The sequence below is a fragment of the Battus philenor genome, unplaced genomic scaffold (genome assembly GCF_028537555.1).
Source record: "Battus philenor isolate CCGP_79_NKW_IND1 unplaced genomic scaffold, ilBatPhil1.0.hap1 SCAF_11, whole genome shotgun sequence".
Lineage (NCBI taxonomy): Eukaryota > Metazoa > Arthropoda > Insecta > Lepidoptera > Papilionidae > Battus > Battus philenor.
The window spans coordinates 2,977,670-3,049,758 of NW_027181673.1; the positions used below are offsets into that span (position 1 = coordinate 2,977,670).

Sequence of the window (72,089 nt, forward strand, 5' to 3'; positions counted from 1 at the left end):
GAACCAGACCGTGGTGCACGTGATCACCGGTTGTTCTATATTTCGAGCGGTAAGAGCCAGTGTAGATAGCAGAGGGAGATAAGAATAGAAGAGGAGAACACATCGCCTCAATGGTGAGCAAAAAAGAATGTCGCCAGACTTTTTAGAAGTCCTGCAAAATGGTAATAGGAAAAACAAAGAGTAGCTTATAATAAATAATTGAAAAATAACAAGAATAATGAAAATAATGAACAAGGGGCATGAAATAGATAATAGATATATTAGAAATGTAAATTATATGAAGTGAATAAATAACCATAAAAATAATTAAGAATAAATAAATTGTTAAACAAATGATAAATATAATAAATGTAAAATTGCAGAACTCTGTCGGGATAGCCACGAAAGTAAAAATATGAAAAGGAATGATAAATATTGTGGAAGAAATCGAAGTAAATATTGAAAGACATTGAGAAGGAGGAAAGTTGAGTAAAGAACTTAATTACAAAAAGGATCAAAAGAAAATTAATCCTCAGGCTACGTTAGACAGCATGAGCGAATACCGCCCCATATTTTCAATTACAGGTCGTATTAACAAGTCCACGTTTTGACTTATGTATGTACACGTATGTAAAAAGTATGTAAAATAATAAATAAAAACAATTACGGAGAGAAAGAAAAAAATACTCCTACCGTGTGATGGCATAAGATTTGTACGTGTGTTTTAAAAAAATAAAATATCTAGATATTTTTAACATTTACTGATTTCTACGTTATTCCGCGACATTTATTTTTATTTCGAAACCACTTCGGAGACGAATCAGTGTTAGACACTACTCACGCTCGCCAACGTACCGGCAGTTCCTTTTAACCTTTTCGTGTTCTATAAAACCGCAGGTAAACTTTTGTTTTTACTGTTTTACATTTATATCTTCTACGTGTCTTTTTAAATAAATGTGCGTAATATTGGAAACTGAATATTTAATATTTAGACATTAAATAATATATCCATATTTGCAATAACAATTCAGTTTAAAATCATTTTTAACGTAACAATTTCCTGCTCCTTTTTTTATTTTGCTAAAAAAATATTATTTAAATAAACTTAAACTAGCTTTTTGGTAATAAATGTACCCAACAATTTTATGTTACTGTTACCGTTAAAAATTAAAAATCGATTGATTTAAGTGAAATAATAGTCATATTTAAAAAAAAAAAAACCTTTTTTACGCATTTCCTGTAGCATTAAGAAATTTTATCTATATTAAATATTGAATATCTTTGTACCATAATATTGCTTTTATTTTATGCTTTAGTATTTTATAAGATTTTATAAGCCTTTATGTTTGTGTTACAAACGCTTGTTTCTGAGTAGCGTAAAATTTGAAATTTGAAATAATACTTAGAATTTGAAACAATATTAATAAATTAAACGAGCAGTGCTAGCCCCACGGTAGAGAACTGAGACTTGCGACCGTAAGTCGCGAGTTCGATTCCAGGGACACAATCTTATACGAGTATAACTCACACTTTGCTATTTAATAAAAACCTTAATTTTTAGTAAATTTATTATTTTTATGTACATAGATCAGACTTTCATACATACACAGTGAAGAAAATTTTATGAAATTTTCTTCACCAACCTTTTCTCTAAGTGTTTCTAGATCTCATGTTGTAGATTGCGATTAATAATAATTTTTATTAGACTCAAAAGTAGATATAAATCTATGTTATTAGTGGCAGCGTACCAGCCTCCATTAAAAATTGTGTAAGACAATTCATTCCTATACAATTTAACTTCCAATGTTAAAAAATTCAAAACTAAAAAGATTACATAAATTAAACAATATAACTAACGGACAGAGATTTGAGACCGTAGGTCCCGGGATCGTATCTTGGGATACCATTTTATATAATTCACATTTTGTGCATTAATTAAATAGGATTGCCACTGGTTATAAACAAGTTTCCAGAGGATGGACAGGATTGTACACTATGTTACATAGTGTACACTGGTATTATGGTACATAGTCTATGTACCATAATACCCACACTGCAATGGCTCAAACGTGGCAATTATGGAACATCAACCCATAGTTATCTTTGGAAGAGGTATATGCCTTCCAGTGTATCCAGTTATATAGTTCCGGACCCTTCCGCTCCGTAAACTCAGTACCGATGAAGCTGTAAAAGCCTTAGGGCTAACAGCATTAACATCTTCAGAAGCAATAGACAATAGCCTTCCAGAGAGCGTCTAAGGGCTGAAATGACGATATAAAATTTGGTTTGATCCCGAATAACAAGGACCAATAAAACTTATTACTTATGATATCCAATATTGAGTAGGTGAAAGTTGAAATAGAACGAGATAAAATTAAATAATGTATATTTATTATTTTGGACTCGTCAAAAAGATTAAAATAATTATTTTTTTCTTGTATTAATTTCGTCACGTTTTTTTTTTCTAAGTTTATGTAAAGTTACAAAAAAAAGTCTGTCCGAAAAACCAAAAAAAAAAAAGAAAACGTAAAACTGCACTAACGTATTTATGACTTGCAAAATGGCGGGCATGGAGGTTGGCAGTAAATTTAAAAATTTTATGCACTAGCGTGTAGTCAATTGCATAATGGCCGACGAACGATCTACATCTGAAATTGTCGGGGCCGGAATTAAATTTTCGATTACCACAACCACCGGCGGAAGCTTTTCGAAAACGTAAAAACAAATGTTTGAATTTAAAATTGGAATTATACTCTATTCTACTCCAATCAGATGCTTTAGACAAATATTATTTTTATTACATTCTCTCTACGCCTTCTTGTGTTTGAGACATTAAATCTTATAGTTTAGATATGTCTAGCCTTTTCTATGTAATAATTCAGCATTTAGCTATTACATATTATAAATGTTTTATGTTTATCAAACATACATGGTTTATATTTACCAGTAAATCATCTATACATTTACACCTTTGAAGGTTTTACAATCTATTTCCAGTCACAATAACGTAGACACCCAGAAATATGTTACAATAATTTATTCTTATTAGAACGCGAACAAATATTAAAAAAATAACTGTAATATATATTAGTTCGAATTTTGAAAACGTTTTTTGATTAAGTTTTTAACTATTTCTGAAACAATTTATCTTTGAATTAGGGGTCTAGATACTATGTTTTTACATCTATTTTAGATCAGAGAAAACAATTATGGTGTTATAAGAGTAAACTCGCATTAAGATCTCTTTGTTTATTCTATTTATAGCTGGCTAGTTGAAACAGATGATATTAATAACAAAAAAAAAGTTTTGTCCTGGTTTTCAAAATGTGTAAATCTCCCAAACAGAAACGATAAATTTTAAAGGTTTAATGTAATTAGGATGAACAAGACGTAAGCCTTGAAATAGAAATTACGTTAATGTTTTTAAGGCATTGGCAAAAAAAATAGAGTCAAGGGTTTTTTATCCAGGAATTCTGATAAATCTTGCCCTGATCAATCCATTACGGATAACATTGATGATATTTTGTTGCCTTGGTTTAATGTAAATAATATTACATAGCTTAAAAATTGTCTGTTATTATGGGTTAATATTTAATACAACAAACAACTTTAGTAACCAAGTAGAGACAGACAACACTTTAACACTTTTAAATCTATCACGCTACTTTACTCAGCTTGAAGACAATAAACAAATAGTTTTATATTTACGCCTGTCTAATATTTTGTATATATATTGATATAACGGAATAGACCCCCGGCCGTTCCACTGTGTATTATCTGATCCCACATGTCTTTGATTTTTTTTTTAAATTTTTGACGTTGTGTGAGTTAAAACTAGAAGCCTTCCCTCCGACTACACTTTTACGAATAGGTATCAAGTACTACAGAGATGAATGTGCAACGTCCACATTTCATATTGGGGACTACTACGGTCACAATATTTTATTTAAAATTATTCTTGCGGGTTCGAATTCAAATTCGAATGGCGATTTGAATTTAAACCCAATCAGTCATGTGGTACCTACCTGCTGTTTCGTTAGGTTCGTGTAAATTGTAAATACCCTTTGTATACATGTAAATACAACTTCGTGTACTGCTCGCTTGTATCCTTCTCGCCGTTCTCGGGTGATCAACTTCTGCCCATTTAACGAGTACATTTGATTGAAGGAAAATCATATGCATGCTCGAATGGTAACACAATTACGCCCTCTTAAACATTGTATAGAAACTAGTATATGCTATTGCTGTATATCTAAAAATTGTAAAGATTTTAGATATTTACTGATGCTAACTAAGAATGAATGTGTTGTAACAATTGTGATCATTACCATCATCATATCAACTGTAGTATTTTTATCGTCTGTGTTAGGCCTCTTTCAAAGAATTCAGGAACGTTTGTAAGCGTCCATGGCCGTCATTGCCATTGCCAATCTATTTGTCTATGTCGATTACTTTAGTTCTTCCACTTTTCTTATCATTTCTATAGAAAAGTCTGGAGATATTAGCCCTGTCTACGGCTCTTCTCAGTGCAGTAAGTTATCACTCTGAAAACGCATTAGCCGTAGATTTTCATCTTAAAGTACTGAGTGATATTGGATGAAAAGACGTTTCATTATTTTCCTGACCCTATCATTTGCGATCATTTAAAACCAGCAATTAGACAAGCTTATAGCATCTTTTAATATATGGAGAAAAAATTACTTACCTGGACTCTTAAGTAGAATATTTCAATTGCAATAGTATTATTTATTTATTCGTATTTATCTACTTAAAACTTTCTCCGGAAATCTCCGGAATGAAATTCTTACGCCCGTGTCGCATAATTTTCATATTAAATGGAAAGGCTTAAGCTCGTATCGAGACCACTTTCAAATTGCCTAAACAACCAAATTGCCCCTCTGTGGGGTGTGAGCCACATGTTGGGAAACACTGGTATTGATAAGACCACTTGTTGTACCTCTCTATAAATTGTTTTTAGTTGTGATCTTTGTGACATCTTATTTTTATGCTTATTTGGTGTACAACAAAGTTTAAATAAATAAATGTATGATAATTATACAGGCGTTAAACACCTATATTTTTTAAATTGCAGTATTACGTGACAAAGTTATATAAAGATAATTCGCATACAGGTGATCACAAAGTTTTGAGAAGATAAATAAAATTTTGTGACATATGTAAACACAAGATATTTATTTTTTCTATATTCCATTTCAAATGTATTTTATGTCGTATCATCGTTTATAAGTTTATCGTATAAGTAACATAGACAAATACTCAAAGCTCAAAGCTTGGGTCCGACGAAAGTGTAAAAGACAGAAAAATTAATAGCGCGGAACACCCAGCATAAACTGATAATCTTAAATATTTTTTCTGTAAGCTCATAAGTAAATTCCACTTTCGAAACCTAGTATAATAAACTAAGTGTACTTTATTATACTAGGTTGGTTTATTTAAAATAACACGCGAAAGGTAATAAATTAATACATTGATTTTTAATTTACAATACAAACAATGTCTCTTTTTAGATGTCTGTCCGTTAATTGGGGAATTTAGACCTTTACAATTCTATTCTGCAATAAATAATTACTCCTTCTTGAACATAGTGAGTGCGTAAAAAAAAAATTAATACTGATTTGTTTGTTTATTATCATTACAGTTTTATGACGCCAGCAGAAAAATTAGAAGGAAATTTCAAATTTAGGATGTACCTTTTATATTATTTTAATAAACGAATTTAATATTTCCAAATCGCCGGCGTTCCATATTTATACTTTTTTTTGACAAACTTTATGAGTGGCCTGGTAGCTAATAAAAACTAAACTATTCAGAAAATACATGTGTTTCGTATCTGCTTTTTTTTTCTTGTCGTCCTTTTGCATGACCCTGTTTCGGCTGACTCTCTTATATTTTTACGCACAGTCAGGATTAAAACGGACGGCTGAGTCAGCGGACCACGAACATTCACTACAAATATTCATAGCATAAATTATTTGATCCATTCTAATCTTTAAATCTTCTTAGAAATATATTATTTACGTTTTAATCGACGTAAAAATAAAATATCAACTTGCCCGCGTTGTAGAATCTCGTCGTCGTTGCGAAATGTTTATTGTAGAATAAACAGATATTTTGTAAACATCAGTTTATTGAAAAGTACAGATACAGATTCGCGATATCCGTACACGGTTGAAATTCCTTCCACCCGCACTAAGCCTTTGCTAATACTTTTTTTTTTGTGCGAACAGCCAAGAAGTTGAACAACTTACTGGTGTCGTTATATGAGACAAGACAAGATAGAATAGGTTTCTTTTGGGCAAGCTTGTACCGTCTTAAGTCTCGTCATCGATTAAGATCAAGCGAGACAGAGGTTTGACCTTTGCTTCGTCTATAAAGGATAAAAAAACTCTTTACTGTTGTTTATTTACTTATGCTTTTCGACTTTTGAAAATTGATGCATTTCGACTGTGAAAACATTATTATATTAAAATATATATAAATAATGATGAATGCAGAGATTACAGAAGGCACGGTGGATCGATACCTCACCAGCGGAAAGGCAGTATCTTCGACATATTGCAATTTTATGCAGCGGTTTCTTCTGCTTTTAAGTCCCATGATATTAGTTTTTTAATAGTCTGTTGAAATACGATCGTTCTCTCATTTATAAGTAAGATTGTTACCTAAGCGATACTGTATGAATTGAAGGGTAAGGCACGTATTTGAAATTTGTTTTCTTTTTTAATTTATAAACTCATAACATATATAGCCTTTATATATTTTCTTTACTCGTTTATACATGTTTAAGTATATGTGGTATGACGCTGAATAAATAATACAAAGTATTAATGTTCAAACTCACGGGCTACGATAAATCAATACAAAAACAGAGCTACAACTGTATATTTGTTTATTATTGGAGAAAAATTTAAGTCTCGAATTAACTTAATGGGACATATTTATTTATATATTTATATCATCATACCTGTTGATAGAAGCCTACTGCAAGCCTTCCTAATATATCGCCACGATGATCAGCGTTGCATCCAGCGATTTTCAGTAACCTCAACTATGTCGTCATTTCCAATAATATCAGGAGCAGTATGTATATGTATTAATACATACATTAATTAATAATATATGAAAAAGAGCTCGGCCATGTCGACATTTTTTTCACATATTCTTTCTCATACAAAATACAGAGCTAAAACCTTGAAGCATATTTATATTAAGGCTCGTTTTCGGAAAGTAATAGTTATATATTATTGATACATTAAAACATTATATCGATTACACTAAAATACCCTTAATTTTGATTTAATGAACAACGAGACGCCGGTAACTTTTAACTGTATGAAATTTATTAGGGAGGTTATTATTTAAATAACATATTGCAAGAGCGCCCTTAAATCTTAAAAAAATATCTGATTTTTTTTGCAGTAAAAATAAAACACTTATCAAAGACATTAAAATTTAAACTAATTCCACGATAAGAATTTCGTAACATCAGATAAACGTTATGTAAGATCTTACAAATTATCTCATTAGAGTCGTGTTAATCTATTTAGTATATACCGTTTGATAACATTTATAAACACCATTACGTCTTTTATAAGTCAAATTTACTTTAAGCAATTTGTTACGTGTTTTATTTTTGGGTAATAAATATACCTAAAGACCATATAAATAAGGTTAAAAATTACCACAACCTATTCAAAGAAATTACTAGGAGTAAATTCACACAAGGGGTTCGAATTCAGTGAAGGTAGAATTGAAAAGTATAATAGCGGAACCTCTTGAAGGATTTTGGCCTGTCAAGATATTTTATAAGCTTACTTCTAGAACACAATTCTAAAACATAATTAATACGATATTTTTAAACGTATATAAGGATAGTCTTATTAGTTAATATGAACGCCAATGCAATGCAAATAGGTGTTCTTAAACCTAATACCAAGCCGTCAGCCCCGAGAACCGTGCCAAACTCTTTTATCTATAACGCGATGTACTCCGCCGGCTAATCCATGGGTTGCAGAGTTACGTCTCTTATGTTCTTTCTTAACTATGTCGTAAAGATATTAGATAGTGATAAAAACAGTGATATGAAAGTAACAATACTAATGTTAAAAGAGGAGAGAAGAATCGAATGCTATAGCTTATAATACAAAGTAAAAGGGAAAGCCTTTGTCCTGACATATGAACTGTTTGCAAGTTAAAGAACATTCTGGAGTGATCTTTACTAAAAAATTCTGTCTTTTGCTGCTGCTCCCATAGTAGCCTCGAAGAAGAGGCACAATAGGAAAGAAGTATTTATCTATTACTCTCTGTGAACCATGTCATCATCCTCTCTACAGCTTGCAAATTACAATACAGTTGAGATGATGCATGTAAATTTTCGTACGCGGAAATCATGTACAGGATTTTGTATTTAAAAAAAAATAACCTTTTGATTACAATGTATGTACTCAACAAGTTACACGTGATTTTTAATTATAAAATATTGGCGTATATTTAAATTTGCTACTTAAAACATTTTTACATTGTGACGGTGCATTTAAGAAGTAAAAGCAAATATTTGGCAGCTTAAATTAACTACGCTCTAATCAGCTTTAATGTTTTCTATAATCTCGAAACACTTCAAGAATTAAGGTTATAATAAAAAACGAAATTGATGCAGTATTACATATAGAAATAATTCTGTCTTTGATCCGTTATTTGTTTATTGTTAATTTTAATTTGACGCATATTTAACAATTCAAATTAATAATTGAAATTTCACTTCAGTTTATACACTGAAATCCCAAGGAAATGGCTGGTAAAATAAATCACATGTAAAATTTATATAATTTAAAACATAGTTTCAGACATTGCATCCCAGTTCGGTAATAAACTAATATGTTATAACACGAACTGAGGCTCTTGAGGGAACTCTAGAGCTTTTCTACCAAGAACGGGGTGTAAACCGTACTTAAAAAACTTGCGGAATCTGTGACCACCAGTTGGGAAAAAGTGACCTACCGTCAACAAAAAAAAAGAAAAATCTTTGAATAATACGTTTAATAAATCGTATTTTTAACACAATGTAATTAATATTTATTTATTTTTATAATTAATTTTACTTTATTACTTTTTAATAATATTTGAGTGTAATATTTTTTGTAACTGTCGCTTTTATGTCGCTATATAAACAAAAATAGAATAAATAAATATAAAAACTTTTTTCGCATATTACGTCAAGTGCTAAGGAATCAAGAAGAAAGAACTAAAAAACTGTCACACTCTGTCATTATCAATAATTAATTTTTGAATACTTGAAAATTCAACCGTGTGATTAAGTTTCCACGAGGAACATGGTCCGGCGATAATGTGTTCAACAAACTGTCAACAGTTACAGTGATTGCCGAAAGGAACAAAAATAACATTAGTGTACGTAAAAAGTTTACATCGTAGTGTATTTGAAAAATCGTAGAAAAAAATATTAATCTCGTAGCTGCTACGAGTGTACCTCTACGAAGTCTATTAGTGGACGACATAGTGCTACGAAGTGTAACATTTACCAACCCTCTCGAAGTATCTTTTACTCATATGTAATACTCATTATCATACTCATATATCTTGATTTTCGACGAGTGTTTGACCAATTCATTCATGAAATAACTAAGCGTGAAATATTGTTTATGTATTAAATAATATATATTATGTAAGATAGCTTATAACATAGCTACGACGCAGTAGAGTCCTATTCATTTGTATCCGTGAAAATTTCTCGACATATTTATATTTTTAACTAACTGACCCATTATTAATTGTGTCAAGCTACGAATAATCAACTAAAACCTTGATAAATAAAAAAATAGTATTTATAGCATTTGATTCGTAAATAAATAATTTTGATTCTTTTGTAACACAAACGACTGGATTTCCAAAAAAATGTTGCCATAAACTAAATGACTGCCCTTGTGATTTATGATCGTCAGTTCAAATGCAGGCAGTATTAGATACAGTAATATTTTACCATAAAAACCTTCTGCAAAGTATTTAGAAACTTATTAATAAGACATAGATACCAAGATAAATAGTTTAATATTTTTATGTATCTTCTTTTCAGCCGATACATGCCCACTGCAAGGTGCATACACGATAGCCTATCTTGCGCTACCTGTGTCTAGCGACTTTCCTCGAGCTTAACCGTGTCGTCGATCAAAGAGCTTACCCATAAGATCCACCGGCTCGCGGTTGCTACTCAACAACCTTCCAGTCCTAACGGCCATTGGTTTTAATACCGATGTACGTTGTGCACTGTCACTTTAGATAAACATTTCTTAGACCTACGTCTGTGACCACAACTTCTGCAGATCTCATTTCTGATCCGACAATACATTTGAGAGACTACGTAGTGATATTATATTAATATACATTGTAAATTTTATTTCTTACTTTCAGGTATGCTACATAAATACAGAAAAATGAAGTTTGCTTCGCTATTTATATTTCAATTGATTCTTATGACAATGTTTTTCGTATTTGTAAGATATGGAGGAGATAAGGATTATGACGTAAAAGGTAAATAATTTTTATTATTAACGCTTTTAAGACTTGTATATATATAAGTTTACATCTATGTGCTAAATCATCACGATATCTCTGAAGACATCAGTTTCAGAGACTTTTAATTTGGTCTTAAATATTTCTTTTATCAATTAGAGTTGAAAGACGTTCATAAAAAACCAAGTATTTTTTTTACCTTGTAAAAAAATAGCCAAGAACGAATTAAATGGATTTACACACACAAAAGGCAGTACGAACCACGAGAAGTGAGCGAGGGGGAGCCTTTATAACATATATACAATCTCGTTAGATAACTTATTTCATTTACCGAGACTTTTAAAGCCAAGACACTAATGGTTACTACAGAAATGGATTTCTTAACGATATCAGTTACTAAGTAAAGATGACTTATTTCTGTAGATCTTTCAAGATGGTCAGAGTCAAAACTTACTATATAATTGGAATCACCAATATAGTAACTTGCTCTATAAAACTGAAAAATAATCTAGCATATATGTAGTCGATTTCGGGTTAAATTCTCACATTATTATGAAGTCTCTTTATTGAAATATTATTTGGTAACATTTGAATAAACTAATTTCAACGTATTCGTACACTTTTCGCTTATCTGGGTCAATATTGACGTATATTTCATATGCAATCTCATAACATCACTTTAATACTATTATATAATCTAAACTGTACTATAAAGACTTTTGAAGAAGTAAATATAATAAAAGTAAGGAATACAGTTGTAAATAAAAATTTAGAATATGATATATATATATATATATATATATATATATATATATATATATATATATATATATATATATATATATATATATATATTATATATGTATATATATATATATATGTCTTATTTTATTGTTTGTTTAACTTATCTAAGAGACTCTTTGAGAATTTGAGCAGCGATTCCTCCGGAGCTTAACCTAGAACTGACTCTATGACTATCCGATGTTTCTCACGTACTTTATTTCAGTTTCTTAGAAAAGACGTTTGATGTTTACATTGCAGGCAGCTTATTTCGCAAAATAAAGTCTAGGATATTGAGATAGTTATCTCAATATCCTATCTTGCCTAGTTTCCGCATACAGTAGAAATAATAGGTAAAACATTAAATATAAGATGTTAAAATGGAAGTAAGGAAGTTAGGTCAAGGCAGAAAATGTTTACAAAATTGATAAGTAAGAAAGAAAATAAATGAGAGAATACCGGGTCTCCATGCCATGTGGGAATAGTGTAAAAAGATTTACAACTTTATTTTTCCTAATGAGAAATAAAAATCATAAAACATTCAAACGATGAGACGCAGAATTCATTGGATGATTAATTAACATCAGGTAAACTGTGTTTGTCATCTAACCCTTTTTACGAACGTTATAAAGACGGTCGAGAGCCTATAGAAAGTACCCTCGTCTAGTCGAATCAAAGGGCGCATTCATTCCGCTAACAATATCACTAATTAAAATATTATTCGTAACACTCGTAGCGGAGCGTGCTTTAGTAATTATATCAATTCAAATTAATTAATAAATGTATACGATGAAACACGCCTCAAATGCTACACGTGTTTGTCATCGTGCCGTAGCAATATGTAATTTGATACTGATTTATGTGACGTGCAAAGCAAATGATATAACGAACGAAATTCTCTAGAAGTACGAAGTGATATTGAAATTAAAATTCGAATATTTTAAAGTTATCTTAACTTTTAAATTTTCGAAGGATCGCTTTGCTTATGTTAGTATCGACAGCGGTATTCGCAACTATATAACAATAACTTATCAATAAGATTTGTTTTCGAACCAAGATCACTAACGTGACTAGAAGAATTGATTGTCCGAAGTGGCAGGTCGCTGGGGACATCGCTCGTGCAACCGATGGGCGTTGGGGCCGAATGGTTCTCTAGAGGCGACCACGAGCCGGTAGACGCGGCGTGGGCAGGCTTCCATCTAGGTAGACTGTTGGCATAGTTATGGTCGCGGAAAGTAGCTGAATGCGATCAGCATAATACCGATTATCGTGGCGACTTTTGGAGAGGCAATGCCTTGTAGTGGGCGTCCATTGGATGAAAAGAGCAAGAAATTATATAGTCTAATATAGTCTCCAACGGTTGAAGTAAATAAATAACAAAAGAACATAATAATTAAATTTATTTAAATTATTATATCGAAGTTTATTACAATAGATAATTATGAATGTTTCACAATAAACACTTACGAAATTAGAGGATTGTGATACGCAAACGCTTAAATATGAGACGGTGGCGGTACGTGAGCAGTACCAAAAAGTTTCTAAATTTTTTACAATATTTATCAATCCACCACAATATCTAACGGTGCTTCCCTTCACTTCACTTTTATGCATAAATTCGGTATTATAACACAGCGTTCCTCCTACAAGAACAGTTTACTTTTCTTTCTCGTCTGTTATCAAAGATGCATTGAACGTATAACTTTGTGTTTATGTAAATTTATGTATGTTTGTTGCATTTTTTGGTTGATGGTGCAAATATAGGGTGGGCCGAAAATTTTTGCAAATAGCAACACTTGATTTCTCCAAAACCGTGAGAGTAAGGGGCCAACGGCGAGACGGAGCACATCTCGACGATGTAATTTTTAAAAAATAAATTTTAATAAATGATAATTACGGTAAATAAATCATAAACAAAATAGCATTTGTACTTTTATTTCTACACGTGTTTCAAAAGTGCAAAAATTTATGGCCCACCCTATATTAAAATAGATATAAATGTACCAAAACAAAATATATGTGATTTAAACTTGTTGTTGGTCTTATAATATTTAAAAAAAGTCGATAGAAGAAAGTTTCCCGGGGCAATTTCTCGAAAACTTATGAGGCACGAACCTATTCGTTGGAGTCGATTCCGTTGTCGTTCTCTCGGCCAATTTAAACACCGTTTGTTGGAGATGAGCCAATCAACGTGATGCCTGTATTAAACGTGACACAGTGATAAGCGGAGCGGTGTAGAGTTTTTAATAAAAACAAAAAAATATTCCTTTTTTTTTACTGATTTTCTCCGTGCGTTCGTATAAATTTTACATATGTGCCTAGGTAGGCGTACCTAATTGCATTGTCTTAGTGTCCAACAACCAACCGTACTTAATTTATGTATATCTCTGTACTACATAAGTGTATTGTCGAAATATTTTATATGACCAGAAAATACTAATTAGTAAAAACCAAATCATTGTGGTCATTTAAATTTAAATAACTGGCAATAAAGATATGTCATTTCAAAATCAGAATTAAATGTATCAAATTAAATGAAAAATTACGTATGATTTAACTAAAAACCTAGGTCTGATAAGATTTTAAAGTAATTGGCTTAATAGAATCATGGTAAAAGTTTTGACTGTTTCTTTTAATAGATAGTTGATTAACTACTTTTAAAACAAGCTAGCTAACAAATAAGTTATGGGAGCTTGTAATACATAATAAAATTTAGAAAGGAACCAATATCTAGCTATTTCCGCTATGCATAGTGGAAGTAGCTAGATATTAGTTCCTTTTATAGTTAGGATGGACCTCCGGGAGGTAACGCCTGATTCTATTAGATACATAATTAAATGTTATTACGAAAAAATTGATTCATACAAACAACCCTTTAATAATAGACATATTATTGGCATTGTTTAAGACCTTGAAATAAATAGTCTCGATCAAAAATAGGCTGTCATAATTTTTTTCTGACACTGAAGAATTTATAGGACCATAAATACTATTGTAAACTAATTTAAATTTAGAATTAGAATTAGTCTGATCGTCAGTACACGAGTAAAGATAAAAAAAATAAAGTGATCAAATGCATTTAGAACTACCAATATGTTGGTTCGTTTCAGCCTATAGGCACCCACTGAAAGGCAAAGGCCTCCAATGATATCTATGGGGGGACATACCATAATCGCCACGCTTGGCAGACGGGTTTACGATCTCAGTTTGGTATTATGGTACGCAAAGGACGCTGCTGCTTATCCTTATTAAACTTATTTGTGACAATCCTATATAATCAATGCACAGTGTGAGTTATATGAGATTGTATCTAGAGAAAACCCGCGACCTTTGATCAGAAGTCAAGACCTTTACCACTAGGCCACAAATGCTAATTTAACATACAAATATTGCATCAATTTTTATGTCTTACTTTAAAATATCTACACTGAGAATCAAACGTTTATAACACAAATATCAAAGCTTATAATATTACGTATTTATAAAATACACACGAGTCGAACACACGACCTACGATTGCAAATCTCAATCTTCTATCTTTGGGCTACTACACTTAACTATTCATAAAGTTATCTTAAACATGACATACAGCTTTTAAGTTCATACTTCTAATAGAAACTGTGGTGTGAAAAATAAAAGTAGTGTGTGTAATGTTAATTATTGAAATTAACTTAAACTAAGTAACCTGGTAGGATTAGCTGTTGTTAAGTTGAGTCATTGAAACTTATCAAGTTATATTCTATTAAAAATTAATCAAATTGAATATTTAAGCATGATATACTCACCTGTTAAATTACTTATTTTTGTTTTAAAAGTCTACAAAATAAGCCCTATAACAATGTTTTTCGCAACGCTAAAACTTTAGACGGATAATGTACTTTTTTTAAACCGCAACGCTTCAGTGATGATTGCAGTTAGTGGTGTTAAAAGCGTAAACATTAGACCCGCTTAATTGAAATGCACCAAGAAGCAACGAACACTTTTAGAGATCACAAGCTCTGCCCGGTCTCCCTATACGTACTGAATTCAGGTCAGAGGATAAAATATCAATTAAGGGTTGTCAAAATTTAAATGTTTTTAAAAATTAATTCGGGTTTACAGATATACACTTATATATACACTAAGATCAAAGTGTACGTATTTTTTTGGTAGAACGCCCACTGTTGGACGTATGTCACCCCTATAATTTCCAATACGTCTGGTAGGAAGTGATCGGCAACCACTGCCAGTATAAATATTTTTATTTAATTAAAATGTTATAAGAACACGTTTTGATTTAAACTAGAATCAAATTGACGCTACAAGAGTACCTATTAAAACTAGATTTGAAGCGCCTATTGCAAACACACACACACGCACACACACGCACACACACGCATACACACGCACACACGCACACACACACGCACACACACGCACGCACACGCACACACGCACACACGCGCACACACACGCACATACACGCACACACACATACACGCACACACACGCGCATACACACACGCATGCACACACACGCACACGCACGCACACACACGCACATATATACATAAGTTTAAATCTTTTTAAAATAAAACTTTAAAATATTTAAACTTGCACGTACCGTCCCTACAATGCAACTGCGGGACCCTGTCGGTGACATAACCCTGTTCATAAATATCCATCCATAATTTTCACAGACTCAATGGTCATGAAGAGCTTTTATTTCCTCTCAATGTTTTAACATGAGATTTTTAAATTTAAATAAACCGCTTCGGACGAGTTGCCGTGCCACAATGACGTGATTAAACATGAACGTGACAATATCTGTTTGATGGTTTATTAAAATTATTTGTTTTAACTATTTCACGCTCTCTTTATTAAAATGGTATTTGTTTGTCGGGAAATGGAGAGGAAAATTGCCAACCTAATCATTATAATTATCATTAATGCAGCTACAAGACATTCAATGCTAGACATAGGCTTCTTTCCCGTAGATATCCAAAAATGTCGGTTGGAAATGACTTCAATCCAGTGTTTTCCGAAGACATTAGCAAGGTCACCTCTGTATCCTCTGTATAGGGGAACGTTCTATGATTCGCTTAACAACAATCTAGAACAGTGTGTCCCAATCTTTTTTGTGCCTTATCCCACCTATGCCTTTATAAAATACTTCCGCCTCCCTTTGTAACTTACATCATGTTAATATCAAAGTGATAGGGTTAAACTAGTGTCAAGTCCATTTTCGAATTGCCCCCTGTTAACAATCAAATTGCCCCATGTTAACAATCAAACTGCCCCCTGTTAATAATCAAATTGCCCCTGTTGACAATAAAATTTCCCTTTGTTAACAATCAAACTGCCCCCTGTTAATAAAAAAATTGCCCCCTGTTAACAATGAAATTTCCCTCTGTTAACAATCAAATTGCCCCCTGTTAACAATCAAATTGCCCCCTGTTAACAATCAAATTACCCTCTGTTAAAAATCAATTTGCCCCTGTTAACAATCAAATTGCCCCCTGTTAACAATTAAATTGTCCCCTGATAACAATAAAATTTCCCCCTGTTAACAATCAAATTGCCCTCCTGTGGAGCGTGGGCCCTACATTGGGAAACACTGCTCTAGAACCTACCCACTGTCACTGGAACTTGGCTGTGGGGACTGCTGAGTGCAGCCTTGTGTGGAGTACGGCCCTGCGCTGCAATCGGCTCACGCGCAGTCTGTCCGGCTCTGCGCGCACTCGCATCCCCAGTCGGCCAAACATTCCAGCGCTAAACGCACATGGCTCGCGTCACGACTCTAATGCTTTTAGATTGCTATTTCTCTGTATTTAATTGTTCGGCTCGACTAATAAAACTTGTATATCATTTATGGAGATCTTTAGTTTTATTACAAGTAGGAAAAACACGTACGAAAAATATCTCCATATTCCAATGTGCTGGACAATACCGGTTCCTTTCGTACATTTAACCAAAGGAATAAGGAAATAAGCTCCTTATTCCTTTGGTTGAGAAATCCCGAACGTTATCCTCTGGCTTGTTGAATGGTTGAGCTTTTTAATGAGGCCAAAAGTAAGTTATGTCTGAGCCGTATGTCATCACCGGAAACACATCAATAAAGCTTTGAATATTCGTGAAATACTAACCAGAAAAGGGGTTTTAATTCTTTTAACAATTGTAAAGTTGACAGATCTTCATGGCATCTCATCTTCATATCTTACACCTTCCTTTTCTTCTAAACCTAAAATTTAAACGTCAATATTAAATAAATCTATATTAATGAATTCAAGAGCGTTTATTTGCACGAAATGTAGGGAATTTAGTTTCTAGACATGCTGATATGGTTGATATTATAATGTACAAATTTAAAATTTTTAAATTACGAGTACATTCAAAAGAGCAACTGTTGAGTTTCTACCGGGCTCTTCTCAATATTACTCGCTTCGAGCGGGGATGGTAGCTTACTGCTTATAATGTTAATATAAATGTACGAATAATGATTCAAAAGTGCATATAAATGCCTACTTGTATAAATATATTTTAAATAGAATTGCATTGTATTAAGTTTTTTTAAACGGTGTTATTTAGTTCGACCCGTACGGAATTTATTTGTTTATTTATTTGGGTCAAAATTAGAAATTGATATTTAAGCACCTTCCCGTTGTCAGATTGATCTGAAATTTGGTACAAACTTTTAATTTAGATGACAATACAATGTAATAAAATCAATAACATTATAAATCTAAGATGGCTGCCGATACAAAATGGCGGATTACATATTTTTCCTTAACCCCCCTCCCCTATATGGGTATCAAATGAAAGGGCTACACTAGTAAAACACGATGTTTATGTCAAAATTTTAAATTCAAGATGGACGCCGTTCCAATATGGCGGACTAGGTACATATTTTTCCACAACCACCACAATATGGGTATTAAAAAACCGTTTAACTTAAAAGTTTTTTAAATGTATTTATTAATCCTAAAGTTAGAATATAAAATTTTCTAAAATCTTTATCGTTATTATGCTGTGAAAATAAATAATATTATTAACTTTTAGCAGAGCAGACTGTGCTCAAAGTTGCTCTATTAAGGTAAAGAAAAAAATGTATTAATTGTACCTGCTTAATAAGTATAATTTTCCTCGTAAAAAAATATTAATTTAATAGCAATATCAAAGAAGACTGCCAAGTAACTGTTATCAATATTCCGCTTTAATTACCTCTTTGAAATTGAAACACTAGACGCCTTGCTCCGGCAAAATTCTCTTAACAACCAACACGAAGTTTCTCTTATCGACAAAAACAATACACGGACCACTTAGTAAGTGGCTGTATTTCTTACGCTTTTACAACGCGATGGCTTTCATATGGGAGTTTTGATAATATATTGTTCATTATTTTATACAAACATACCATAAAAAAATATACGTTCATTTTTACTCGGTTTTTCTAAAAAATTCGTGATCTTTTATATAATTTGAGGTTATGTAAGTGTGTAGACGCATAAAAAATAGATAAATATTTGTATATATTAGGGGGACTGGAAAGTAATGTTGCTTTCTTAAGGTAGATTCACACGACTACATTGTTAACAAGTTTCTATTTCTAATTAACAATATATTCGTCTTCGTTATCAACAACCTTTTGCCATCTACTATACAAAGTTTCGATGTCGACAGAAATGGCTTTACTTTTCGGTCTCCTTAACACATAGAGTATACATATGTGCTAACTCATTACGATATCTCTGGAGTAAGAAGGTTAAGAGACATGAAATTGTATAGAAATATCATATTCTTGAAGTCGAGGTCCGCTAAGTAATAGATTTTATGAATTTTCATCTTTAGAAGGAGTACATTAAATATACATATTTTTAAAGCCCTTCGTAAAAATTTGTCAGAATTATTTTTTTGCATGTTGGAAATTACTAAGATATTCTTATATGACATTACTCCCATAAAGCTATGCAGGCCATATATTAGGGTGACTAGAGAGTAATGTCGTTTCTGTCGATATATTTTACAGAAAAAACCGATTAATTGTTACCGCTTCGGCGTTGAAAATTTGTATACCAGATAACAAAAGGTTGTTGATAACGAAGGTGTACATATTGTTGAATAGAAATGAAAACTTTTTAAAAATGTCTTTATTTTATGGTATGTTTGGACAAAATAATGAACAATATATTATGAAAATTCCCATATGAAAGCTATATTAATTTCCGGTCCCCCTAATATTCGTAAATTAGTATTTATGTAGCTATTAATTATATAACTATTAATATACATGTATACGAATCCCTATGGTCGCGACATTAATTGTGAAAACTTTACCGATTTCATTTGTCTTTTCTATTTTTATAATATTTTCTACAAGCTTCCTACGTGAAACAAATAACAAAATGAAATTACTATTATTTCTCGGCTAGTTTGAATGTTCACGCAAATTTTTTTTACCGTTTTATAGCGACATTTCTAGTACATAAGTAAATTAGTTATTACACATGTCATTGATAAATACAGTGATCGTTCTTAAATGTATTACGTTATTTTTGTTCTATAAGAATGCTATAGGTCAATAACTTCTGGCAATACAAAGACTGTTGGTAGATCAATCGCACCCGTATCCGACGACTCGGTCCTTACCTAACCGTTGCTCCTATTTATTAACAGTTAAATGGACTTAAATTATGTCCATTAATTGGAGCATACTAATTCAGTAATCCTCATTATTGGGAGACCGGAATAATTGGTACATTTGCCTTATGCGAGAGCTATGTGGAAAACCGTAAGCTATTAATTAGGGTCTGTATACAGAATGAATACAGTGAAATCTAGTGGAAAGATCCCTTCAATATCACGTTTAATTGGCTCAAATTAAAGGAGAGGGTAAGGTGTACAAACTAGTATATATTAGCGGGCTTGTGTACTATGTAAAACTATACATCTTTGTAGTATCCAACTGCAGCAAGTATCAACATAAACCTGAGTACACCACTCACCTTCAGTATGCTAATAATATAGTCGTAATGGCTTAGATCACGGAGAACGTAGGTGCAATGCCCGATAGTCTCTATGTTATGGCATTAAGTTAAACACAAGACAAAAGTGATATGTAGTATCTATGTCGTGACACTCAAGTAGCTGTCGTAGGTGCTACGATCGAAGTTGTAGACTAGTATATATACTCGTACAAACTGTCCAGATTAGTAAGTCCAACTTTGAAAAAGATATCACTCGCCGAATCCAACTCAGATTGCGAGGAAGCTCCGAAACGTCTTCTCGTCAAAAATACCGCAATGTTTGTAGACTAAGGTCTTTGTAAAATGTGTGTTTCCGCTGATGACATGTGAATCCGAGACGCGGTTACTTACGATGGGCGTTGTATGAAGGATCGTGGTCAACCAGAAAGTAATGGAGAAAGCTAAGTTGGTAGTTTCGCGGAGTTTCGTAGTGGAACTGGGCGGGGCGCTTCGCTCATTGGATGCGTGGCTATTGGAGCTAAAAGGTTCTAGAGTGGCGATGGAGCGGCATGGGTAGGCCCCCTCTAGGTCAGCGCAATAAGAGCTGAACGATGGCCGGCATCGTACCGATCTTTGGAAGAGACCAAGACCTTGCAGTGGGCGTCAATTTGCTGAAAAAGAAGAAGGATAAGAATGCCTTAATTTTATGAAAACCAAGTGTAGTACAGTGTTTTTAAATATAAAAGAAAAGGTAGTAAAAAATCAGTGACAATGATGTACAAGGGTTTATACGAGGTGTGTTCATAAAGCATCGCGAATTTTGAATTTTCGCGGGTTACGTATATTCGAATTTCGATTTCTTGGCCAAAAACAACACACTAATGATACCGCAGCCACCGTATTCCCCAGATCTGGCCCCCTGTGACTTTTTCTTGTTCCCGAAACTGAAGAGGCTCATGAAGAGGAGCTGAACAAAATACAAAAAAATGATTTTTGAAGTGTTTCGAACATTGTAAAAAACGTCGACACAAGTATAATATCCCAGGGGGATTACCTAGAAGGGAACGAAATAGATATTCACAAATAAATAAATAGTTTTTGAAAATGCACAAAATTCGCGATACTTTTTGAACACACCTCGTATACTTACTGGTCTGACGTCCAAAGCTGGACGTAGATCTCTCTCTTGTATATATAGATAGAACAATATAATTTAATCAGTAATTTAGACAAGGAAATTTTGCACCAGGCCATTAGTGTCTGGTCGAATTTTCTTTTTTGTGACAATTAAAATAATCACATAAAAATATCTGTATACAATAATAATAACTATTTATTTACTGCATTTTACTAAATTATATTATAATATTATATATATTCATGGTAATATTAATGGTTTCAGTTAAATTTTATTTATACGGATATAATGTTTTGGCCCGTAAATCTACCATGCGCATAGTAAGTTGAATATAGCTGTAAAAGTTCTAAAGGTTACATATCACCAAAAATGATTACTAGGCTTTGCAGCACTCAGATTCGAAAATTCGCGAGGTAAAACTTCCTTACACCGAGTTTGTTGAACCTTTGAGAGTTGTAACGCTCAGTAGCACCAAACATATATGTACGTATACAAGTATTATATATAAGGTATTTCAGTTCGCAAATTCGAATAACAGCGAGTTAAAATACCTTACTTTTAATCCCGAGTTTAATGCAGCTGTAAAAACCATTAATGTTAACTGAACATTATCAGATGCAGTGCTTTATTTCATTTATCAAAGTATTCAGAATAAATTATAGGAGTTAATAAAATTAAAATGAATGGACAATACAAGGTGATTCCCAGCTGTGGGAAATTTTTCGTTACTGTACGCGATACAGATTAAAAACGTATAATAAGCTCTTGTATAATAAGTATAATAATGTATAATATATATAAAAAGATAATAAATAATATAATGAATAATAATAATATAAAAAATGAAATATACTATAAAATAATAATATAATTTATAAAAATATAATAGTGTATAATAAGCTCTTAAAGATGTTACCAATGAATTATGGCATACTTCGTTTACATTTTTCGTCGAAGAAGTAGCAAGGTCGAAAGAAAGAGATACATGGCAGAGAGAAAGAGAATAAAGTGCAGAAGCAACAAAGACAAGAAGAAACTCACGCTGTAGAGAACTTAAAACAAGATGTTTTTTTTTTTGCAAAAATATTAATTACTATTATAAAATATAATACATTAATATTTTAACTTAAATTTACAAAATACCAGGTAATCGGCCTGTGTATGTTAGGCTTAATGCTTTGAGAGCGTTTAAATTATGAAAATACAATAAACGCTGAATACAAATGTACCCTGTGGAATGTAATTCAATTAAACTAATTATTTTCAAAACTTAAGTTTTAAGTTTATGTATCGAATGTATGTATGTCCGCAAAAACATAATTAATTTTCGCAATAATTGTACATAACGTAATATCAGAAGCAAAAGCTACTTTTTGTATCAAGAACTCGTCATAATTGTTAGTAAAAGCCTTTTTTAATAGGACACCGATAAAAGATAAAGATAACATACGTTTATTCCACAAAGGAACTTTTAGGTCTTTTTATCTATTTATATTTTTAATCTATTTTATTTTTAACTCTACTCTCCTTCGCGAGGTTATAGGGAGAAACTCCAAAAAAATATATATTTTAATAAAGTTTAATACAGATTTATATATATACACTCTATCAGATATAGCCTAAATGAAATCATATTAATCAGGCGACATCATTACAAAGGATTCTTATTGTTTAAATATTCGTTTATTGAATAATAAGTTTTGTCTGTTAATTTATTTAAAATACGGTTTGATTTTTCTTTATGGTAGGCCAATAATATATTCCGTTATTTCATTACAAAACTGATTCCGTTTATTTCAAATGAATTAAAGACTTTTTGTAGTCAAAACTTTAGTACGGCTAGTTTTCACTGTGCCCTAAAAATACACTATGAACGTCACTTATTTTTTCGATTTTTTTTTATAATTTTTGTAAATGTTAAAAATATTATAATATTGTTGTAAATATATTGTGAGGCCACTATAAAAATATTGACCTTTTTAAACCGATTTCTCAAAGAGATTCGCGGCCAAAAGTCGTAAATAGCTCGAATAGCAAAAGAGTTGAAAAACCAATATATTTTCAATATCCGCACCTCTGCCCCAAAGCATCACTCTATAGGACATAATGCTGTGAACAAACTAAAATACATTGTCTATGATATTCAATAAGCTTTTATTTTATTGCTAGATTTAAAAATGTTAAATTTTTTTTTTATATTAAGTGCACTACACAACCTACTGTGGATGACTTTATACAAGATAAACAGTTTGTAAATAATGTGTTGGTAACCTCTAGACTATTTCAATGTTTATTAAAAATGACACAATTAAATTATTTCTAATATACATATTGTCTACTCTCGTCTAGACGATATGTATATTCTTACCTCTGTTATTCTCGGGTCTGAGGTATTTATTATCCAAATAGGAGGTAAAATCAAGTTGACGGCATTAAAAGTATCATTCATCGTATAATGAATAAAATAAAATAAAAAATATCACGTTTAGCAATGATATTTATTATTATTATTTTTGTATTAATGTTTATGTATATAGCACTATATTTAGGAATATATTTTATATTAATCTAAAAGTTGATGTAACAAAAGCCCAAAGAAATATTGCTCAAAATACATAAAAATACACAATAAAATTACAAAATATACATACATGCTTGCAAAGCAACACGCTTAATGATAGTACGCTAATGGTGTAAGTCCATTAAGTATGGTGATTTTATTTCTTTGTCAATCGTCTTTTAAATCATTATTTTTTACGAAACTTGACTTTTTTTTTATTTCAAGAAATTTCCATAGAAAATTTGGAAATTTAATAAAAAATATAAATTAAATCGAAAAGGAAAATTAAAATATAATGCTATGTATATTTTATTTCACTTTCTTTTTTGTCATTTGTCTAAGTTCTGCACAAGTAACAAAGACACAGCGTGCATTACGCAAAAAATTTAAATAGTCTGCAAAATTGCAGTGTCAAAATCCAGAAAAAAAATATTGGCATAAGACGAACCAAAATAAAAAAAACCCTTGACAAACACTACTGATGTGATTATAAACATGAAAAACAATATAGCCGTCGACAAAATAACAAGGTGACTTGCCAGCATGGCAAATTAATTATGGTCACATTTCGTCGATATTGCGCTTGTGTAAATTTTATAACAATATTGAAGAAATAAACATTAATATAAATATAAATTAATGTTAAAATACTTCAAATTGAGTAGCTAGGTACAATTACTTCTATGCATAATGTTTCATGGTTAATTATAGTGTACCTTAGTTCTGATTTAGCTCTATTCATGTAGCTAATATATACTATATTTATAGTATATGTTTTAGTTCCGCAGAGCACCTTCTTTATGTTATTTTATTATGAGGCAGTGCCACGGATATTAAATCTATATTTATTTTACAGTAGACCTGTGCAGGCTATTTACAACTTAAAAACTTAAGATTCCCTGAGAGACGTTTTTAAAGAAATTGGTGTTCTAATGGTTGATTTACGATATTTTTTTTAATAAAATGTTATAGCTGTGTGAAAAATATTGTCGTAAATGCGAGAAATGGAAAATAAACTCGTAACGCCTAGAATTCATTTAAAAGTAACAAATCCTTCAAGGGTCTGGTTCCACAAGATTTCCTAAACCTTCCGTACTTTAGTTTTAAATATATATAAATAAATTAAATAAATGTTTTGAAGCATTGAAAAAAATTAAATAAGTTTTTGATTCTTTTACAGTTAGTTAGTTACATTTCATTTAAAAGAGCAACTGTTGAGTTTAAAATGAATCTTCTCAACATATTAGCTTACTAGTTATAATTGACGATTCAATAGCGCTTATAAATGCCTAGTTAAAGTTATTTTGAGTTTAGAATTTCGTATTCGACTAGTTTAGTAAACCTAATAATAAAGTAAGTTAAATCATATTTTAATATAAGAAAGATTCCTCCCATACACTTTTGCATTATCGTAGCAGCTGTATGTATGTTATATAAATACTAATTACTTTCGCGATTCCTATTGTTGCCGATCCGTCGACTCAAAGCTCGGCTTAGTCAGAACAATCGTCCCTTATTACCGGGGATATATCTTTCCTGCTCCGTGTACGGGGTAATTTCATCGTGCCAGATGTTATTAAAGGGGATGAAATGAATGATCGAATGGATGGGATCAGGTCGATCCACGTGAAATCGTATTAATCACGAAAGTCTTTGTATTAGTTTTGGAGCAATCTATGAAAGATTGAGATGTGTCGTTGTGCGTCAATTAGGACGATATTAGGCTTGTGGGACATGTCATATTAACCACTTGCTTGCTGACGTGTTATTGTTTAAGCTATGAATTATATTTGATGACAAGTTGTCAAATACATCAACAATTCTATTTTATGGTCCGTAAATAAATCACAAATATTTTTTTACGGTTTAAAGTCAGAGTTTCGCTGCGAGATTGAATTATAAATGAGAAAATCCGCAGAAGAAGTAATATCACCGATGTAGCCCGAAGAATTTCTCGTCTGAACTGCAGCGTGATCGATGGTCGTGTGTCGGGTGGTGACCACGAGATCGCGGTATGGGCAGGTAGCTTACTGGGTAAACCAGCGACACTGTTAAAGTGCCAAGAAGTCTCTGGATGCGAGCAGCACAAGAGGGGTCATTGTGGCGATGTGGAAGAGGCCTATGCATATCAGTGGGCGTCTATCGTCTGAAAAGAAGAAGGAAGTCTTCTTGAAGATATTTTTATTACGTAAATAGCCGATATTAAATTAGCAGTGTCCGAAAAAGTCTTAGACCACTAATATAATTTTTGGTAGATATTACCAACAGTGAACTTAACATGTTTCAAGTTTCATAGAATTATTTTTTGTTCTAAAATAGTGTAACAACCTGTTCATAGATTCTAACGCTCCGTCAGTTCGAGTGAGAACTTCCTCTCCCTCATTCTTGTTAACTCTCCGTAATTATTTTTAACTAATCAGGTGTTCACCAAATATGAATCTCTCATTCTACAATAATAAATTTTCAAATAATGCAAATATGCCGTCCCGCGCTCATGTACTCGAAATTTTTTGTAACTTTAAATGCTACGCTTATTGGCCACAATTTTTAAGTATTACTAAAGTATTATTTCAATTGTAAATGTCATCTCAGAGGCACATCTTGTTTTATGATTTTATTGAGTCTTCTTTAAAAGACCACGTTGAAATCGAACGCAAATATATATGCAGGCAAATGATTCAAGTCCTTAGGTTTTTGCAGAATGATCGACGTAGCAAATGGCATCGTCCGCATTTGAAGAATTTACAAATGCATTCGTTATATAAAGTTGAAAAATAACTGTAAAAGATATTTATATATAAACATTCTGACATCAACATTTGTAAAAATGAATGTATGTCTGTTTGAAATCGATAGATTCAAAAACCATGCATACAATCGCGTTGAAAATTTAATAATTTACTAGGCATATATACTTAGTCTTGCCATAAATATTGTTATAAAGAAAAGCACGATTTTTTTTTTATACGTAACATTTATTCCTTTCATAGTGAGTTAGTTTAATACATCAATATATAACTATTAAAAATATACAATGTTTATTCGAAGTGGTCTCCATTGGCTGCAATACAGTCTTTTAAACGTTGAGGCCAGTTATCAATAGCAGCACGAACTCTTTCTAGAGGAAAATTCTTCACTGCCAACCGAATGGATCGTTTTAGGGACTCCAAATTATCATGGCGTTTAGAGCAAGCCTTACTCTCTAAAACTGACCATAAATCATAATCCAATGGATTTAGGTCAGGACTTGACGACGGCCAGTTTTCAGTGCTGATAAAGTCCGGAACGTTAGTTTTCAACCAAGATTGGGTGGATCGAGCTCTATGACCCGGTGCCGAGTCTTGTTGAAAGCACCATTCTTTGTTATTGAACATGGTGTTAGTTAAAGGCTTAACTACCGTCTCAAGAATGGTATTTTGATAAACTTGTGCCGACGTTTTAATACCTTTTTCACAAAAATATGGCTCAGTCACCCCTTCATAGCTAACACCCCACCAAACCATCACTGAAGTGGGATAATGCCCACGTTGTACTCTGTTTACTAATTGCGAAGCTTCTTTAGAGCTTCCAGCATAAATACGGTCATTTTGTTTATTAAAATACTGCTCAATTGTAAAAATTTTCTCATCCGTAAACAAAATTTTTTTGTGACCTCCCTTTGCGTACCGCTTAAGTAGTTGTTTGGATTTTACCACCCTATTCTTCTTTAAATTATCAGTTAAGAAGTGACCAGTACGTCTCTTATAGGCTGCAAGTCCTAAGTCATCTTTTAATATACGCGACATGGTTCTAGGAGCTATCTTCATCTCCCGAGATAAAATCTTTTGCTTACGGACAGGATTTCTTCGAATTCTTTCCCTAACTGCTTTAATCACCTTTTTCACACGAACGGTACGTGGACGGCCAGATCTTTTTCTGTCACAAACAGAGGAGGTATCATTGTACCTATCAATAGCCCGGTAAACAAACATTTGACTAATACCAAGCGGGTGGAGGGTTTTAAAAATTGCACTTTTCTCCATACCTACTTTATGTAAGGCAATCACAGCGATTCGGTTCTCTTTATCACCCCACTCCATTTTAATATAACAAAATATTTAACAATATAATGGCGCGAAAATAAGAAAACACATCAAGCAATCATATAAAAATGACAGATTCCAAATTCAAACGTAATATTTTCTTTTTTTGAATAGTAACAGTATTTATGGCCAGACTAAGTATATACCCAGGAAGATTTTAGAATTTTTTTTATCAGTTTCTGTTTGAGATATCAAAACAGAATTTTTATTCAGATTTTTAATTAAATGCATTACACAGTAACTTACATTTATTATTCCCTATAATATGTGAAAATACTTAAAATAATTATGTTGTTCATAAACACGATTTATAGTATCTATGAAAGTATTTTTTTTAAATTAAGGGTAACTCGCGCTACGGTTGAACAAACACCTGTCTTTTGGTTCGAAGTGATCCAGGGAACTTACCATTTTTCTACATCACCAAGACATCTTTCGTTATCTTTACCGACTATAATATTGGCGGCATCAAGACGAGGTGTTTGGTTATTCAAAACGCAGGCTCCGGTGTTTATAAATTTCACAACGATTTACGACGTCAACAAGCTTCCATAGTGATCCATACATGACCAATAATCTTGATATACGGTGAAAAAACTCAATTTTAACGGCAAATAAAACGTATACATACAATATGCTTAAGCACCTCTCAACTACCTTTCATGTCTCTCTATTAAACATATTTTTTTTTATTTGTGATACTAAAACTTTTTTTTATTCGACAGGTTTCGAAGACGTGCACGTAATGATATTTATTGGTTTTGGTTTTTTGATGACTTTTCTGAAGAAGTACTGTTACAGTGCGCTTGGTTTCAATTGGTTCCTTGCGTCGTTGGTTGTGCAATGGGCCCTGCTGTGCCAGTCGTTTTATCACATGGAAAATCATATTATTTACGTAACGAAGAAGACTTTACTAGGTAAGTCATTTTGATTATATGAATGTAATCAACTATACATTCATATAAATAAATATTTTGTGGGATCCTCGCATACTTCCCATGTTTGGAAACACACGGATAATTTCTTTTTCATCACATTGTTTGCGTTCTCGTCTTTCATTCTTCACAAATTATTTCACTCATTTCATTTCTTCCTAATCCTTTTATTCATCGCCTCACTTTCATCAACTTCCCGACAATACTCTACAGGTTTACATTTGGTTATGTTTTTCTTTTCTTTCTAATTTGCTTTATTCTCAAATTTACATTCCTTTATGATTTAATTTTTCTATACTATTCTCAAACTACATTTATCACAGATTAAAGTATTTATTTTGATTAGTGCTATATACTTTTGTATCAGATGAGATAAATATACATGATTTTTCTCATAAGGGATTGTTGTAAATCAAGATGTTGTAGATAGATGTTATGTGTTAGATCAAGTTGGTAGGATGTACATATGTGACAGTATAGAAAGAATACTAATATAGTATCGGTTTTTGTATTTAGTAATAAAATTACTTCACTGAATAGCCAGTGGTAATAGATATGCCATATAGCGTGTAGAGCGGATGGCCGCTGAAACCTTAAAGTTCTGGAGTGAAAACCACGAACCGACAAATGCAGGCAATGGCCTTCCAAAAGAATTCTAACAGGACCAGTTATTTTAATAGAAAATAAATTCCAAATTAATTTGTTAGTAAAAAAGTCAAAATTAATATTACAGATACTTTTCAAAGGCTGTGTGTGCGCAAGTGCTACTTACTACAGAAGGTATGCGCTTGTCGGACGGGAGATATAAAAAGCAAACTTTTCAAAAATCATGTATGATCATTATCAGTTCAGCAGGATGTCCACTGTTGGATATCGGACTTCCCTATAGATTGCTAATCGATTCTGCATCTAGTATATTTAAAAAAAAAAACCTTGAGTAGGTTTACCTTGTAAGGGGTGTATCTATTCTACTACAGAATCAAAAACATCAGCGGCTATTTGTTCTAATCCCTGCCCACAGACATTTCTACTTGCTAATTCAATGGACTATATTGGTTACTTTCGTTAGAATACGGATTATTTAATATCAGATTCGATCTTGTAGAGAAATCTCTTGTACAGCTCTATGACTTGAGTGATTTTAAGCTTGGCTGTAAGGCTCTAAATGTAATGACTATTGCAAAGCCGTATACTCAAATTATATGTTACTTATAACCTTATGAATATAAAACATCAATTCAAATGTTTGCAGTACGTATATTTAACTATTATCTTCTTTTTATAAATCAAAATGACGTGCTTACCTACACAACTCCAATTTCGTTCAGCGATTGGTCAAAATGTCGAAAAAATTACAAAGAATGCTAAGAGATCGCTTTAGTAGTATCAATTTTTGTAGTTTATAACATCTTCTTTGAACACAAGCGTTCTCAATTGAACTTGTAGCGAAATAAATACCGAAACATATACTTACATTTTATATGTACATTTGTGTACGCCAGCTCTAAAAGGGTAAAGAAATCGTGGTTAGTTTTAGATAATTTAAACCTTGAACTTACTGAAGTTTTAAAAAAAGGCTTTTTTTATTTTCAGAAGCGGATATAATGTCGGCCACCGTACTTATTAGTTTTGGTGCACTACTCGGTACAACGTCAATAACTCAGCTATTGTTTATAGCTATAATAGAGATCGCGATTGCTTGCTTGAACATATGGCTTATTTCATCACACTTTCAAGTAAGTAAAGGTTACGCCGAGGGTAACAGGAAGGGGTGAGTGTTTGATTATGGGATGCGATACAAAAAAATACTATTTTTTTTTCGAAACAGATTTTGCTAGGCCTTCTTGACATGATATATATCTAAAATTTATTTATACATTGTATTATTAGTGGGCCGAATTCAAAATGTTGATTCTTTTGAGAAGAATCTGCCAAGAAACTCGATAGCTACTCTTTTAAAATGCCAATTTTACAATTTTTTTTATGTTAATAATTAAAATTACAAAATATTTTTGTCTCTTGTGTAATATTTAAAACAATAATATGCGTGAGATGAGAGATTGTAATTGATGGAGCAAATGTAAATGAACGCGAAATTTTTTGCAAATTTTAACCGATTCTGACTTGAATTGAAAGAGTCTTCCAAATTCGAATCCGCTACCAATGATCGCAATCCTTTAGACAACCAAGCTTATAACTATAGATTCATTATATTTCATATTTAATATTCATTTATGTAGGAAGAATTTAAAAACCGTGAGCACCTTCTATAAAATAATTTATAAATACGTAAAATATATCTGAACACAAACTCACGCATACGAATACTCGCAACCACACACCTATTTATATATAACTAATAACATATTTTATTTATATTTTGATAAATATATTTTTGTTAATTTACTTATTTTATTATCATTTTTATTTAACACTCTTTATTTTACATGCCAGAAAATATATAGTAACAAAATTACAAAGAAAAAAGTACAACGAGCGGTTTTATTGCTCTAGACAATTTCTTCCAGACATCCATAGTTTGGAATTAGAAGATGGCGCGTTCATACACACATATATACATACATTTTTATATATGTAGTAGTGATTAATACATTATAAACCATAAGAAATCAATAATCGAATTAACTGTGATTACTTGAGAGAGATTAAAGGAAACGAAGAAAATAAAACAGATTACTTAATAAGTTGATAATTGTCAAGTAAACAAATCTTAACTGTTTTTTTTTTTTTTTAATTGATAGCGACTACTCACGTTTTATATTTATCGGTAAAGTATTTCACAACCGACCGACCTGAATTGTTAGGGATTTTTATCTTAAATTTATATTAACTATTTTTATAATACAATAAAAAGTAACTAAAAGTACAATAAAAAGTTGATTGATATTTTATTGTAATATTAAGTAAATTAAAAAAAAATAGTCACTTATGACCACGAATCGACAAATGCAGCGTATAACGTCGAACTCGGAGGGTCATTGTAAGATGCTAAATGAAGGTCGCTTCGAACCGATCCCTTTGGATATCTACAGAGTGAGGCGTATGCCCTGTGATGGAAATGATGACGATGATGATGACGATGATGATGACGATGATGATGATGATGATGACGACGACGACGACGATGATGATGATGATGACGATGATGATGTCGATGATGATGACGATGATGATTACAATGACAACGATGATGACGACGATGACGATGACGATAACGACGATGATGACGACGACGATGACGACAACGATAACGACGACGATGACGACGACGATGACGACGTGGATGACGACGATGATTATGATGGTGGTGATGTTGATGATGGTGGTGATGGTGTTGGTTTAAAATCATAAATTTTGACTGGGTTGCCAGTAATTTACGAAAACCGGTCAAGGATTTAAAAAACTGTTCAAAGTTTCCCGAGTAACAAACTTTGAAAGGCTTACCCTTATCGGTCTAGCGTTTTGAAGGTAATTCAAAATTAATTTATATACTCGAACAAGCTCCGTGTTTTAGGATACTGTAAGGAAGAGCAAAGATTAAACTCGAGAGTGTTCCCCAACTCCGCTAACTTTACTTGATAGATTGTAAATATTGCGAGTATCGATTGATTTATACTTTGGATACTTTAGATTGGCCTTTCCCGACTAGACTCATCTACCTGTCTAACCAAAGTTAAAACGTTTCTTATACTGCTTTAAAAGTCTTTTTCAAACGAAACGTTTACTTGGATGAAAGGCCTAATTACTTGTCCGGTTTTATTTTTCGCCTTTGTACCTCTCGCTCTTACCTTCCCTGCAAATAAATTATGAATTTACTCCTAGGTATTTCGTTGATTAGGTCATACAATTTGTTACCCTTAGTTTTGTGAGTTTTCTATATATTGATGTTACATGAAATAGTTTTATTAGTACTTTTAGTCACAAAAATGAGTAGTGGTAACGAAAATTCCATGATTTAAGAAATAATAACTTATGTATAAAATAGTAAGTAAAAGCGTTTTCAAAAGTAAAATAAATACATTGAACAGTAGCTCAGTGGTAGAGGACTGAAACTTGCGATCATAGGTCTTGGATTGGTTTATATTCACACTTCATTCATTAATCATATAGTATTGCAACTGCTCACAGAGAAGTTTCTAGAACGTGACAGCAACGTCTTCTGTGTATATATACGACATTGCAATCGTCAAATCGCCTGTCAAGCGTTTTCATTATTGTATATACCCCTCCGACATCAATAGGAATCCTTAAGGCCTTGAATTTAAATAGTTCCGTTATCATCATTTCAATCATAGGATGTTCACAGTTGGATATAGGCTTCCTTCAATAGGATCGGCTGGAAGCGGTCTATATCAGCGTCTTCCAATGATCTTAAAAAGGTCGTCTGTACTATATTGTTTATTTAAAATTAATAATACTTGTGTACCTCGTAAGTCTACTAAATCTAATCTGTTGTTTAGATTCATAGTTATTCGATTAATAATTTGTTTTATCTCAACCTTTTTTGTGTCCTATATTTAGCGCTCATTATTAAATAAATCACAAGCCGTTCGTTGGTGGAATGATTTACCGCTGAATATAAGATATGCTGAGCTACTGCTTATTTTGAAGAAAATGGCTAAGAAATATTTACTAGACCTATGATTATTTATCAGTTTTTTTTTCTCTGTTTCTTTATGCTTTGAGGCAAAAGTGATCCAAGTCAGTTTAACGTCCTTATTTATTATTGTATTATATTAATAAAATGTATTATACCGTAATATGTGTTATACCTTATTTATTATAAGTACATATGCTTTATACATACGTATGTATATTTGTATGTATGTATATTTTGAACACGTTAACTACCCATTATTATTTATACTTCTACTGTTTCCATACTATGGTTGTCTGCAAGTAATTTACTCGTATGATAAGACCACCCATTGTACTTTTTTGTTTATTATTATGAAATTATTTATATTTTCTAGAGTGTACAGTGAATGAAGGTCAGAAATATTAAATTTTAATTGATTGTTAATTTCAATGATATGTTGATTTAACAAATCTTGTTTAAATAAAACATGCAAAATTCAATACATTAATCATTTATGTATGTTTGTGTAAATAAATGTAAATATAAACATATTTACCACCTTACAGGCTTCTGACGTTGGTGGTTCAATAGCGATTCATGCGTTTGGCGCATATTTTGGACTCGGCGTGAGCTGGGCTTTAGGAAGTAAAAAAAAAGCTGCTGCTGCTGGAGCAGAGAAGATTGATACTTCCACCTACAGTACTGATATGACGGCAATGTTAGGTGCGTGACGTTTTATATAAAAACTTTTATTAAAAAGTCAAAATTATTCTTTAGACACCTGCTAAACATCCAGTTATTATTTCCAAGGCAATGCCGTGTAAAGGTATGTCAAAGAGAAATATTTTTTTAATTATTATTATGTATCTACGGGCGAACTTAAAAACCTAAATATATCTATCTATTAAACGATCTTAAAATATCCGAAGTATCTAATAGATTCAGTCATTCTTGCTTCATCTTGGCGGAAGTCCATACTAAGTAAGAAAGGGACTAATATATAGTTACTTCCGCTATGCAGCAGTAGTCGTGCAATGAAGTGCACCACCCGTCAGCTCGTTGATAAATGCGCATGCGGCAAACAATGCGAAACACAACTACCACCGTTAATTCACTCAACACGTGTTTCACCACGAGGCATGCTCAGGAGTAATTAATCAGTTACACCATCCAGTGCCATTCACCGAGTCCGAAGTGTATCCGAAGTGGCAGTGGAAGTGGCACATCGGTCGTACGATCGGTGGCCGCTGGAGGTTGAAATATTCTCGAGTAGCGACAACGATCCGGTAGACGTGGCATGGATAGGCACTAGGTGGACCAATGACATAGTTAACATCGCAGGATCTCCCTGGATGCGAGCAGCGCAGGACTTAAAATCGTGGCGATCTTTGAGGGAGGCTTATTCCTTGCAGCGGGCGTCCATCAGCTGAAAATGAAAATAATAACATATCTACATTGCTAAACCGATCATGTTTTTGTGCTAAATTTAAATTATGATTGTAAAAGTGCGGAAATACTGAGGTCGTAGTTCCTCCAAAACATGAATCATATTTACAACCGTTGCTTTCAAATAATGTAAATTTAATAGTATCATTATTTGATTTATCGACAAAGGTTTAGGTATGTACACCATTAATCAATATGTCAAAGTAGCTTCAGGAACGAACTCGTCGCACGTATGCACGTTCTGTGTTCAATTTAAGACGTCAATGTTCACACGGCTTTGATAAAACCTTCACCTGGTATATTCACAGATGATATGAAGGGAAAAATAATGACTCGCTGAAGAGTAGTTTTAAACTGGATAATCCAGAATCTAGTTTTCCCAACTCAGGTGGGTTTACTACTTGAGTTCGATAAACCAGGAAACATCTTCTCGTCCAGTATCCTTATTTATAAAGGGAATAATTTATAACTACTTCCGTTATGCAGCAGTAGTCGTGCAATGCAACGTACCGCCCGCCAGCCCGCTGATAAATGCACGTGCGGCCGTCCGATCTAACACATCCTGAGGATGCCCCGTGGAGGGATGAAACAATGCAGAGTAGATTAAGGGTGGTAGTTGTTTTCCGAATTGTTTACGGTACGCGCATTTATCAGCGCGCTGGCGAGCGGGTGCATTTCATTGCACGACTACTGCTGCATTGCGGAAGTAGCTAAATGTTGGTCCCTTTCTTAGTTAGGATAGACTTGCGAGGTAACGCCTGACTCTATTAGATACAATATCCTTGTGTTAAGATGAAAGTCCTTAACCAAAGTGCGTTAACAGTGATTACTTATAGCATTGAAACGTTATTTCCGACAAGCTAGCAGTAGCTCAACAAGCTAGTTTAATCTGCAAGCTAGAAGTAGCTCAAAAAGCTCTGAAAGATCTTGTCAAATCAAGTATAAGGAAATCCGCAGATAGTTCAGTGGATTGGAAAGTTGAAGCTGCAATGTGCAGGCCACATAGCGCGTAGTTTGCCGCTGAGGCCTTGATATCTCGAAGTGAAGATAACTGATCGGCAAGCATACCGTGGTACGTCCACTCACAAAGTAGACAGACAGTCCTGCTAAGGAAGTCTCAATGCTAATGGTCTATGCAATTGGTTCTGTTGGAAATCTAAGGCCACTTAGTAGTAGATGTACGAAAGTAACATAATGGCGGATTGGCAAGTTAAAGTAGCAGTTAGCAGGCTATATAAGGCGCAGAACCGATGTCCGCCAGTGTCTTTTAAGGCTGTGAATCGGAAACCTTGAACTGATAAGGGCAGCGTAGAACGTCTAAAATCTTAACTGGCGACGTTGTTAAGGCTGTCGAAAGATGCTTGATGCGGTACTGTATTTATCTGAAATTAGAAATGTAATAGGGAGTTTCAAGTCTAGAAGTGGATGTCCTTGACTAGCAGGAGGCTTAGTTCATTATAGTGTTGATGATGAAGATGAAATAAAAGAGAAGTTTCGATTTATTTAAATCACTGCACGTCTAGCAATATACAGATCATCAGATAAAATGTTTTTTTTTTTCTATATACACAGGTTCTATTTTCCTCTGGATTTATTGGCCATCGTTTAACTCTGGGCTCACGCATTCAAATTCGGAATATCAACGAGCTCTTATCAATACGTACCTTTCTTTGGCTGCGGCAACAGTAAGTGTGAAAATAAACTTAACTTTTTATTTATTTATTTTGTGTAGCTATAACGTTATGTGGAGAAGGCTTTGTTTCAAATATACGAGATATTAATAGCCTCTTGAGTATTGGTTTAAACCCGGAGAATCTCCGCAAATTGATAGGCGTGGTTGAAAGTGACCATGGGTCCGTTGTGCAGCTGAGACGTAGATTGAAGGACAATTCCCTAAAGTCAAGAATGATGTTACTGCATTGAATGTGTCGTTTGTACTTATATTTATATAATAATAATACATTTCCATCGTTACAGAGCTTAAATTAACTTTTCTATATTAATTATTACCAACAATAATTGTTTTTATGCACTAAGTATGCTAATTTTTGGATAAAAACTATTATTGCAAAGTTAATGACTTTAGCTACAAGGTGATATTTACCAGCTTATTGCAAGCGTTTGCTAAATTGTTTATTTATTTTTATTTAAAATACTTTTTACACGTTTTCTTTATAAGAGCGAGGCTCAATGCCGAAGGCATTCTTTATTAGTCAAGCGGTGCAGCGATAAATAAATAGACTTTTTGTTTTTAAATTGTTCTTAAATAAAAGTATCTAAAACGTACCACACTTATAATTGTCATTAAAAAATATTTTCTCTCATATACAGTTCGAATTTTAAAAAATGTAATAATTCTCCAAGTTTACATTTGTAATTGACCGACAAACTATATTTTACACTACGGAACATACATAACGTAATAAATTTGTCTACTAGTTGTAAATTACTAATTGAATTTCTAGTTGGACCATTGTACTGTCCGTTTACGTCTTAGGGGTACTGTGCCAACATTATTGTTTCCGTTTGAAAGATAGTTATTGTATTGCAAATTATTGGAGAAGTACCATTGTTTTATATCTAAAAATAGAAGACATAGATAAAAGAGGAATACTGTCTCTTCTTCCTATACTCTCCCTTTAATGGAAGTTATCAGATATGTATTAAATTTGTTTTTGTCCAAGACGAGTCGGAGAGGAGTTCTCCAGACTAAACCTTATATAATTTTAGACATTTATCAGGAATTTTTAACCTTTCTGACTTAAATTTGTACAGAAATCTGAAATAGGTACATACAAGGATATCTTCGGGTTGTACAGTTATTTTTTGATTAACTGTATGGATAATTTCCACCATTTAGCAGAAATGTTAGATACCTCCAAAATTCTTAAATTTGTTTGCTTTTTATATTCAGCTTATATAACACTATGAATTTTTCTGTACTCTGTGGTTAAGGCATATCTTAAGTGAATTTATTTAAAATCAACTTAATTTGGCGGGATTATTCCTAGGGCCGGTAGGTCGAGGAGATAATGACAACACGAAGTCTCAAGTAGAACTGTGCATATTCGAGCTTTGCCCGTATTTACACCGATTTGTATGAAAAAAAATATTTCTGTGGGATTCCCTTATTCGATGCGCCCGCTTACGTGACGTAATATTGTGCTCCTGAAATATCGATGTAAATTAAGAATTATATTTCGGTGGAATTCCTCTTTTCGATGCATCGATGAAGATGACGTAATGTTGCTCCTGCAACTTGATGACGCTTCAAGCAACGGTGCTTTATCTAATGATGCTTTAACCTTTAAATGCATAATAATGAAAAACTGCAACATACCACTTCAACGTGAAATGACAACTATACGTGAAAGTAAATGCATAGTGTTGTATATCTGCAACATAAGTTTTTTTAATAAATAAGTATAAAAATGTTTTATCTATACGAGTATATATTCTATTTTTCCCTGCATTGTAGCGTACTTATCTGCAAGATATATATTTTTTTTAAGTATAAATAAGTCATGCATTTAAGGGTTAAGCAACGGAAATATACTTATTAGGTTATATCTTTATTGTGACCGCTAGCCAATTTAGATTAGTTTGGCTTACTTGATATTTATAGAGATATTTGCAGTGTGTCCCACACTGCAAAATATTGACCGGAGATTTTTCATAATCTTAACATTTCACAGAATTCTGCGATTAAATGAATCGAAATATTTAGTCTTACAAAATCTGTAAATATGGTGTTGCCTTTTTACAGCCTGTATTTTTTTTTCAGGTGACAACATTTTTTGTGTCATCGTGCGTTCATAACGAGGGTAAATTGGAAATGGTGCACGTACAGAATTCCACTCTAGCTGGTGGAGTTGCGATCGGTTCTGTATGCAACATGCAGATCACTTCCGGTGGCGCTATCGGCATTGGCATTATTTCCGGTTTTTTAAGTGTCATCGGTTTTTCATTCTTAACGGTAAGCATGTTTATTACTATAATAATTTGTTAAGGAACAAAAATAATTAGAAAAAATGTTGCTTTCAGAGACGATTTAATGTCAAATATTTGCAGTTCAATAGACCAAGGCTTGTTAAACTATGGGTCGCAACCCCAAATGGGGTCGCGTAGCAAAATTCTGGGGTCGAAAGATTTTAATGTCAAATATTTATATATACCATTTTATAACATCACTAGAGTTGACGTAATACAGTGGACTTGCAGCTTCTAGACACGCGCATTTGTTGAAGGTTTTGAACTATCTCCACTGACAGCAGTAAACGATCGATGATCGCTATTATTATACTGTGGCTATACATTGTTAGTGCGTTTGTTAAGTTCGAGTGACTCAAACTTAAAACTGCAATTTCAAAAAGAGCCCTTGACTGAATTCTGGATCGGAACTGGAACTGAATTTCCAACAATCGCTGATATAATGAAAAAAATTTGCTGATGTAGTGGATATCGATATAAGAGTTTCCTGCTTCTTCTTCTTAGCTGATAGACGCCTACTGCAAGGCACGAGCCTCTCCCACAGATCGCTATGAGGGCTGATCCTTCGCTGTCTGCATCCAGTCGCATCAAAGCGACTTCTCGCGAACTTAACTATGTCATTGGTTCACTTAGTGGGGGATCTACCGTCGCCGCTCTACCGGCTCGTGGTGGCCACTCGAGAACCTTTCCCAAGTGGCCATCCGTCGCACGAGCGATGTGCTTTGCCCACTGCCATCTTAGACAAGCAATTCTTCTTCGTCGGTGATTTTGGTTCTTTTGCGGATCTCCTCATTTCTTATTTTCCTTAGCAACACATGAGGCTGTTTATTTTAATTTATATATCAATAATGTTGTTATTAAATCAGATAAAGAGTAGTGTTTGATCATACCGATAAAGTTTACATAACCAAGCTAATACAATAAGCGACACAGAATCTGTATTGTTACTCTAATATTTGTATTACAAACTGTGATCAAAACTTGCGATACGACTATAGATACCTCAAACGTGAAGTTTTAGCGTGAATATGCGTTATAGTCGGAATGCGTAAAATATAAACAAAAAAAATGTTTTTGTGTATTTGGTTTAACTTATTTACATACATATAAAAGCCGTTTGAAACTAGTGACCCTTTAATAAAATACTAAATGATTAATTTTCTTCTTTTTTATTTCGTGTGTTGTTATTATTACGTTTTACATTTTATTTATTCTGTCAATTGTTTGTGTAAAATAAATGTTTAATTATTAGTCTCATACCGGCAGTAACAAGCACGCGCATTTGAATAAAAAAAATTAACATCAACTTCGTCGTTTTAGTTCATAGTCGTTCACTGTAAGGCATTTCCCCGAAAGATATCTATGGGAGAATGGTATATACCATAATCGCCACGCTTAATAGGTGGATTGGTGATAGCAGTGTGACATAATGATGCCCAGAGGACGCTGCTGTCCATCCTCTAGAAAGTTTTTTAAGCAGTGCCAGGCAATCCTATATAATTAATGTACAAAGTGTGATTTATAAATGAGCAACAGCAACAAGCAACATATATATATATACATAAAGATTCAGTATTTTTCATAGTTATTTTCGCAAATCGTAGTATTTACATTTTAAGTACAAGTAAATAACTTTAATGTTACGAGTATCACGATATTAGACAACGTTAAACACATAAAAGTATGAACTTTATTTTCTGTTATATTAACTTTTGATTTGTACGAACCCGTATTTCGTAATCAAAGCTCTGAAAGTTAGATATTAGTTTTTGTTCGTTGTTCGTCGCGTACATAATGGTTAGAATATGTGACATTTATTCTATTTTCAAATATCTGACACAGATTATAGATTTATGCATGTAACCTTAGGAAAAAATTTGATAAACTTAAAATAAAAACTTTTTATTTTTTTAATAACTTCAAAAAATTCATATTGACCACTATAATTTTGCGCGTTTATGACAAATATTTATACAGATCATTATTTATTAAAAACAAAATTAATTAATTTATTTCAAATTTAATTTATTAATAAAGTGATTACATTGAAATATGTTACAATGACTTGCGATCATAGGTCGCGGTTTCGATTCCCGGGATACAGTCAACATATATATATATATATATATATATATATATATATATGTTGCTTCACTTATAAGAAAGCGCGGAAGACACTTATTTCACATGCAGTATATCTAGATAAGGATACCATTGAGCTCTTAGATTGCTAAGGATTTTCGAAGTAAATTAACAGAATGGCCCCCGAAAAGGGGACCTCTACTTTGGTTTGGTCAATACGTGTTTAGCATTTCCACTCGGTCGGTTATTATTGCCTGGCTAAAAACCTTTACGGAGAGCATAGGCGCGGAGAAAAATGGTGGAAAAAAGTTTATGGAAAGCTCATATTCTTTATCGTTTATGGCATAATGTGTACGTATATGAAATAAAATTCCTCGATCAATTTCAGATCTGCCCCTAGAGATATTAAAACTGATATTAAAAGAATGTTATTGAAAAAAGTATATTACTCTTTCTTAGAATATTATGCTCTGATGCTTACTCAGAAAGTTAATTATTGTCGCGCACTCAAACTATATTCGTGAAGAGCATCTGTTGAGTTTCTCGCCGTATCTCGGCAGAACTGCCTTCCAATCCTTCCTTCAAATCGGTCGACGATTCGAAAGTGCTAGTTATGTTGTCGCTTTTTTCGAATTTCGAAATTCAAATAAAGAATGTTTTGTTTGTTTGTTTTCTTGTGTTCTCACAGGTTAGGTCCACATGTTTGTTTTTAAGTGTAACATTAATTTTAATAAAATAATATAATCATTATATTTATTCGCAGCCATTACTCAAAGACGCGGGTATAAGGGACACATGTGGTGTGAATAATCTCCATGGAATGCCTGGAATACTATCGGGATTGTTCTCCGTAGTGTTTGCTTATTTGGCGTCCGCCGAAAGCTATGGTCCGGAATTGGGAGATATTTTTCCAGCATTGACCTCGGTGAGTACTATATAACTTTATATTATCTTAATAGAGATGTGAGAACGTCAAGGTTGTTGCCTATGTGTATAATCGTGCGTGGTGTATTACAGTGTTTCTATTTGAAAACAGAAATTTAACGAACGTTGTCATATACATTTATTATATATTTTTAATTTTATTGCTTGCGAAAAAAGTTTGATTAAAAGTTTTCATTCAAAGAAAGCAGTGCAATATAGCGTCAAGATATTACAAATATGTTATATAGATATTGTTATGATTTATAACAAGAAAAATAAATATTCAAATGGTCGATATTGTATATTATTTGAATCGATAGACAGACCAACATTGAATACATGATAAATGAAATATATGCTATCGAATTCAAAGTCAGAATGTTCACATTCCTTTTTTGATTGATGAATTTTTGATTTCATAACCAGGTATTGGAAAAGGTAAAGATTATATCTGGGTAATTTAAAATGAGCTTTTTAAATTTGGAAAGTTAATTAAAAATTAAATCAGCTTAGTGAACGTTACGAGACTCGATATCTACGAATACTGACAGAGTATAAAACAACGAAAATCAATTTTTTGTTGAAAACAAATATGTCATTGATCTGGGATTCAATGTAATATCTACAGGAGTAATTAAATATTTAAAATTTCTTTATTAACTTGAATGTTTAAAATTAAGTTATTTAAAAACATATGTTACAATATTTTTAAAAAGCACGAAAAACTTCACTTGATGGCAGTGAAATGTTTTCAGTTTTTTTTTTAATTGTTGATCCGTCAATGTGACAATAAATTGGTGCGACTTATTTTTTAATAAATAAATAAATTTTTTGACACATAAATACCGGCCGTTAAGGCTGAAAGGTTATCGAATGGCGATCAGGAGCTGGTACACGCGGCGTGAGCAGGCTCACCTGGTGGTGATAAAGTGGGGGGCAAGTCCCTAGATGCGGGCAGCACTCAACCGTTCATTGTGCCGATTGGGAAAGACTTGTGCCCTTCAGTGGGCATCTATAGGCTGATGTGGGAGTCGTATATACACTGACGTGATGTCTGAATGAATAATAGGTGTTAGATTTTGTGGGCGAGCGTAGCCGACGGGCGAACTTAGTGTGCCGAATTAGTGCAGCGAGCACATGCACGCCCCGGTGACGCGGGCGCAGACCTTTTGTTACTTTTGTTTCTTTTGTTTCTTTTGCGCCTTTGTTCTATTGCCCGCTTTCACTCGGTCGCAGAGCACATTGCGCCCCAGTGTCCTACGACGAATGCACGTCCTTTTTGCTCGCACTCAAGCGCTAATAAAGATTTGTTCGCGTGTTAAATAAATTGATAAAGTGTTACAAACGTCTTTTAATAAGACACAAAACCCTTTACTGAAAAGAATAAAATATGGACCGAGGCATCTGTTTATAATATATATAATATATTAAAAACAAAGTAGAACACATGGCATTAAATTACGATTTGTGTTTGTATAAAAATGTATGCATTGTTGGCATTTTAAAATCAAAAGTAAAAAACTTACGAGGTATCTTTTTTCAGAACGACACGGGTGCTAGAACATCTTCCGGTCAAGCTTTGTCACAACTGGAGGCGTTAATTACAACATTAGTTATTTCTATTGTTGGGGGCATAATAACAGGTAAGGTTTTTTGTTGTGATCGTTATAACAAAGGCATCGTATATGCGTTAATAAAAATGTAGAGTAGCCCATTCGAATTCATTTTGGAAAACTCGAATGTAACTTTGGAATAATTAATATTTAAATAATAAATCTTTAAAGATAATTTGATGCACACTGATGTAACTCGTTACGCATAATCATAATTGTTTCAGTTTTTTTAAGGTCCCTGTTATTGAGGACCTTTTGTTTTACCTATCGTATTTAGGAGAAGGACTATATTTATAAATAATTTTGTCATTGCTACTATTTTATTTTTGTTTTCTTGTCTCGCCTTTCTCTCTGTTCTCTTCTTTTACAGATTGTGAAATCTTTAAATGAATCGCCTTCCTTCGTCACATTCTTTGATGCAATTAAGTCTACAACGCCTACTTTCCGTTTTTTAATTTAATTTTATTTTTTTTCTTTCTATGCATGATTTTATTTTTTTTTAAGTAATCTTTATATTCGTTTATAAAATTCCTCAAAACTTCATGCTCATCATACTCTAAGAATTCGCACCACGGTCTGGTCTAACTCTGGGTCATTGATGCAACTCATCACCTGAGTTTGGACCTATATAGGTACTCAGCGAATCTCCAGTTCACTACTAACATTTCAGTCGTTGAACGACTACTTCTAAACATAGATCTACCTTATACATAGATTTTCGACGACCGTAACAATCGTCTATCTACCTTCTATGTGAACGTCCTGCAAAGTGCTTGTCGATCTGTGGTCTCCATTCCTGAAACCAACCTTCCCCCATAGATTTCCAAAAGAACCGATTGGATAATGCTGTATTCAACGTCGTCAACCTTATCAAGGTCCTTCGATGACCTGAACATCATCGTCTGTTTTTCGTTCAGGTGATCGTCCTACGCTGCGGTTATCGATCTGTGGTCTCACACCAAAAACTTGAGACCCCAACTCATGTTTCACTATGTCCACTGTCATCACTTTAACTTGTCAATCTGCTGGGATACGGCGTTTATTTTTTTCGTGACTTTTACGGCTGTAATGCGAATTAACATCTTCTGTATTGCCTAATAAAAGGTTTATTTACCTTAAATCATCAAGTAGAACTGTTAGAACTTGAGGTTTTGCCCGAGATTGCGCTTGATTCGCCATGGTGTACGTGTAAAGACTGACAGTGTTAGCTCTATTCTTTCCAATATGCCATCTTAACATCTAATAACAGACTTCCGGAGACTAACTTAGAGTCAAATTTTATTTATTACTTTTTCTACGCGTTTTCCAGGAATACTAGCTCGGACATCGTTATTCGACCCATTACAAGATAAAGAGAAATTCGTCGACGAAGTAGAATGGGAGTTACCTTAGATATGTACTTAATATATTTGTGTAGTTGCATTTGATTACGATTGTGATTGTTTTTTTGGAGTTTGTTTATTTTTTTAAATTCGCTTGTGTGTCTTTTTTGCTGTATTTGAAATAAATGAAGTTTAATTTTCATAGTAAATGGTTTATTATATGTATCCATGAATTGCTTACTCCTTGATCAGTTTCAATTATTAGGTATACGTACGTAATACGTACTTATTTTATATAAGTATGTAGGTATTCAAAAGAAAAACCGAATACCTGGCAAGTAGCCATCTGCATAGCACTACAAAATATTGTCATGGGAGACAAGAAAATTAAGATTGGTCTTGAATCAATCTAAATTACCGAAACATTATGGAGAAGATTAAAGCTCGCATAGCCGCTGAAAATAAATGTTTTTAAGCGTAACCACGCAAGACCACACAGCGTAACAGGCTATTAACTACTAAGTTTAAGTTAACCATTTGCAAAACGATTATTCGCCCACTTGTGATCTTATGGAATTTGAACGATGATACATAAAAACGAATTCAAAATGGCAATGTTCGAGAAGAAAATTGGGAATTTCCAGACCGATACGAGAAAATAACGGCGTCATAAAATGAAACGATTGTCAGGTTCTGTAAGTCAAAGTCGCAGATAGGCCACTTGGAAAGAATAACCAACACCTGGGTTGTTACGAACAATTCCGAGTGGACCCCGCAACTAACAAAATCACGAGAATGACCGAGGAAGAGGTTACTGGAATTTGTATAGGAAGATCTCAGTGGTAGCGAAAGGAAGATACCTTCTTTATAAGAGCGGCGAAGGATAGAGAGACATAGAAGATCGTATTGTGACGGAGTCCAGGACTCATAAAAAGTTGTAGCGCCACAGAAAGAAAGAAAAAAAGAAGAACAGATTCAAAAGTTAATTCTATTTTATGGTGCTATCACCTATCACTTTTTAGATAGCGCTATCTTGTTCATCTTGATACTGGTGTTTTTAATAATGGTGTATTGGTTAGTTTCTGACCTCTATGAGTTTTTCTTTCTCACGTAATTAACTGCAGAGTTACTGCAACTTTCTTTTTTATATTATTTAAGATATCTTTGATCTTATTTCTTTATTCCGTAACGGGATTCTATTTTACAATATATTTACCATACTTGATGTATGTCTTAACACATTCCACAAGTCAAAATAAAGCTTTGAAGATTCTTAATGAGTCTTTGTCTGAAACCATAGTAGCGTTACCTATCTGGAAAGTAAATACAAATTAGCTGTACCAATGGTAAAATCTAGGAAATATTACGATAAAATCATTTCAAATTAAATTCGTAATACCTTACTGTAATAAATTGACTATTTATTACATTTGTCCTCGATTCTCACTAACACGGCTGCTTTGAAAATGCTGAAATAAAATGTGTTTTGGAATCGGATTTCGCATTCAGAATATTACACTACAATTTTTGCTTGGTAGTACCACCTGGGACTGATACACATGGTTTTCATCAATAAACTTTGCACTCTATACCATTAATATTAAAGTCCAATATGTTTTGGCACATTTTGATCATTTATCACAGCATGTCAAGGAGAATAAAAGTAACGGGTGTAACCGGATATATATCGATAATGCTATTTGTCCGGCTGGAAATAGAAACAGACGTAAACATTACTTGTTACGCCGTTTATTTTATGCCAAACCAGCCAATGTATGTGTGGCTAGGCTAACATTGAACTTTTTTAATAACATTTAAAATTAGAACATTTACAACAGGATTGATAGTATTTATTCATTATATCCACATAGGGATGCTACAGTGACAACTTGTGGATGCCATGAATGTTAGAGGAGCCCAATTTGATACAAACTTCAAGCCACGAAGGCTCCAAATGCGCCCTGATCTGTTGCTAGTCCACAATAAAATTTAGACACGTTTTCTTGTGATCACGTTTTACAATATCCTTAATATCGTAGTAGAGCAATTAATTATTAATATATTACTTAGGCTCCTTTATAGTATAACAGGATATTTTTCCTTTGTTAAATATTTTATACTGGCTACGCACGCGACTTTGCCTCCGTAGAATTTAACTAAAAAAAATCTTCCGATTTTTTTTTTTCGTTGTACTATCTTTTAACCTAATTTGATGTTATTGGTAACGAGTTTGGCTTACATATTTCTAAACTATTCTCATTACTAAATCCTAACTCATAGTATTATTCGCTGTCAGAGCCATCTGAATCTATCAACCAAATCAATCAATCAAATATATCTGATATCTTTACCTAACAAAATGTTTAAAAAGACGAAGAATTTTTCTAAAATAAAAGCGTAAAATCTTAAGCAAATAAATAATCTGCTAATCGGTAGCAGAAATCAAAGCAAAGTTTTACTGTATTGTTCATTATAAACGAATAGTTTTGTAAAATACAAAACAAATTAACATTTTCCCAACCAGAGGTATTTAAACAACAGTGAGGTCTATTTTGCCGAAAGGGTAAACCTGATATTTAATCTGGGATTGAGTTAACGACTATTTTACAGTAGTTTTAACGTATTGCAGTCACAGATTGTAAATGGCAAAGTACACAACTGTAGTTAAAGGTCAACAGAAACAACTTGAATTATGGATTAAAAAATAAATATAAAATTAAAACGACGTCAAATGGGTGAGGTAGGAGATACCAAAAATGAAATATGTTATGCTAGTATGATGTACAATTGACTAAGAAAGACCTCTTTGTGTGACCCTTTAAATCAAAAATTTGTACCGTGTTGTTGTTATACTAAGCAAAAATTACATGTAGTGTTTGCTTTCATATAATACTAAATTAAAGCAAACGTTTAATGAGGCTAGATGTCACTATTAAGTGCAAATGGACTCGTATATAGGAATGGTTAAGTTACCTATTTTATCACCTTTGTACAAATTATTGCGCGATGTAACATACATCTAGCGCCATCTAGTATATAATATAAGAATTTCACATGTTCTTTATGGATATTTTTCGTAAAATAATTAAAAACGTAAACAGTGTCTGATATAATTTACTTGACTTATGTTTGGTTGATACTTGCAAAGAACATCTGCAATAAAAATGACAATAAAATAGTAGAGAAAGGAAGTAAATGGAAGCGTTTGAACTTTGCAACGATTGCCATTTTTAATATCAAAAACTAGGCTTCTTTGATAAACAAAACTTGGATAAATATCCGTTACCAACACGCTTTTTCGTAGGCCTTAAACGCAAAATTCATTAAATGCTATATTCGCAACGTCTTTTGAAATAAAGTATGAAAGATCTCGTGTTAGATTCCTTTGAAATTGTAAGGAGTCATAAAATGCTTTTGTGTAATATAAACATCCATACTCGAGCGGGGAATACGAAGTATTACAGAAAGTACTTTCATCAAAACTCACGTAATAATGTTGGGAAATTTCCATTCATCGTTGCCCTTATACGCGTGAACACTTTCTCATCTTTACAAAGGTTTAAAATAATAGGTGTTGACTAAACTTGCACATTCATATGACTTTTAATAACTTCGAGAATTAGATAATTTGTTTAGATAGTTTTTAATCTTTTGTTAACGACTAAAGAGAATAGTGATTTGTTATAATTAACTAATTACTTTGTACTATCTCACGTTTGAATTAAAACAACAAAATAACAAAACGACAAAGTTAAGGAAAAGTGTACATTGATATAGCTGTTCCACAGTTCACACAAATCAGACAGTGATGTATGACAGTTAGAATTAGGTAACATTTGCGATGCTGTGATAACTCCTCTACACTATTTCAGAAGTGTTATGTTAAGTAATTTTATTCAGCACGATTGTTAAAGGTTTTTTTTTTAATTTTGATATTTAAAAGCATATTCTTTCATCTTACGAAAACCTGTAATAGATAGAATATTTTTTGCAACGATTTACTGCTTCCTACGTTTTGCTTACAGCAATTTAAATAAGAGAAATTAAAACTCAGATATCTCAAACAATAAAAATTGATAATTAAATTTGTCATACTGAAGAACAAGCGAAGAGAGAACGAAGGTGTACAGCTACATACATTTTTTTAATTTTTTGTGGAGTCAGCATACTTAGCGACGCGTGAGCAGCGGACAAACTGTCGCCAGTGTAATTAAAGTGAATTTAATTTGTTTCCGGAAATTTTCATTCTATGTCGCATAGCTGTATAGATCTAGCGAACATCATCAAATCTTTAACCCTACAAAGGTATTTACAACAGAGAAGCTTATAAAAGATGTTTTTATTTTTTTAAGGCCTCTTTCTTTTAAAGCCGTTATGTGAGGCCTCACTACCATCGTTCCCCTATCTTATTTTTGGAAAAATAATGTATTTTACAATGATTTTTTCATAAACTTTACAATTTTCTCCCTATCTCTCTCTCTCATCTTTCATTATCTCTCTCTTTCTTCCCTCTTATTTTCTATCTTTCTCACAGCATTCATTTACATTATATTCACGCATCTCCTCCCATCCTTCGTCACATTTCTTGTAATTATAAATATTTACATTTCCAACTGTCTATTTTTTTATTTTCGCCAATTTTTCTTATTTGTGTCATTTTATACAATACTTACATAAATATTTAATTACTACTCTTACTTATACTAGTTTTTCATTACTTTTTCTTATCTATAATTAATTATATTCTATAATATGAACCACTGTACTTGCTACAGTAAAAGAAGGAGAAAGATTTATCTAAAAATAATCAAATCTTCCTTCATCATCATTCAGCCGAAGTGCATCCACTACAAGTCTTATACATGGCTCCCTTATAGATTTCCAATAAGACCGGTTCAAAGGGGCATACCTTCATCATTTTCTGATGATCTTAACGATGTCATCTATTCACCTATTGGATATTCTAGACTGTGCTCTTGCTGATCCGTGGTCATCACTCTAAAGCCGGCCCCTGTGGCCTTATGCTTTAATAGTTAAATATTCGTAATTAGCGCCACAAGTATACTAATAAGAGGAAGTTTCACCGGATGTTTCATAACAAAGCTTTGTTTAGTATAATACTACTCTCGAAACGTAATGACTCGTTATGTATCTTAAGAGCACTTAATTGTGAAGAGAATTCCGGAGAATCTATAAATTTCAATATATATACTACTGTTACATATCATTCTCATTATTTCAGCAATAAAACTTCCACTGCTGGAGAAATACTTCTTTTACGCTAATTTTAAAAATACCGTAACAATATACGTCGTATATAAAAAAAATGTTTGATTGTGAATTCGAGATATAATTTTTTTATAAAAGTAGAAGAAAGGATGTGCGGTTCCAATTTAAACTTATACTATTTAAAGTTTTATTATGTTAATCTTGTACAGTAATGTTATTCAAAATGGAGTACTAAAATTTTTAAATAACCGGTAAACGCATGTTTAGTGTAAATAATCACCTTCACTTGCAAAATTCATGAAAACATCGTGAAGAAAGATTACGACTTCGACACTGTTTCTTTGACTAAACTAAACACACGACAAACTTTTGCTTGTTAGGCCTCCTTAGTAGGACGTTGTCATGGGCATAGACAGCAGCAACATTTTTTCCTTTTTTTTTCTACAACAATTTTTATATATGTTATATCGCCACCTCCCTACAAAAAAATTGCAACTTATGTTACCATGGTTTTAATGTTATATTATTGTTAGCATCTTAGAATTAAATGACAGATTTTCAATTTTATGGAAATTTTTCCTGTCATTATTACCAAATTTAGTAAAAATTAAATTAATATTTGGCTATTTATATAATTATTTATTTTAATTGTTATTAAAAGAAATATATATTCAAGTAAAAGTTAATTTTATTATTTTGTTTCTATGTTTTGTTTCTTAACTGATAAAACTTTTACCATTTTATTCTTGTGAAATTTTTGAAAATCAATCACAAAATTAACTACAACTATATGTTGTCATATATAATCAACCACCTGAAATGAAATGAAATATTTTTATTTGCCTAACATGTTACGCAAAAGTTACATGTTAAAAGGTTGTTACAATTTTATAAACATAAGTAACACATGTTTAGCCAGTATTGGCATGCAAAAGTGACTAGGTATTACACCTTTAAAAATTCTATTTATAACTACTAACTTACATTACATATTTATTCTATTCAACATCATCTAAAAATCTTTAACAGTATAGTAGCATTTATCTACTAACCATATCCTTAAATTATGTAAAAATAGCTTTTGTGGTAGTTTCCTTATAAGCAATGGTATTTTATTATATACAATAATGGACATCACATAGCAGTTTTTCTTATAATAGGATATTCTACCAAATGGCTTCACTATTGTTGTAATATATATCCCTCTCAATCTGGGATTTTTAATTTGTTTAGTACAATAACTAGGATATTTGAGTACAAATGCAAATATTTCCGTAATGTAAATTTCAGCTAATGTAAGTAATTGGTATTTTCTAAATATAGGTTTTCAAGATTCTAAGAGTCCTACTCCACAAACTGCTCCTAGACATTATTTCTGTTCAATCAAGGCTCTATCGATATCTGTGGAGATACCCTATAGGACTATGACATAGCGTTTAATATATAGGTGATAGGTTATATATGTAAATGATATATGGGTGTAAATGTAGAGCAAACTAGAAATACAAAAATATTTAAAGCTTTTATACTATGTACAAATTATTGACACTCTGAAATATGTTAAATAATTTTTTCTATTGCAATGCGACAAACAAATGACTTACGACTAAAAAAAGTTACAGGTATCGTAAACAATAATTGATTTTCATATAGTGTCATAGCCGATGTTGTCCATACACCTACTGTGAGGTTCAGGCTGTCACTAAAGAAATCTTATGAGAAGATATACCATAATCGCCATGCTTAGCAGGCGGGATGGGGAATGCAGTGGTTATGGTACACAGAGGACGCCGCTTCCTACATTCTAGAAAGTTATTTCTGAGCAGTGACAATCCTATCTAACTAATGCACGTAATGTGAATATATAAGATCACATCACGGGAATCGAATACGTGACAGTCTAGCAAGTCTTAATCATCTACTGTTGGTTTAGAACTGCACATATTGTACTTATCCTAATTTAAAAAAAACGCTTTAATTATTTTCACGTTAAGTAAGAAAAGGACCAATATTTAGCCACTTCCGCACATGCAGTCGTAGTCGTGCAATAAAATGCACCGCCCGCCAGCCCGCTGATAAATGCGCATGCGGCAAACAATGCGAATTTATCAGCGGGCGGAAGTGGCTAAATATTGGTCCTTTTCTTACTAAGGATGTACTTCCGCAAAATAACGCCTGATTCATTTAATATTTTCACATTAGGTTATTTATTATAATTCAAAAGCCAATGAGCTATATGTTCAATCATTTAGTGTTTTCACACCTTTTCTTAATCGTCCCGTATGATACTGCTTTACCAGAACATAGGTAATTATGACAGAATTAAAATTTGTTTGTTCGTTATTCGAAGAATATCTCTTAACACCCGTTTGAGATTAAAAAAAGAATTAAATCAAGAGCTTTTCCATCAGTCGCACATAGCTGCGAAGGATTACAACGGTTTTCGTTAATTAATAAAATAATGTATATATATATGTATATAAATATTATTTCACACCAACTCAATCCCTGTTCTAATCTAGAGACTTAATTTGTAAATTATTTCCGTGCTTCATAAACAAGGTGAGCTATAACTCATTTCCCTTTACAGCTTCCACCTTTCTTGATTAAATTTGTTGCGGATTAAAATGCAAGATTTTTATTAAATGTTTATATTACACTGTGATTGTATTTTTAATTTAAATAAAATATTTGAATCAACCGTTTTGCAGTAAATTTTCACAATTTATATACAAAACAAGTTTAATTATGATTTTCGAAACAATGTAAAATCCTTGAGGATATGACGATGAAGTTTTCTAAGCCAGAGATAATACTTTTAAGAACATCGAAACGTGTAGTACTGAGAGAACTTTATGTCTACGTAACACGATCATACTAGATATAAACCTTCCTGAAGTTTCTTCTTCCACTTCTCCCAGTACTAACACTTTTTGAAGTGATAGTAGTGATATAGCTAGGCAATTCCAAATGGCTAAGTCAAGGTTGCGGCCTTTTTGGACACTCTTTCTATAAATTTTTTAGTGTCACACTATGTGCAGCCCGCCAAAAAAAAAAACTGACAAGTTGATTAAAAAGGTTGGTCACCCCTGCTTTAAAATATTCTCGCGTGAAACTGTGATACGGTTTATTTAAAATAATATGGTTTCATTTAGGATAGAGAGCATCTTCAATCTTATAGTTTTCTAATCTTAAATTGTTAAACATATTTTCTTATACTATTTACGTCACGTGTTTCATAAAAGCACATAGGTTCGTATTATGTCGTCGTCGCTTCAGCCCGTTGAGGCCTTCTGAAAGGCATAGGCCTCCATAAAACATATTTATGGGGGATATGCTGGTTGACGATCGGTGTATCATCTAGAAACTTGTTTTTAATTAGTGGAAATGCGATATAATTAATGCAATGTATGATTTATGTACGATTGTATCTCGATCCTCTACAGCTAGGTTATATAGTTTTGTACATCATTTTGTACAAAATAACCATTATTTTTAAATATAGTGGAGTAGATCAAAGATTTTAAAACAATTGTAAATTAACAAATGTATTTTGTACAAAGTAAATTATTTATGTTGTTTTACTCCGTCGAAATGTATATTTACTAGAGTGTGGAATAAAGTGTATTAAATAATATGACATAAATTTGCACAGAAAATACCAAAAAGTGCTTTTTTTGCTACTATTACATGTAATCTATGTGAATAATAAGTAACTAACTTTATAATAGCCGTAATGAACTGCGCAACATAACTTAGATAATGTACTTCATAAACGCAACCGTATCTCTAACTTTTTCTTAAACTTGTGACAGGGCAGATTATATATAAATGAGATAGCTGAGCGAGCGAACTAAGTTGGCTTGAGAACCTTTAATCTTCAAAAGACTTTCACAGTGTAAATTAAGTACTTTTTTTTTAAATTCATGAGAACTTCTCGCTTTTCTTTTACCAAGTTTAACCAACACTGACATATGACTCTTTTATATTTACATGAAATATTATATTAAATATATTAATATAATAGGTAAGGTATAAGGTATAAGGTTAAATATATTAATATAATATTTAAACTTTACTGTACACCATACAAAATAACAAAAGAAATCATAAATATGCACAAAAGGCTTTACCACTCGAGACGATCTCTATCAGACAACCTTTGGATGGAGATGGGAGACATGAAAGAGAGGGCAGTTTAGGGTGTACATACATACAAATACATACACTACTATACACACATACACCTTCTTAATTATCGCTCTACAACATTTGTGGAACGCAGGTCTGTCTTCGTCGCTGTTCGTCAGTGAGGTGGACCTTACTTACTTGGTCTAAAAGCTCTAGATGCAGACCACTGTCAGTGGTAGCCCTGCGGTAAAGAACGGACACTTGCGATCTTAAGTCGCAGGTTGGATTCCCGTGATACAGTCTAATATATAAAAAATATTTTGTGCATTAATTACGTCCCATGCATACCATAATACCACACTGCGATCGCCAACACGCCTGCCAAGCGTGACAATTATGGTATATCCCCCACATAGATATCTTTGGTGGAGGTCTATGCCTTGTAGTAGGCAATTGTGGGCTGTAAAGATAACGGCGAAATATCTCTAATATATAAAATTTTCGTGTCACGGTGTTCGAACTTGAACTCCTCTGAAACGGTTTGACCGATTTTTACCAAATTTTAAAGGCGTATTTAGTAGGTCTGAGAATCGGCTACTATCTATTTTTCATACTCCTAAGTGATAAGGGTTGTTCACCCTTAAAATTTTATTTTTTATTTTTTTGACGAAATTTTTTGTTTTTATTTTTTTATGATACAACATACAAAAATACATACAACCCTAAATTTTCACCCCTCTACGATCAACCCTTATTTTTAAATTGAAAATTAAAGATATTTTTTTTGCAAAATAACGTTTGCGGGATCAGCTAGTATACATATAATATTCTAGCAGCATTCTTTGCATGCCATAATACCACACTGCAATCGAACACTCGCCTACCGAGCGTGGCGATTATAGTATATACATATGTATAGGGAAGGCCTATTTCTTAATATGTCTATGGTCTGGAACGAAGAATCCTTAAAAATCATCTTAGAGCATATATGTGCATATATATTTTTAAAAGTATTAAGGACACCTTCTAAACATGATAAATATTTGGTTGTACGCGAAAGATTGTATATCTTAATAAAAACAAAAAATCATTTGTATTTTTATTTTTATTTTATTTGTGTTTATGAGCTGACACGACAAACTCTTAAAATAGTGTTAGAGCATCTATCCGCATATATTTTTAAAGATAACATGTAGACCTACTAATAATGATAAACATTTGGTCGTACGCAAAAGATTGCATAGTTTAATAAAAACCAAAAATCGTTTCTTTAATTATTCATTAGTGTCCATGGGCTGTCAAGATGAACCCTTAAAAATTGTCTCAGACAATCTTAGGGCATAATTCTTAAAGGTAGTAGACATTCTTTTAAATATGAAATACATTTAATTTCGTATAAAAGAACGCACAGTCAAATAGAAACAATTTATTCATATAAAATTTCAGCCCACACACCTTTAAAATTATTCACCACATCAAAAGAGAACCCGTCGTAATATGTCGGAGGTGCGGAAAATTTCCGAATCTACAGCTTCGTCGAATTTCTAAAACGATATCCGAGGAGGCATTTTCACTGCTCTATCACATAAACGACATTTAGGTGGCGAAGCAATATTGAGAGAAAATGCGATCCCAACCAAATAGAATTTTTAGTATTTTTTCACAGAAATTACCTAGTAATATTATTTTCTTAATAATTATGATCTAAACTTGTTTAACGCCTCTAAAAGTTATTGCAGCCCTGGGAAATACAGTGTGAAAAAAAGATATAAAAGATTTATATGCGTCAATAAATAGCTTATTTATTATTAATTAGGCCAGCGGTAAGGACTGAGACATACAATCATAGGTAGCGGATTTAATTCCTAAGATACAATCTAATATAATTCACACTTTATGCATTAATTATTTATGATTGCCACAACGCATAAACAAGTCCTCAGATGAGGGGCAGCAGTTTTTCTTGCATACCATAAAAGCACACTGCAATCGAGTGCAATGCAGTGGGCGCCTATGGGCAGTAACGAAGACGGTGAAATAAATATATGAAACATGTATATATATGTATATATATGCCTTGCAGCGGGAACCACGGGCCGTAAAATACACAAATGCCGTAATATAATCTCAAATTTAAATCATAAAATGCAGTGAAAAATAAAACAGTATTTAAAAAAAAACCATTGACACAAAAAAAATATGTGAAAAAATTCAAATCAAACATTGTAAACAAGTGCATTCAGGCATTTTAATTGCCGAGTACTCACTGAGCGAAAATTACACCGGTTAGTTGGCAATTCATATGCCAAGCGAGTCGTACTTGGCATTGGCACAATTGAAAATATTATCGTCATTTATGTTGAAAGTTTTTCTTTTATATTCTTTTTTCTTTCTTTTCATTTTAGTCATTTGTTCTTGGGTTATTATATCTACGGCTTTTCTGTTCTGAGATGTATCTAACCTACATAGAAATAGTGAGGATTGTCTATTACTTCACCGTTGCAGAAATTATTTTCAAAAAGCAAACACGTATCATTCATATATAAAGGACAGCGTCCAAGTGTTGATTTGTGGAAGTCATCAGTAGGATCAGAGAGGGCGATTTAAGGTAGAATCAGTATCCTACTTTAGATTGCCGAGTATTCCACGCTGCCTTCCAATCCACACTCCACATTCATTACACTTTACATTCACACGATCAGATAAGCCTCGGTTCACCTCCGTGGGAGTGTCACATGTAGACCCTGAAACACGAACGCTTTAGTTTTCAGTATAGTTCACGGACCCTTCCGCTCCGTGAACTCATGACAGATAAAGCTATAAAAGCCTTAAGGCTAGCAGGATTAACTTCTCCGAAATAGTACAGTACAGCTATACAAACATCATTATATAAATACTGTAAGCGTAAACAACCCATTGGAATTTGTTAGTAGAGTACATATATCAATTTAACAGTATACAGACATCATTTAGGTACAAAAATTTAAGTAAATTACATTTTAATAAACTTAAAAGCTAAACATATCTCGCGTTTCACATTTCATCACATTTTGGTTGCTCTTTATTATTAATATTTTTCGCTTTAATATCTAAATGTAGTATATGAAATAAAGTAATTCATATTATTTTCTGCTCGATGAATATTCTGTGAATAGATATAAATTCATTGCAAATAAAGCTTTTATACAAACACATTGTATTATGTCGGAAAGTGCTGTCCATGCATGATTTATGTTTGTCTTACAGATCACGTTTCCTTTCTATAGAAAATTTTCCCGGATGTTAGCAGTGTTGCGTACTTATTATAAGAATGGATGACATTGTGAAAAATGTTTCGTGTTTCACTTAAATTTATTCACATTATTATTTAGAAGAATGGTAACACAGCGGTAGAGGACTCAGACATGTGAACCTAGGTCGCAGGTTTGATTCCCGGGATATAATCTTATATGATTCAAACTTTGTGCATTTTTATATAAGATTGCAATGCTCACAAACAAGTTTCCAGAGGATGAGCAGTAGCATCCTCTGCGGACCATAATACCACACTGCGATCGCTAATATACCTCCCAAGCGTAAAGATTATGTTATATTTCTCGATATCTTTAAGTGGCCTGTGTCTTTACGTGGGCGTCTATAGACTGAAACGACGATAGTAGTTTAAATTAAAAAAAAAAAACTTGTATAGATTTGGACAAGAAGTACATACATAAAAAACAATAAAAATAGTCCTTTTAAAAATACTATCAAGTCGAATGTCACCGCGGTATTTATTTGTAAATATATTTTAAATCATTGTTTTTGACTTTAGAAAACAAAATATTGTATAAACAAGATGTAGATAACATTGCTTTTAGGTTTATGTACTGATTAATTTACACTGTTCACGTATTATATTGTGGGCAACTGTTTATACACATTTACTATCAAAAAAAGTATTGCCCGCTTGTAAATAATTTAAAGGTGTGATATTAGATATTTTAACATTAATGGAAAATGTTTCAAACACTGACACAACCTTTTTTTTCGTTGTAGCCGCTTTTAATCCTTTCGCTTAGTGGTACAGTCAAATAAAAAAAAGTTTGTTAATTTTAAATTTCCTTATAGTATACTTATTATTTTTTTATGTTTACTTCTATTTAGGCCGATCCTTTAATTATCAAAACATATTTTTGACACAAAAATTCGTTATTAATAATTATTCATTACACTATTAATAAAGTCGTTACCATAATATTAAAGAAATTAATTTCTAACTTTACTTTTTTCTAACTAAATCATTTTTTTAATAATCTGTGGCAGAAAAATGTTATTTATGACTAGCAAGTTACATTATAAAAGTTTAATTTCAAATTCGACAATCGAAGAACTAAGACTAATTAATGTAAATAAAAATGGCGTAAATATTTTTGTTTTTCGTAACAAATCGGAGATATTTATTTCCACCACGGTTTCGTTGCACGAAGGCGTGAATACGAAATACGTGTAAACAATTACGTTGTGATTCGCACCTTCAAAGTGAGATCGTGTCTTCGGTAACAGAAGTCAACAGCTTTGACGGATTCCCAGAGCGCACGTCTTCCAAACCAGCTTTCACGTCGAGACACTCTATTCGAAATGTAAATTTACAAAAGACTACGAGATTTGACTGCATTCCGCATATTCTAACTTATATCGTACATATCGCATGTAAACCTTAAATTTCAACAATTTGTATATCACTAATAAAACATTATTATTTTTAAATTCATTTAATTAGATTTTAAATATTTAACGCCCACTGCAGATCGCCAAAAGGGCTAGTTTCACACAACTCGCAACAATGTAAGTCCACAGAGTGAGAGCCTTACTCACGCCGCATCTATCTACTCGTGGTCGCCACTTGAGAACCTTTAAAGCCTATCGGCTGTCGAATGCCCACTGCCTTCGGACAAACAATTCTTCGAGCTAATTCCACGATCTTAGTTTATTTGAAAATCATTCCTGATTTGATTTCCATTCACCATTTACATTCACCCTCTCCGTTGCAGTTCAGGTGGCTTTGTCTCATCCTATAAGGGCCGCAAGCGATTAAATCTGAGGTCAATAAGTCATTACTGGCAAAACAAATAAGACAAGGTCCAAGACATCTTCGTTAGATGTTACGGTATTTTAGACAGCAAAATGTTTTGGTTACATTTATGAAACGTTAATATATTTTAAGTTAGTTAACCTAATTTTAATTCTTCACTCCCTGCTTTTTTAGATTAAGAAGACATGGTTAAAGATACTGTATTTATTAATAAGTTTTGTAACAATTTTAAAATACTTTAGGGTGAAAATAAACAGATCCACGATTCAATATTGCACTTGCAGATTTTGGGTAGACGTTTTCAAACTATAACATTAAAACTATGCTAGGGTAGCAGAGAGGACAGCTATTTACCTTCGCTGGACAGTAAATGTTTTAATGACCACGCATCGCAGTTCAATTAATGTTAATATGCTTTAAATTTTTTTTACATTGAAGTCTTGGTTAATACAATTAAATTAAATAACTTTTCAATAGACGCCGACTGCAAAGTATGGCCTCCCGTAAAAATCGGCACAATGATCGATCTTGCGCATCCAGCGATTGTTCGCTCGTAAATGCTACTCGGCTACCACAATCTTTCGGCTTCATCAGCACGATCAGTATGACCCGCCCTCTGCTACTTCAACCAACCAATTCTTCTAGCAGCGATGACCTTGGTTCATTTGTCGATATCTTTAACACATGCACATATATTATTACGGCTGGTCTTACAACAAAATAGTTATAAGTAAAATATACTCGTATATAAAGAGAACAAAATAATTTACAATACATCTGAACCTAAAATAACCTATTCAAATTAAACAGAATTTAGTAATTAATAAATAAAAAAGTGATATTTGATAAAATTAAAGGCATTTCAACAAATAGTACTCTAATAAAATCCATATTTACTGAATCAAGTCAAATTGATTCAGTTAACATGGGTCGGAATCTCTTTTTTAATAACAAACCTTTTTGACATAAAATTGAGAAATTTATTGCTTTAATAAACGGAATGAATTCGTCGTGTAGCTATGACACGGGTAATTATAAAGTCTCATCCATCTTTATTTTGTTTTTAATTGCAATAAAGGGCAGGAGTCAATTGTACCATTGAATTGTTTTTAAACTAAACTTATTTTACTAAAATTTATATACCATTCGAATATAAAGATATGAGTTTACAAAAAACTCTCTAGGAGTGAAATAGATATTAAGTTACACTGAGGTTATGTAATAAAATATTATTAATAATATATTACAGAGAATTGAATTGCAATATCATATTTGACTCGTATGCAGAGGTAGAAAATACTAAAAGAACAATATTTTTTTTATAACCTTTTTCTTCTTTTTAACCAATAGACGCCCACTGTGTCCACACGTGTGACCACTGTCGCCACAATGACCATTTTTACACTGTCCGTATTCAGCGACTTAAGGCGACCATATCTATATCATCGGTCCATCTAGTCGGAGGCCTTCCCACGCCACTTCTTCCGTCTCACTTTTAGTTGGAACTCGTCTTTCTCTTAAACTCATTTCGGCGAAGCTATAATAGCCCGCAAGACTATCAGCGTCGACTTTAATAGAAAGAGAGAGAAGGAATAATTTCGTGTTAGCTCTATGTGGGGAAGACCTTCGTTTAGAAGTAAATAGCCTATGGCTAGAATGATGTTAGTGACAATATTAATTTAAAAATACTCTTTCTTATACTTTAGATAATGTAAAAGCACAGATTAAACATGTAAAACTTATAAGCATAACACGCCTCCATAGTTTTTACATTTTGAATTTACAAAAATTCACAACATATTTTATAACAAAATATTTTCTTCTTAAGAATATATTGTTAAGGAAAATCTCCGTAGACTGGAATATATAACCTACTCTGACTTTGATAAAACAATGTAGACAGCAAGACTGAAGCAAACTAATATAGATCGAACAAACATATCTTGTTACGAGGAACTAGCTCCTCGAAGGAAAAGCACCTGTTGTAATAAATTACGCCATCTTTTTGTCGACAAAAATTGACATTGATGTTACAGGTAAATGGTTCTCAAACTTTTATGAATTATAAACTCATTTTACGATAAATTAAAAATATGTTAAAATGCATAATGTTAATAATACAAATGTCGGAAGGAATGCTATTGTTGGGAATATCATATAAGAGATAACTTTACGCCTAATCGTAATGGAACGTCAGTGTAAATAAACAAACAACCTTTTTTTATTCAAGGGGAAATGTCTGGATATTCAAGATGTTTCCTGCCTCTGTGGCGAGGACAGGGGTATGTGGGATTCTTACCTACTAAAACCAGCCCGATTATCACTTTTTGCGTTTTGCAGAGGACCACTGTATCTGACGGTCAGGGATCACCACGCGATCTTCCACCCCGCCGTGCTATTCTTAAATAGCCCTTCCCGGGGTATGTATGGTTCACGCTACCTCCAAAATCCTCTTAGTTTTATCGCAATGGTTCCAGACCACATCGATTTATCGTCCGCTTGAACCGCATAAACAACCTAAGATCTCGAAGGATTTGTAATCCTATAGAACATTTAAAGTAACCTGTGCGTAACTAGAAAGCCATCCGGCTTATTTTTAGTAAAGATTTAAGAGCCTCATACTCTATCTCTTAAATGTGATGCAGCTTTAAATGCCAACAGACAAACAAAATTTGTCTCAAATCTAAACGTTACACAGGTTTATTTTCAATAGCTCAAGTTGTGATTGTTAGGAGACTCTAGCGCCTAATAATTTTTCGGAGCGAAGCTCTTAAGGGAACTAAAAGCACAACGGTCTTTCAATCCAGCAACCAGCCAGTTCAGTTGAGAGTTCTTATCTAAACACATTCTGCTCTGTTTCAAAAGAGATGAAGCTTTAAATGTTAACGAACAAACAGAATTTGTCACAAATATAAACGCTAAATTTTACACACGTTTACTTTCGATTGCTCTAGTTGTTATTTCTAGAAGATTCTAGCGCAAAATATTTCTTCGGAGCTTAGTTTTTGAAGAACTAAAAGTACAATTGTCTTTCAATCTAGCAACTAGCCAGTTCAGTTACATTAAAGAAGTCTTATATAAACACCTTCTGTTCTGTCTCTTTGAACGCGGCGTAGCTATGATATTTACGTACCATCACCATTGCCTCTAAATTTTCCATTAAAGTTTTGTGACATGAGACACGAATGCACAAGAGCATACTCTGGCAAAGTACGGCTGCTTAACATGATGCGAATATCGCATACAGAATATGTAATGATACAACTCCGTATACATTATATGTGTTTATATATTCCTGTTCATCTAAGTCTCTTTCATTAGTATGGTGTATATTTCGTATATATATATATAATATTACCTGTTAGGTCATTAAATTTAGTTTGATAGGTTAGGTAGACTAAAACAGGTCTGATGGAATATTAAAGAAATATCATTGGTTAAAAATTAACAAGTTAAAGTTTGAGATCATCTCTCTTTCATCTGTCTTTTTTTAAATACTGTCTTAGGTTTCGTTTGTTATATATTTGACTCGTGTCCTTAAAGTAAGCCGTTTTAAAATTAATTCTACTACTTTGCTAAACTTCTGTTTTTATATGAAATGGCTTTTATCAGAGACGATTATTAATTTTTACATATTATGTTATTAATTAAAAAGGAATTTTATCTATTATGAAACTTAAATCTGAAAATTTGCAAATGGTTTTTTTCTGATTTTTTAATTATTAAGATGCATGTGAGCTGTTGGATTAATAATAAAAGGTTGTGTAGTAGAGATCGCCTCGAACAATAAGATCTCTTGTACCTACACAAAAATATAATTTTTTTTAGTTATTATCTATGGTGTACAATAAAGTGTAAATATATAGGAAAATAATAATTTTTATTCTCATTTTTACCGTTTTAATTATGATTAATGAAACTGTTATTTCATTAATATTATAATGTTATTGTTTTCTTTGACCTTAGGAGTTCAACTTTAAGGCTATTTAGAACGTCCAGTACAGACGAAAACCTTATTTAGTTCTTTGGAAGACGCTTCATGGATACAGAAGACGTCATTCGGTTTAAATGAATTATATTTACTTTTATCATTATACTCTTACCGTTTTGTATTGTATTGTTTCTGTGTGATTTCTGCTGTTAGCCTCAAGGCTTTTACAGATTCATCGGAAATGAGTTCACGGAACGGAAGAGTCCGTGAACTATACATTACTTTTTTATTTTTGTAAATGACTTATGGTACTGAGACGTGGTCGATTGCCGGTACCCTGGCTAACCTAGCTCGCCATTATTAAGGTTCAAGAGTCGAGGCTTCTGACCGGCAAACGCAGTGGAAGACTTTCACCCACAGGGCGTATAGACGACTTTATCAATGTAATTGTAAAACGTTAGATGTATGCAGAAGACGCCCTATGATGAATGTGATCAGTGAATGACTACAATTATTTTTTCTCGGCCACTATGTTTCATAGATGGATCTTAAATAGTATTATTATTCTAAACTAAGAATTACCATTTTTACATTTTTCTGTTTTTTTGTTAGTAAGCCAGCATATATTGAATTTCAAAAAAAAACATGTAGACGGATTTATATATTTAAACAAAATTATGGTGTCAACAGTGTAATTGTTTACATTTTATATATTTATTTTGTAATAACTTTGATACGCCCTTATTATAAATATTTATATTATTTTACTAACATTTATTCTAGCTGTAAGGTTTTTTAAGATAATAAAATGAAATAAAATGTTTTCTTACTTAATTAATTGTCATGTGAATATAGTTAATAACTTGTAATACTGTGATCAAAAAGAAAGGGTAATTCGTTAATAAAATGTAGATTCTTTATTTAATCATCCAAATCAATTTAATCCATTTCAAAGTAATCCCTTTCTGATAAAACGCACTTTTGACAATGCTTTTTCTAGTTCGTGAAACACTCGGAATATTTTTCCCGGTATTGCCTTCAAGGCCTTCTTTGATTCGGTTTTTATCTCCTCAATCTAAATGACGTCCCCTCATTGCTGAATAACCAGAAGTTGCACGGAGTCAAATCAGGCGAATACGGTAGTTGCCGAACGATAGTATAATCAATGCAGTATGACATCGGCCAATCGAGACAACGTGTTTTGGAGCACAAAATATCCTCAATAGAGGTCAAGGTTGGCTGAGCCGAATGATCTTCCAACACTATCAGCGAGGTCTCTAATTGTCAAACGACGGTTGTTAAGGACTAAATCTTTGAGTTTTTGGACTTTGCCTTCATCGGTTTTAAATCAAAATTTAACTGTACTTTTTGATACATGAGTACTTATTTACGAACATGAGGGGATCGGAAATTAATATGGCTTTCATATGGGAATTTTAATAATATATTGTCCATTATTTTGTCCAAAGATACCATAAAATAAAGATATCAGATTGATCAGAAGATAAAATCTTTACTCAGGATTTTTGAAAAATTGGTGATCTTTCATTTAATTTGAGTTTATATAAATGTGTAGACGCATAAAAAAATAACATAAATATTCATTTATGTAAGGGGGATCGGTAAGTAATGTCGCTTTCTTAAGTTAAATTTACATGACTTCATTTTTAAATATTTATATTTCTTATCTACAATATATTCATCTTCATTATCAACAACCTTTTGTTATCTGGAATACAAGACAATCAAGTATTAAAATGCGCAGAAACGACATTACTTTTCGGTGCCCCTAATATTTAAGTCAATGCTAAAAAACATGTATGTACGCCATCTAGTTTAAATGTTAACCAACACAACACAAAGAGAAATGGTAATTGCGTACAAAGTACAATGCAGCTACGTACCTAACATTTAAATTAGGCATGTAATGTCACGGTGATACCGTTTCGTGCAGGCTGTTTAATTATCATTACAACATAAGAGATATATTCATGTTTTTACAAATTAAAAATATTTTAGTGAAGGTGCAGTGAAAAGTCTATTATAAACACGTAAATTTTATTTAATAGTAGTACTTTGAAAAACCAATATAAGTCGATATAATATTCGTATTTGTTGGGTCGTGACAATTTTAAGAGTAGGAAATCAAACAAAATAAAACGTCACGTGACTGTTCAAAAAATTACCGTAATTACAATAAATTCTGGCTTTTAATTGGAGGAAGACTAATCATATCTGACATCTGAACAAATAAAACCTAATGCTACATATGTTTCTCGCTGGCTGGGCGATGTTTACCCTTAGCATCTATTTAGCTAGTTACACCACATTATTATATTCCCTTCTTCTTTTGTCTGCCTATTTCGTGTTGTATGTAATTATTTGCCTAAAATATATGTTTCTATACCTTGTTGCTCTATGCAATACCTTCAAATGTGTTGCCCGTTACATGATTTTCATTTTTTTTTAAATAAGAATCATCGCTTTTAGCGATCGCGACTCTGTGTTTGGCACTAATCGGTGTAACATAACTCTTGTAGGTGCCCCGTGGAGAGGTGAAACACGTGTTGAGTAATTTGGCGGTGGCGGTTGTGTGATTCGCATTGTTTGCCGCATACGTATTTATGGGCGGGCGGTGGATTTTATTGCACGACTGCCACTGCATGTGCAGAAGTGGCTAAATATTGGTCCTTTTCTTACTCATCGCTTCAACAAACAAAACTCTTCCACTATTTTGTTATTTACCTATTATTACTTTAGTTCGATTCCTGTCGTCTTTATTGCCTATGTTCAATTTTTTACTCCTTGCAAAAAGAAAAGATCCGTTTCTGCTTTACTTAACACTTTCAAATTTGATATTTGACTGCTGCTACATTACACAACAGAATTTTACTCTATTAGACTCAAAAGAATTCTTCTGTCTTCTCTTTTCTAAGTTGTTGGTAACGATTATAGTCACACTTGCTTCTTTGAAATAGCGACTTTTCGCAACAGATCACTAACATGAGTGGAGTTGTATTGATGTAAATCCAAAAATAGTAAAACGAAATTTTTTCAATAATTGTTAGTTATTCATTTATAGATATCAGTTGGTAAATGCCTACTATAAGGCATATGCCTTCCCCACTTAATCCCGACTTAATAATAAAAACATGTATTTAATAAGTTTATTGTAGACCAGTCATTGTGACGATCTTTGTAGTATCCTTTTGTCTAGCGGTGTTCATTTATTGACTGACATGAATGTACAAATGTATAAGTTTTTTTTTTTAATAAAGTAATCAAAAAAGAAAACCTAAATTAAAAAAAGTCAACAAACATGAAATATTTGCGAGTTACAGACGGAAAAATCACGAATCTAGTTGAAGATTTCCGGAAGATGTACAGTGAGGGCGGTCGAAACGAGAAAGCTACTTATGTCTAAAGAGCTGAATCTAGAATTTGACTCATATTTATTAAGATACGTAATAGAATTAAAAGTTAATATTTACATTTAGATTGCACAAGAAATTAATATTGGAACGTATTGTGATTAAAAAACTACGATAAGAAATACATTAAAATATGTTATGTATCTCAGATTCACCGCAAATTAAACATAACCATGCATGAGGCAACAGAAAACAAAAGTGTTAACAAAAAAAAATCAAAATCAATAGTTTAAGCGTGGGCGATGGTCAGCAGAATCTTCCTAACACATTTATAATAACTCCTTAACATTGATTGAAAAGGCATTTTATTCAATAAACGAACACATGACAAAAATCCTTGGTAGTTATATCGCCTGATTTTTTATTTCCTTTGGACTGTATCTGACAAAGTGTATTTGTATAAATCTGTATTGTTAAACTCTATTAAAATATGTAAGAAAAGGACCGTGTGTGATTCGCATAGTTTGCCGCATACGCATTTATCAGCGGACTGGTGGGCGGTGCACTTTGTTGCTCCACTACCACTGCATGTGCGGAAGTGGCTAAATATTGGTCCTTTTATTACTTAGGATGGACTTCCGCAAGGTAACGCCTGATTCCATTAAAAATTTATTAAAATATGTTTTGTAGAGTTTCTTCTGCATCTCCTCCGCAACTATAACATTGCATTGCAAAGGCAAAGCAGAGTAGAGTCAAAAATACAAAACATTAAAAAAATAATAAGTTCACGATCAATAAGAGTACGTTAAAAGTTTCAGAGTTGAGTAAATTAATTTTATATTTAATAAAAAAAAAACTCACGAACACTAAAATGTTCAATTAGTAATTGCAGTCGTATATTTAGTACTTACAATGGGCCTATGTCTAGCAGAAGACGTTTTATGGATGAGATCATGAACATATAAAATCCTCGCAAACAAAATTATAAATATATTGTTATTATTTATGTAGTAAGAATAAGTATAGTATATGTTGCAGACGGCTGGCATTGCGCATAGCGGCCATACGCGAAGCTCTTTCTCCGCGCCCCGCACCCAGAGCGCTTGCGCCGATCGTGCATACCCCGATATCTGCCCCACTAGTGCGCAGACCCAAGTAAAGAAAAGTAGGGATTCGAGGTACCGTAACCAATAGCATTCTCTCTCGGACACGGTACCTCGAAGCATAGCATAGTAAATCTGTAATTCTTCAGTGGTAGTATGTGTGTAATGTAAATTCTTAGTTAGTTATAGTTTTCTTCTTGCGTGTATATTTATGACGAATAAACGTGTTTGTTAACTTCATCGTCCTGCGTATTTCTTTTTGGAGATACCCCGCGTGTCAAGCTACTGCCCATGAAAATTCAACGTGAAAACCGCCTCCGTGGAACGAGAACGGAGCCGCAATAGTATTTATATAAATACCACATGTTTTTATGATATATAAATTTTTATATATCATTGGCCACCTGTCCACTAATTATCTCTGCAGCACCTTAAATTGACTAGTATAGAATGCCTAAAGACGTTAAATCCGCCTTTACAAATTTTGTAAAAAGAATGAATTAATAAATAAATAAATGTAAACATTGATAGCCGAATATAGGCCCAAAAATTAGACGAGGCTATATCAAAAATAATATAAACAAGGTCAAGTCTTCGGGGACACCTCTTAAAAATATTGCCTAAACAAAATTAGCCCGTAGTGCGTTTTATATAAAATCGTCGATGTTATAAGACCGAAACGTGACCAGTAAGATAACGACGCTATGAATTATTGGAAAGCGAGTCAGCTCTTTTAACATGTTTTGCCACGATATGAATGATACAGTATGAATTACCATATTTACAACCATTTATTACTTTTATCGCCGGTCATTTTATTATTATGTTTTTATTGCGTTCTTTTAGATGCTACTTTTTTATTAACATTACAGGGGTATCTTGGGAATAAATAAATGACCTTGTTTTTACTATGTACACTTCCATAGATATGTCTGAATTAAATATCTAAATTAAATGCGCATGCGGCAAACAATGCGAATCACAACTGCCTCCGTTAAATCACTCACCAAGTGTTTCACTCCTCCACGGGGCATCTTCAGGAGTTATGTTACACCGATTAGTGTCACACACAGAGAGCACGATTTATTAGCGGGCTGGTGGGCCGTGCACTTTGTTGCACGACTACCACTGCATGTGCGGAAGTGGCTAAATATTGGTCCTTATCTTACTTCGGATGGACTTCCGCAAGGTAACGCCTGATTTCATTAAATAAAGACAATGAAGGTCACCAGCATATTTAGCTTGATGGTGGGCGTAAAAACAATCAAAGATCGACGTGCAAGTTTAAAAATTTTATTTAGTTTCCTATCAGTTTTACCCTTGGTGGATTGGGCCAAAAATTATTGCCCCGTCACAAATCAAAAATTAAAATTAATTAATGTAACATATTTCCGAATAATCACGGTATGCGATGTTTAAATGTGTAATTAAAAAAATCTCCGATAAATACTGACTGACGTAGCAGCTAAGTGACAATATGAATCTTCTACTCTTGAACTGTCAAAAGTTTTGCTAGTCTTTATATTTTCTGAAACGTTATAAATTTCTTAGCAATGTTCTTTCTTTTTTATAGGAATCCTGTAAAAGTATTCGAGAGTATACGATATGAAATAAATGACCGTGATGTCGTTTTTAACTGAATTGACCAAGAGAAGTAAATAGTATACGTCTCCTTTGCATTGGATGAAGTAAATATAAAAAATGTCCCCCAAAGTTACCTCCTGGGGGAGGGAGGGTTGCCCCTGTCGAGACTACCAGCACCGTTCGCCACACGAGAACTTAATAATGTTAGCTATAAAAATGTTTCTTAATAAATATTCCATCAGAGATACCCAAAAAGTCAAAGAGGAATTTTGTATTAGCCCATAAAAATATATAAAAGAGTTACTGAATACAGATATTATAAAAATCAAATTCAGCATGTTATGAAGTTGAAAGTAAAAAATTATTCGTTTTTGCAAGTTGATATATTCATATCATAAATATATTTTATATTATGACTAACAAAATATTTCCCTTACTCACGCTATAAGTTAACGACTTCACATATTTAATATTTTGTAGAAGGTTCTTAAGTATATATATATTTTACTTGCAGTAAGGCTTGCATTTCATATTAATAAATAAATGGCAGTTGCTGGGTGTTAAGGATACCATTTATATTTTTTATCTATGTTTTTCATATAATCGACGGTACATCACCTATTTTTGTGTAGGAAAGGCGTATATATTATTTATTTGCGCATCAGAAAACGACTCTAACAATGTTATGTATCAGAATTCACTATAGTAAATATCATATTTTTGAAACAATTTTTAATAGTTTGATAAGATTTATATTGATTTTTTATAGCTGAGATAGACATCGTCATCTTGAACCATATAACTATGTTATATAATAATAATATTACTACACTCTTAAGACTTTAAAATAGACGAACAAATTACAAAAAGACATTGAGAATCTAAATATTAAATACAGGTAATTGTGTTTCAAAGCAATAATTTACTCCGGAATGCACGGCGGGCTTGCCACGAAAGCTTTTACTTAAAAGGAATTTCATACAAGATCTTGTTAAATTACGCACGTACTTTATATGAGTGTGTACATTTTAACTTCGAGCAAGTATGGCTTAAAGTTAAATTTGTATGCGAAAACATAAAGTTGAAAAGATTTCTGAAACCGGAATTTTTTATGTACGATAAATAGGGAACGAATTATTTTCTTTTATAAACTACTTGATATTGCTAAACGTATAATTTAAAAAAAATCAAAGTATGTAATTCGAACTTCGAGAAAGATGTCAATCGTCGAATCTAATTCGTCTAAGCTGAGTTCAGAACTCTACGAAACATCTTCCCAACCAATATCTCTCTCTATACCTAAAAATAAAAGCCTAAGAACAATGTGTGTTAGCAATGATGTCTTGCGGAATTGAAACCTAGTCTCTAGGCCACAAACACACTGTGGTCCTTAAAGCTACGAAGACGTGTTACCCTCTACAAAGTCTAATCTTGTTGTTCTCGGGATTTTTAAGAACAATTGAAGAGTGATGGAGATACGTAGAAGTATGAAAGTAGCCAAAATAGCTCAGCTGATTGGCAATGTGAAGTGTCAATGGCAGAATAGATAGCCGCTGTGAACTCAAGGGTCCAAAGATGAAGCCAGGAACTAGCAAGCGCAGCGAAGGATCAGCGAAACTAGTGTCTGGACGCACGACCTAGTTAAGGTCTTTTAAATACGCTCGATGTAGACAGCATCAAACCAGTTCTATTGAAAATTTACGGGAAAATCTTTTTCCAGGTGATGAAAAACTTTGTGCTGGAACAAAAACAAAATGATATTTCTACCGTAAAAAAAAATATTTACTTTATTTTGCATTTTTGGTTAAGTGAAATAGTTAATTTGCATTTTAGTTAATGCAATATTTAAAATATATGCAGTTCACTTGAAACTATGATATTCTTTGAATTCGATTTCAAAGAAACCATTTATATCTGATAAACCACCAATATACTGACGCTTGCGTTTTATCACAAACCGCCACGGGAGTACTTAACTTTTTAATTTATGATTCCTTCGGGAAGCTAAGATGGTAAAATTCAGAGTTTCTTCTGATGTTTTACGAAAGTGTGAATTTACAAAGTTTGTTTATAGGTACAAGGTCTTTTCTGCTGAAGCCTGTTTCTCGAGCCTTTTTGTTGATGCCATTTTGAGTGACTTTGTTGTGACCTCTTTTCTAATCAGAGATTAAAGGAGAGCGCGTGCGGTAAACAATGCGAAACACAACTACCACCGTTAATCTACTCTACACGTGTTTTACCCTTCCACGGGGGATCCTCAGGAGATGTTAGACCGACCAGTGCCAAAAACCGAGTGAGCCCAAACGTAAATGCTCACTCGGAGCATTTATCGGCAGGCTGGCGGGCGGTGCATTTCATTGCACGACTACTGCTGCAAAACGGAAGTAGCTATATATTAGTCCCTTTATTAGTATACATCTATTATTTATAAACATTTTTTCACTATTGACAAAACATTAAATACAACATTTTTCCCTTAATTCTGTCATTCGCTGCCTAAGTGAACACAGGAAAATACTGGACTAAGCACTGATGTGGTAGCTGGGTTCGTTTCGAAGCCTTAATCCTTGAGATACTCCCAAAGAAAAGTCCATGGCGGTAAGATCCGGTAACCTTGGTGGCTTGGGGATGCCACCAAAATGAATAATCATTTTTTCAGATATGAAACTACGAAGATGTGCCATGGTTTCTTTTGTATTAAGTGTTTTACCGCTACTTTTTCTACCAGCGC

At 32.8% G+C, this 72,089-nt stretch overlaps 1 protein-coding gene across 1 annotated transcript; it reads left to right on the forward strand.

The window, feature by feature from the left end:
• The first annotated feature begins 810 nt into the window (after nt 1–810).
• Nucleotides 811–45,093, forward strand: Rh50 (Rhesus blood group-associated glycoprotein Rh50). Its single transcript, XM_068773237.1, has 10 exons — nt 811–876; nt 10,423–10,542; nt 28,752–28,943; nt 30,555–30,697; nt 34,128–34,284; nt 36,580–36,692; nt 38,792–38,983; nt 41,843–42,004; nt 43,547–43,646; nt 44,926–45,093. Exons 2-10 carry the CDS (start codon nt 10,425–10,427, stop codon nt 45,006–45,008), a joined length of 1,260 nt encoding a protein of 419 aa, XP_068629338.1. The 5' UTR covers nt 811–876; nt 10,423–10,424; the 3' UTR covers nt 45,009–45,093.
• The last annotated feature ends 26,996 nt before the right edge of the window (nt 45,094–72,089 follow it).

Excerpts from the sequence above, each read along its gene's own strand:
- Rh50 (XM_068773237.1), top strand. The coding sequence starts at position 10,425 with ATGCTACATAAATACAGAAAAATGAAGTTTGCTTCGCTATTTATATTT. Across the intron at positions 36,693-38,791 it reads TTTCTTTGGCTGCGGCAACA|GTGACAACATTTTTTGTGTC; the intron begins GTAAGTGTGAAA and ends TTTTTTTTTCAG. Across the intron at positions 43,647-44,925 it reads TGTTGGGGGCATAATAACAG|GAATACTAGCTCGGACATCG; the intron begins GTAAGGTTTTTT and ends CGCGTTTTCCAG.